This window comes from Equus przewalskii, chromosome 3 (genome assembly GCF_037783145.1).
Source record: "Equus przewalskii isolate Varuska chromosome 3, EquPr2, whole genome shotgun sequence".
NCBI lineage: Eukaryota > Metazoa > Chordata > Mammalia > Perissodactyla > Equidae > Equus > Equus przewalskii.
The window spans coordinates 64,791,540-64,863,628 of NC_091833.1; the positions used below are offsets into that span (position 1 = coordinate 64,791,540).

General features: G+C 34.9%; 2 protein-coding genes across 6 annotated transcripts; one reads left to right on the top strand and one right to left on the bottom strand.

Annotated features, from left to right (window-relative positions):
- Nucleotides 1–24,705: 24,705 nt before the first annotated feature.
- CSN2 (casein beta) lies at nt 24,706–33,091 on the top strand. 4 transcript variants are annotated; one of them, XM_070615334.1, is made up of 9 exons: nt 24,716–24,750; nt 26,737–26,796; nt 27,533–27,559; nt 27,670–27,714; nt 29,061–29,084; nt 29,180–29,224; nt 30,577–31,104; nt 31,956–31,997; nt 32,757–33,091. In XM_070615334.1, exons 2-8 carry the CDS (start codon nt 26,746–26,748, stop codon nt 31,959–31,961), a joined length of 726 nt encoding a protein of 241 aa, XP_070471435.1. In that variant the 5' UTR covers nt 24,716–24,750; nt 26,737–26,745; the 3' UTR covers nt 31,962–31,997; nt 32,757–33,091. The 4 variants fall into 4 exon arrangements, with proteins under 4 accessions (XP_070471437.1, XP_008539956.2, XP_070471435.1 ...); XM_008541734.2 differs by lacking the exon at nt 29,061–29,084 and having other exon boundaries at nt 24,708–24,750; XM_070615335.1 differs by lacking the exon at nt 31,956–31,997.
- A 7,796-nt stretch (nt 33,092–40,887) lies between these two features.
- CSN1S1 (casein alpha s1) lies at nt 40,888–57,125 on the bottom strand. 2 transcript variants are annotated; one of them, XM_008541732.2, is made up of 19 exons: nt 57,079–57,125; nt 55,599–55,661; nt 53,948–53,980; nt 53,456–53,476; nt 53,064–53,102; nt 51,969–51,992; nt 51,841–51,882; nt 50,595–50,618; nt 49,509–49,541; nt 48,686–48,709; nt 48,543–48,587; nt 47,646–47,687; nt 46,526–46,543; nt 46,018–46,050; nt 45,093–45,119; nt 44,109–44,132; nt 43,142–43,299; nt 42,470–42,513; nt 40,888–41,279 (listed from the first exon to the last, which is right to left on the bottom strand). In XM_008541732.2, coding segments are annotated over exons 2-18 (639 nt in total). In that variant the 5' UTR covers nt 55,650–55,661; nt 57,079–57,125; the 3' UTR covers nt 40,888–41,279; nt 42,470–42,512. The 2 variants fall into 2 exon arrangements, with proteins under 2 accessions (XP_008539954.2, XP_008539955.2); XM_008541733.2 differs by lacking the exons at nt 46,018–46,050; nt 57,079–57,125 and adding an exon at nt 51,300–51,323 and having other exon boundaries at nt 40,901–41,279; nt 48,543–48,584; nt 55,599–55,649.
- Between the last annotated feature and the right edge of the window lie 14,964 nt (nt 57,126–72,089).

Sequence of the window (72,089 nt, forward strand, 5' to 3'; positions counted from 1 at the left end):
AGATATCTTATCCTCTATAAACAACCACCATACTGTTTGAACAATGTCAGGTCTTTCATTTACAAGGGAAAAATCACTAAGAGCTACCGCTGTTTCACAGCTGTGACCTTAAATTGGTGGCGTAAGGATGCAACCTGTGAATGGATATTAATGGTGATGTTTATGCTGGATGTTTTTCCTCCTTCTCCTCCTCCTCCTCTTTTTCTTCTTCCTCCTCCTCCTCTACCTTCAGTTCTCCTACAATGAAGGCATGGTATACAGTCAATGATGAAATCCATGATGTTTATTTATTTCACTAAAAAGACATTTTGTGTTATATTTCTGTGTGAATTACTAAAATGAAATGTACGGCACCTGACCAGACGTAGAACAAAAGATCACTGCCTACCAGATAACATGAATCCTTCTGGGGCATTGGGAATACAAAGTGACAATATCCTATTTCTGCCCTTCAGGGACTTACCCTATGTTATGGCATGAATGTTTGTGTCCCCACAAATTCATATGTTGAGGCCCTACCTACCGCCCAATGTGTTTATTATGAGGTGTGGCCTTTAGGAAGCAATTAGGTTTAGATGAGGTCCCCCATAATGGGATTAGCGCCCCTCTAAGAAGAGGAAGAGACACCAGAGCTTCCTCCCTCCCCCATGGGAAGATGTAGGAAGAAGGCAGCTCTACAATCTAGGAAGATGCCCCCCACCAAGAGCTCTGCTGGCACCCTGACCTTGGACTTCCCAGCCTCCAGAACTGTGACAAATAAATGTGTGCTGTTTAAGCCACTCAATCTGTGGTACTTTGTTAGGGCAGCTGGAGCTGACTAAGAAATCTTGTAATTTATGAAACAGACATGGTTAATGCCACTGCAGATAGAAGAGTTCAGGACAGGGCTGAATCTCTGAGTCTAAATTAAGAAAAAGGTCCAAACTAGGAAAGGGCGAGAGGTATATGACCAAATACAGGAAAATGATTTGGTAATCACCATTGTATTTTATGTTTAGAAAACATTAAAGGAATATTTGATTTCCCATAGAAGTGAGCGTAAGTAAATTTAAGCAAAAGTAGCAGCATAACACAATTTAAGGAGTTTCTAGGATTAGGATTTAGCAAGTAGGGCGCCTCGAAACCAGAGGTTCACAGGAGTTATTTGAGTTGCTGCGAGTATATACTAAATGATAAATATGAAATCCTGAATTAGAAGAAAAGGAACTAAATTAAAAAGGAACATAGAAAATAAAAGGATATGGAAAGATCAAGGGCTTAGAGGTTTCTGTAGTCAAAGGAAAGATATCTTTCCTTCGCCCTTTCCTCCTTCCAAAGTATAAATAAGATCATATCCTCTTCCAATAGCTTCCATCTGAAACCAAAGTTTAAACTTGACCCACATACTCTAATAACCTGCACATCCCTCTCTGTGACCTAGTTTCTTTGTCTTCATGTCTTGTTTCTTCTCTATCCTGGCTAGACTCCTTGAAGTTCCTCAAAAACAACATGTTTCTTTTGCAGTGAATTTGCACTTGCTATTCCTTCTTCTTGGAATTTTCTTCCTCCATGCTCACTCCCAATTTATTTATAAATTTTCTTCAATGTCACTCTAACAGAGAAGATGTTCTTGACTGTCTTATTTAGAATTGTCTCTGTGCCCCTGCCCTGCCTTTTATTTCTTTAGTGCACTTATCACCATCTGAGAGATAATTGATTATTTGTTTACTTCTTGTCAGCCCCTCCCAACTGCAATGTGAGGTTTGTGAAGGCAGGGCTTTTGTCTCTTTTCTTCCCTGCTGTGTCTTCAGCACCAAGAACAGTGTTTAAATTCTAGCCACTCTATAAATAGTCACTGAATAAATATTTGTTGAATGGAAGTCATTGTTGACACCACTGATGGAGGGCATTAAACGGTTTACGTTCTCAGTGCAGGCCTACTGCTATGCAGTGACATCAGGGGATATCTTCTAGCCTCTATGGACTGAGATAGGAAATGTGAGGAACCTTGAGAAAGCTTAGGATAGATACTGTGGCAACAGAGCCAGGACCAAATCAGGGAAGTGTTACAATAAATAGTTCAGAGAATTCTGCAGAGGATGTGGATGATATATTTGAAGGATATGAAATAAATTAGAATTAGTTGACCTCAAAGAGACTCTCATATAAACTTGCTTCATGCTACCAAAACTGGAAAAGGAAGTTGTTAAAGGAATGGTTATGTCAGCTTAGTCAGTCAATATGGAAAACAAAAATAAAGACTACATACGTAAGATTGTGCTTGAAGTTAATTTCTTCTAGAAAGAAAAATGATGGGTTTCTATGAGTTAGAAACAGCAGTGAAAACAGATTAACAGTTAGAAATTACATCCATCTCTTCAAATATGAATTAGGAAGGCAAGTGTCATGAAAAATAGAGACTACATTGCATCATGGTCTTGTTTTATTCTGCATCATCTTTTTGACAATTCTCCCAAAATATGGTGGTAGTGAGATGTGATGTGAGGTGAGATGTGATATGAGAGATGAGAAAAATAAATGTAGCAGTTGGACTCTCCCCTCAAAGCTATTCAGAAAAAGAAAATAACAGATTAGCTATCTAAAATTTATACTCTAGTCTACCATCTCCTTAATTTAAATCTATATAAAAATGAGAATAATATTTTAAATTCATGTTATGGTGACATGGTTCGAGGTGTTTTATTTCATAGAATGTAGACCGAATGTCCTTCTGAAAAGAAATGAAATAGTAAATCACTGTTGGTTTAACTCTCAATTCAAGAGAAATCTATCTTCTACAGCAATGCCAGGATAGTGTTTTTTGGTATAAAAGCAAATAGTAGGTTAGAAAACACAATATTGTGACCAAAAGACTACAGAATTGAGAAAAGCAAGTGAAGGTAATGGGACATTAACTTCAACTCCTTTCAGAGACAACTTGCTTTGACAGTGTGGTTCTCAAATGGCCCAGGAGTCAGCTTTCCTGCCTGGGATCTCTTCACATAGGTCTACAGTTGGTACAGCAGAGAAAACATCACACTTTCACACTTACGTATAAAAAACAACACTCATTCTGGGTGAGTAGGAAAATAATGAGATCATCAAAGATACATTTTGTTCAGAAATACATTAAATAAATGAAATTTTCTCTTATCTAATATGGTCAGTTTAACCTAATGACTACATCACCCTCTGAAAGAATCAGAAGGTGGAAACTCACCACATCATATGTGTTTTTAGCAGCCTCTATGCTCCATTAGGCATATGCTCTCCTTAATGAATAAGAATTTAAACTACTCTTTAGTCAAGGCAATTCTTTACCTACAAAAAACACCTAAGACCTGAGAGAACAATTGGATTCTTTAGGGAGGCATTATGAGTTTCTATTTAAATGCTACTAGTACACAAGACTTTTGGGTCTTTACCAGTGTATCACAAATAAAATCAGTGTATACTTGAGTCATTCATTATACAGATATACGTCAGGGATAAAGTTTGGTTCTTATTATAGATTAAACAGTCAGAGAGGAAAACATGTTTGTATTCTACCACAGTATCAGTGAAATACTTACATGGTGTTTCCTCTTACACCAACATTTCTGTTAAAATAAAGAACAGATTAAAAATTGAATACATATTTAATTTCTCATTTTCTAGTAAGTGAAAGTGTCTTACCTCACCAGAATCAGCACCCTTGGAAAAAAGAAAAGAAGAAAATAGTTAACATCTTAATTTTATGACTGCAGAGTGTAAAAATGAACTTAGCTACTTTGTTTAAAGCACATGATTAAACAAAACGCAAGCGAAGTCTTGAGTTACAGATCCACTAAACTAGTTTCTTTTTTGAATAATGATGTCTTTCAAATGAGTTAAGAGTGGGCTTTTGCTATGAATAATTTGGTACATTCAAATGTCAATTCACTTTGGTTTGTATTTCTTTTATGTGTGAAAGGGAGGAAAATCCATCACTGTAAAAAGAAGAGTGAAAAATGAAAAGTTAAACTTTGGATTTGCTCTATGCAATGGTTTTCAAATGACTATGTTTGAAGTAGCTCAAAAGCTATTTACATTCAAGTATTTGTTATGCTGATAGGGTCTGCTATTTTGTTTTTCTCTGTTCTCCTTGATTTTTATGCTTTCCATTTCTATCCTTTTATAAAAAAGTAATATGATAAACTGGGTTGTCATAACTAATTTATTTTTGAAACATCCACTAGAACTTGTTGGATGAATTGAAGTATTATTATTTCTTGATGAATTTCTCAGTAACTAGACACAGAGTATACCAAAGTGAAAGGAACCATTAATTTTAACAGAAGAAGAAATAAAAGAGAGTGGAGAAGAGCAGGAGGAAGAAGAGGAAGGAATTTTAGAGCGGTCAAGCGTTTTGCCTGGACGCACAGTAGTGAACGACGATACTTGTAGGGAACTCCTGACATTTGGTAGGTCTAGAGCTTTTAATAATTTACTGTCTTTTATCAGCCTCTCAGTTCTACAACTTTACTGAGCTCTTTTAAGAATCTTGTTCTGGGGGCTGGCCTGCTGGCACAGCGGTTAAGTTAGCACGTTTCACTTTGGCGACCTGGAGTTCACCGGTTCAGATCCTGGGTGCGGACATGGCACCACTTGGCAAGCCATGCTGTGGCAGGCATCCCACATGTAAAGTAGAGGAAGATGGGCATGGATGTTAGCTCAGGGCCAGTCTTCCTCAGCAAAAGAGGAGGATTGGCAGCAGATATTAGCTCAGGGCTAATTTTCCTCAAAAAAAAAAAAAAAGAATTTTATTCTTAAATTAGGCTAATTACACTTGAGTGTCTGTGTGTTTTTAGAGTGTGTGTGTATACTCAAGATTTATCTAAGTCCTTAAAAAACTTATATAAGTGAATTCAAGGAAAATGACCATATAAAACCATTAAAACTTATAAAGCCATGTTGAGCTAAATACAAATATAGGCAGAACCCAGGAAATAAGAGAGATGTTTTGGAGAAATATTGAGAACATATGCTTCAAACTTTCCTGATATACTTACAATCATGGCAACCAGGAGAGCCATGATAAAGGCAAATGCAAGGATCTTCACGTTTGGATGAGTCCTGTGAAAGCATATATGAAAAATCAGTAGTAAATTCGTTCCTGTATGACAAATCAAACATCTGTTAATCAAACTAGGCTCCAAGCATTGTGAAACATACTAGAAATACAAAGACAACTGAAACACATTGCCTGACATCATGGAACTTAGAGACTAGTGGGGGACATTGATAAGTAAAGGTAAGTGCTTTGATATGGAAATTCTAAAATGTTAAAAAAACAAACAAAATAGACATCTTACACAAATCAAGACAATGAGACTATTAAAGTAAAGAAAGGCTAATGCTAGTGTTAGATGATCTAGAATAAGTAAAGAGATATATTGGGAGCCTGTAAAGAAACAAAAATGAGAGAGAGGATCACATGTAGGAAGTGAAGTAGTTCAGCATGTAAGAAGGAGAAAAATGGAGCCAGGCTGACCACTTAGATGGTTATGATTATACAGGCCTTACATAAAGACATTTACGGTAATAATTAAGGCAGAACTAAAAGAAATGTTTAGAAGGTAGAATGACAAGCAATAGGGACTGGTTTTATAATAGAGTTAGTGTAAACGATCCTGGTTTCAAGCTTGAAAATTGTGTAGATAGTATAACTGTGGTATTCAAAATTAATGATACTGGGTAGAGAAAAATCAAATTGAAAAGAAGTTTCACAGAAAATATTTGTAGATGCTTTGATAAAGTGAATTGGTAAAAATGATTTAATCTTCCAAAGGATCTTATTCAGCAAAATTAACCTACTCTGGGAATCTTTGATATGTCTTTGTAATTCTGTATATGCAAGTGAACCCAATTCCGTTGCTGTTGAAAAATAAGTTAAGCAGATTACTTATTTCTGAATTATAGACATCTAAATGAAAATATTTTACAAACCATAAGGTAAATAATGGATTAAGGATTTTTCTTTTCTCTTGATCATTTTAGCCATCAGCTTAGATACAACATTACAGTAACATTGTCTAATGACAGAAGAAACTATTCTTCTACTAACTTACTCTAAACCTCTAACACATGAAGCAGAAGTCAGAACTGATGGCACTTCCTTTGTTTCTCATCTGCTACTTTTCCCTCATTGGTTTAAACTCAGCACTGTGGCATTAGAAAAACTGTGAAAATTATATATCTCTTGACGAAATTTTTGTATCATCTACTAGTTGAATCAAATAGCCAGTCATGTTATGACACAAAAAAGGATGCAACTTTCATTGTTTTTATGCCTAGAATTTTATTGAAAGTAGAGTGTTGAAGGAAATTCACAGAAAGTAGTCTTCTATAGATAGAGAGAGAGAGAGAGAGAGAGAGAGAGAGAGGTAACTTCAGGGCTTTGAGAAAATATTTACCAAAGAACACAATGATAAAATTTTAACACAGAAAAACCTTTATGTGCAGCCAAATCAGAAACGAAATGAAAATGTATGAAATGAAATGAATTATTGAAACAAAATAGTCTCTTACACAGTGTTAATTATGCAGAAAAACAAAAACAATTTTGAATTATGAAAAGGTTTGGAAAATGAATTAGATGACAATAAAGGAATTTGAAAAAAGTTAGTTGTGGGGCTGGCCCAGTGGCGCAGCAGTTAAGTGTGCACGTTTGCTTCTCGGCGGCCCCGGGTTCCCTCGATCGGATCCTGGGTGCCGACATGGCACCGCTTGGCAAAAAGCCATGCTGTGGTAGGCGTCCCATGTATAAAACAGAGGAAGATTGACATGGATGTTAGCTCAGGGCCAATATTCCTCAGCAAAAAGAGGAGGATTGGCAGTAGTTAGCTCAGGGCTAATCTTCCTCAAAAGAAAAGAAAAGAAAAGAAAAAGGTTACTTGAACCTTGGAAATAATACATATATTTGCAAAAAGAGAGCTTATGCTACTCAAGAGATCATTTTCTTATACAATTTAAACTTCAGCCTGAAGTTAAAGGTAAAAGTAATTATTAACAATGTGGATATAATATATTTAGTCAAAAAATAAAAAGGCTTCTAGGTATCCCACGAACAAAGAAGATAGAACACATCTCCTCCATTTTCCACATCATTCACTTTGTAAAATGATTGCTGTCAATTCAGAGGCATTGAGATCGTGAACTCACCTTCAGATTCTGACATAGAGTTATCATTGCTTTAAAGTGTTTCTTTATGAGAAATTATCAATCAATAATATACATTTTATAAATTTTTTCAACTTACTCTAGCAAACAAAAGATTAGAATAAGACATCATATTAGATTGTATATGAATATAGTACCTTTTACCGAAGATGAGACTCGAGTCAAAGAAGCTGAAGTTCTGAATTCCTCAGAAACAATGTGCTTTTCCAGAAGACTCATCTGTTTAAACACACTGAAATCCTCCATTTGTTTATCTAAATCATGTTGACTATGACATCACATTATGGAACTGGAAATAATGCCCAAAATCTGTCCCCACAGATACTAGTGAACTTAACAGGGTGATTTTACAATAGAAGATTGTGAAGCAATGATCAGGAACCAAATGGACCCGCAAATGTTAATCCCAGTGTTAGTCTCAGCATGTGTGAATAAGACAAAGGGAAAAGTTTACAGGAGTAAATCAAGTATAGAAATGAATTGAAATGGTAAACATATTTCCGTAGAAGGCCATCTAATCTATTTCAACAATTGTGTGTACAACATGGAACAAATCTATGTTAAAAATGATATGTCTTATGAAAATGTGCCCTGTTGCCTAACATATGGTAACATCTGGCATAATGAAATGAGCCGTGATTTATTTCAAATGTGTTTCCTACAAATTATTAAATTGCACATTTATTCTATTGACTTTAGAGTATACTAACTCTGATAGGATATTCAAATGTTTGCAAAAATTTGGTAACACTTTAGGTATTGTGTGATAAAATAATTCTTATTTTTAAAGTCAAATGACCACAGGAGCTCCATACTATATATCTCACATAGCAACTAGATGCATATGCTTTGGAATTTGTTTTACTTCTTCTGAGTCTTTAGGGGTTCCTGTTCTTCAAGGGAAGCTATGTGTTGGCATGATTATACTAGTCAGAGGGAAAAATTAGGTTTCACCAAGTCTCTAGGCTAAGGTGGATAAAAATGGTCCTCTTTGCTATTGGGTGGATGATTCAGTATATTCAGAATTGAATATCATAAAATGATTTGTAAAAGTTAAGTAAATTGTGTATCCAAGTCCTTTGTTACTCAAAGTGTAGTATATGGGACCATCAGAATCAGCATCACCTGAGAATTTGTTGGAGATGCAAATACATAGGCCGTCTTTCCAGACATGTTGAATCAGGATCTTGGAAGTGCACTAGGAATCTCATTTTAACAATATCTCAGGAGATTCCTGTGTACCGTAAAGTTTAAGAAGTCACAAAATAGTCTCATAAATGTATTATTTGTCTGTAGACAAATAATAAAACTTCCCAGCCTCCAGAACTGTGAAAAATAAATATCTGCTGTTTGAGCCACCCAATGTCTGGTACTTCGTTAGAGCAGGGTTAGTTGACTAAGACGTCTTCTACTTTGTGAAACAAACAAGGTTAAAGGCAACTGCAGAGAGAAGAGCCTAGGAAACGGCTGAATCTATGCATCTAAATTTAGAAAATGTTCAGATTATAGTTGAAGATATAGGAGAAATCATCTTCTCGATTTTAATCAAAATTGTGAAAATTGAAGAGATAATATAGGAGAAAAAATACAGAGTCAGAAGAGGAGTAAGATGAGGACAGAACCCTTAGAGAAGACCAATGTAATGTGTGAGAGAAAATGGAGAAGTCCACAAAAATCTCCTGGAAGGGAAAGAATAACAGAAGACAGGAGAGTTTCCAGGCAATTGGTGAATTGTGGAAGCCAAGGGGATCAGATTTCAAGAAGGAAGTTTAATCATCATGAACAAAGGTAACAATGACCTTGGAGGTTGCTTAATCTCTTTAAACTACAATTTTCTTATCTGGAATAGTTATCCCAATAATTGGGACTGGATTAAATGAGAATGTACATAAATCACATTGCAAATAGGAGTTGTTCAAATATAAACATTAAGGATTATAAATTTTAATTTTTGTGATCATAATCTTCATTAGAAAGAACATCTTCATTTAAAAAATTCTCTAAGGATAAAGGAGGAAATGAAGATCAAAGTACAGTGACGAAATATCTTTGGAAAATATGAGCATTACCTGAACCTGTAAGAATGGAGGGTGAAAGTTAGAAATCTGATCAGGCAAAAATCAATTTACAGAAGAGTGAGGGTGGGAAGTTGAAGGCAGTTATGCCAACTGAACTCAATTTTCATTATGAAATAGATAATCATTTTCCAGAATTGACTCACAGGTAGGATGATTTAGGTGCTTCAAAAAATTAATGATATATGTTGAAGGGAAAAGGTGAGAGGTGTATGACCAAATACAAGGGAAATATTTGGTAAACAGTGTTTTATTCTATGTTTGGAAAACATAAAAGGAATATTTTTTCCTCTTGAATTGAGTATCCTTGATGGGGCTGCAGTATAAGGAAATTTAAGGACTTCCCAGGAGTGAGATTTAAACAAGTAGGGCTCCTCAAAACCAGAGGTTCACAGGAGTTATTTGAGTTATTGCAGGCATGTAGTAAATGATGAATATGAAATGCTAGATTAGGAGAAATGAACTAATTGAAAAGGAACAGAGGAAATAACAGGAAATGGGAAGATCCAGGGCCTAGAGTTTTCTATAAAATCAATGTAAAAGTATCTCTGTTCCAACTTTTGCCTCTTTCCAAAATATAAATAAGATTGTATCCTCTTCAAATGGCTTTCATCTCAAACCAAAGTCTAAACCTAACGTAGACGCTCTAATAGCCTGCACTCCCCTTTCTCTGTGACCTGGTTTCTTTATATTCACTTCTTGCCTTCTTCTCTCTCTAGGCTGGTCTCCTTGAAGTTTCCTCAAACACAAGAAACGTATTTCTTTTGCAGTAAATTTGCACTTGCTATTTCTTCTATTTGTAACTTTCTTCCCCCATGCCCTCTCCCATACTTCTTTATAACTTTTCTTCAATGTTACTGTACCAGTGAAGATGTTGTTGACTCTCCTATTTAGAATTGCCACGGTGACCCTGCCCTGCCTTTTATTTCTTTAGAGCACTTATCATCACGTGAAGGATTATGGATTATGAGCCTACTTCTTGCCTGTTCCTTCCAACTGCAATCTAATGTTCATGAAGGCAGGGCTTTTGACTCTTTTCTTCCTTGCTACGCCTTCAGCACCTAGGACAGTGCTTGAGGGCTAGCCACTCAATAAACAAACACTGAATAAATATTTGAGAATGGAGTTCACCGTTGACACCGCTATTGAAGGCATCAAAAGATTTATGTTCTCAGTGCCTGCCTACTGCTATGGAGTGACATTAGGGGTTAACTTTGGCCTCTATGGACTAATATAGGAAATGTGAGGACCCTGGTGAAGTTAGATACTTTAGGATAGATACTGAGGTAAATGGAGCCAGGGACAATTCAGGGAAATGCCAGAATAAATAGTTCAGAGAACCCAGCTGAAGCTATGTACTATATATTTGGAGGATACGAAATACAATAAAATAAGTTAGAATTAGTTGACTTCAAAGACACTCTCATAGAAGGTTGCTTCAATGCTACTCAAACTGGGAAAAGGAAGCAGTTAAAGGAATGGTTATGCCAGCTTAGTCTGTCAATATGAAAAATAGAAATTAAGACTATAAACATAAGGTTGTGATTGAAATTTATTTCTTTAAGAAAGAAAAAAATGAGTTTCCATGAGTTAGAAACAGCAGTGTAAACAGATCAACAGTTAGAAATTACAACCATCTCCTCAAACATCAATCAGGAAGGCAAGTATCACAAAACACAGTGACTACATTGCATCATGGTCTTCGTTTTTTCTGCACTGTCCTTTTGCTAAATTTACCAAAATATGTGGTAGTGAGGTGTGATATGAGAGATGAGAAAATATATGTTGCATTTGGACTTTACACTCCATCCTATTCAGAAAAAGGAAATAACAGATGAGCTCTAAAATTTATGCTCTATTTTACCATCTCCTTAATTTAAACCTACATAAAAATGAGAATAATATTTTAAATTCATGTTATGATGACATGGGTCAAGGTGTTTTACTTCAATGGAATGTGAACTGAATGTCTCCCTGAAAAGAAATGAAACAAAAAATAAGTGTTGTTTTAACTCATTTGAAGAGAAATCTATCTTCTACAGCAATGCCAGGACAGTATTTTTTGGTATAAAATCAAATAGTACCTTACAAAACACAAAATTGTGATCAAAAGACTACAGAATTGAGAAAAGCAAATGAAGGTGATGGAACATTAACATTAACTCTTTTCAGAGAGATCCTGCTTTGACAGTGTGGTTCTCAAATGGCCCAGGAGTCAGCTTTCCTGCCTGGGATCCCTTCACACAGGTCTACGGTTGGTACAGCAGAGAAAACATCACACCTTTACACTCAAATATAAAAAACAACACTCATTCTGGGTGAGTGGGAAAATCAGTAATGTTTACTGGAATAAGATATACCTTGTCAAATAAAAAATGAACAGGACAATAAATATGTTTTACTTGACTTGGAATGATGTCCACCTTCTACACCACCCATATTTCTGCAAAATAAATTACATTTAATGTAATAACTCTGGCAATATTAAAAAACAATTTTAAATTCTTATGTAGTATAAAAATGTTATGACTTACTTCCTGAGAGAAGTTGGCAGATTCCTTAGGGGAAAATTTTTTTTTGATGACTTACTTTCTCGCATTATTTTCCATATATATACAAAAGAAGCATAGAACCACAATCATATGAAAACTCCGGGTAAGATATGTTGCCTCTAGCTGAATTATAGTGTAAGTATGACCATAGTGTAAAGTCAATTTTTTCTAACATCATACAGTCAAATTTTCTCTAGGTAACTAACTCATTATATTCCACATAGCTGAGTCTTTATCTTCTCAAATTCGGCTAAATAGAGAGAATTACAGCTCTTTGCAAAAATCAACATCAACTATGGGAGGAAATTCTTTACTTTTCCTCAGATTACTTTCCTCCTTTTTAGAGATAAAGTAAGCAGCAGGGAAGGGAGGCCAATTCTTCAGCGATATTGAATTAGCTCTTTAATGGAAGCGGAAAGCCCTGTCTTGTTTCAGAGTTCACTTTGTCTCTGTTCTCAAGGTATATTTAACATGACGGTCATGGTGACAACATTACTGTTGTTCAGTGACATCTAGAACAGTAAAGAGGAATTTTCTGAAGATTCCGACAGTGAACAAAACCAATCTGTGCCTTCAAATGTATGTGTTGCTGGTGCACCTTCCCCAAACTTGCTGTATTCTACGACAGTTGAGGGTTGAGTCGCACAGAATGCAATCTCTCTTACTAGGTGCCAGGATATCATATTCCTAATAAAGTTCTTTACCTCAGTGGAGGAAGAGAGCTGTATGTTCTTCCAGATAGAAATGAAAAAGACTATATTTTCATTTTTAGTTTCACCCATAAAACCAAACGGTATCTTGTTTTTTTCCATTTAGTGAGAAAACCTTCACAATACTTTACTGGGGGGAAAATTAGTAATTTTGCAGCCTTCTACAATGTAAACATTAAAAATTTTGTGTTTGGAGTAAATCCTACTCCCCTTAATACATTTCCTACTTTTTGCAATTGCTTGGGCTCTTGGATTTTTAATAAAGTCAATGAATTTGTCAAATATTTTAAATATAGAATGGTTTGTATGTAAACCTACCATAAGATACTGAACTATTTTGGGTATCATATTTAGATCTTCAGGGGAATAATATGTTTCATCTTGTTTTATATTTTACGTTGTAATTAAGAACATTTAGCAAGTGTCTCCTCACCTACCAAAGTCAGAATTGAAGGCTGAAGTAATTTTCTTATTGTGAATACTTGATATACAAATCCATCATTATCCTTAAGTTCTTAGAAAGTGATGGCAAAAGCAGTTTGTAGTTCTCATTATCTTACAACTGCTAACGGCTTTATTTTTTTCTAAGCTGAGTAAAAAGATTTCATGAAAAGAAATGATGGAGTCAAACTCTTGGAAGGAAAACAAAGTAAAGAATGGTTGAAGGATAAAAGAGGGAAAGGAAGAGTCAACCAACTGATTGATGTGAATGATTAATTACTCAGATTTTTTCTTTTTACACAAATTGTTTATATATGGAGTGCAAATCCCACATTTTAATTTTGAAATTATCTACAATTTTAAGACTGTATCAAAGCCCTTCAAAATGTATGCATCAGATACTGAATGTAGCGAAGGCTTTCAGCACCAAAATACATTGTGAGGAGAGGGAGTGAGCAGTTGAGGCAGGAGAAGGGAAGGGTGTGCCCTGTAGGTTAAGGAACAAACTATGAGATATTCCTATAATATTCTGTAAGATGATAATGAATATGATGCTTTATTACATTTTTATAGTGTTGTTTTAATGTATAAAGCATTTTGGTATTTCTTATCTAGTTAAATACTCAAAATTTGTATGAGTACCGTTATGAGTTCCTCACATCTAGGGAAAATAAAGCTCAGACAAACTGAGGTATTTTCACTAGGCCACAGAACTAGTAAATTGCACGGTTCCAACTCACAGTCAGACATTCTGAATGCAAGTTCAGATCTTTGTCACATATTGTTTTCTTGTGTCTAACCATCACGGATTCTGGACCATTGTTATTAAGTATCGTGAAATGCTGCCATTGTTCTAACAAACCATGATGTACCTGGGCCCCTTATCTACCCTGCCAAAGGAATGTGAGCTCTCAAGCGAATTCAAACATAGGGTATAATGCCTGCTTTTCCATATCTGGTTAGAACCGCAACTCCAATACAACAGTGAGGGCATCTCAAAACCTCCGTGATATTATAGCACTTTCACATTCTGGAGAAGAAAGGGTTAGTGCTGTCTGTAATTGCTGTTTAATAGCTCAGAGCCACAGAGTTTGAACATAATCAGTGTTGTTCACCCCCTATCCTCTGCACATAGTAAAATGTCCTGAGATTTTCTCTTTGAATAAGGATGGAGATGGTTAAAAGTCCCATTATACTTGCATGTTTAGCATCTGCAACAGCCAGAAGGCAGGCAAGGAAAAGGAATTTCATGTTTACTTAGTCCTGTGAACATAGATAGAGAAAATCAGTAGTGCATTTCCTCCTTTCAAGTTATATTTTTTTGCATTTATGTATCTTTTTCACAGATAATGAGTAAAGGGAAATGAAATATATGAAGACATGATAAAAAAATCACTACTTTACAGATGAAGAGTTTCCTGAATTTCTAAAATCTTCATTTTGAATGTCCTCCCATTAAAAAGTAAGATCTTGGCATGTAATAATAAAATAAAACCAACATAATAAACTGTTTCGTTTCTATATGTCAATTCTATCAAGAAAAACCTGATAAAGAATGATAAATGAGTCTTGTGCTAATTAGTAGAAACATTCTCAAAAATATCTTTATTTTAGTGTCTTTAAAAATACTATTTGTATCTTTTGGCTAAATATTATTTGGTTGTACATATATTTTTCATAGGTAAGAATGCACAAGACAAAACATATATGAAAATATTACCTTCTTTCCTAAAAGGAAGACAAGAAATCCAGGGAGTGATGCTCTGAGATGGGTTATCTCAGCACTATTTAAACGTTGTTTCTCCATGATATGGTAACTCTGTGGTTTAAAATACCACTAACCCATCTGAATTCTAAGATGTAACTATTATTACATATTGTTTTATGCTCAATGTTTGTGTTCTCTGTATTCTGGGGAATGGGTCATTTTGGACAGCCGGTGTTCTCTTTAGCCTAAAATTTAACTTTTAAGCATAAAGATGTTAAAAAAATCACTAACCATCTTGTAGAGAAAGAATTTTAAAATTTACCACACATTACTAAACTCTGAAATACTAAAGAAAATATTCTTAAAATGATGGCTTAAAAGTAGTTTTAAGGAAGGTCAATTATTGCATATTTTATTTACAGTCATTGACTAATTTAACGTGGTTTGTCACATAGGAGTGGGTTCCTAAAATTGCTATTTTTTTACTGTTTCTGATTTGTATGTCTTTTCAACCACATTGTTGTGCCCATCGATTTTTATGACTGCCTATCAGTCATATTGTTTTGTATGAATCTATTATAAAACGTTGTCTCCTGAGGGCAAGAAATCTATCTTTGTCATTTGTGCATCCCCGTCAACCGGCCTGGAGCTTGATACCCATGCTTTTCATTCCTCTCACTCTCAGGAGAAGCTCTGGACCAATCATTTGTCTTGGGTAGGTCTTCCCTTAATGCCTCCTCTAAACCCATTATCCTATTTTTCCCCTTTTCTCTCTACATCTTTACTTGATTTCCACCGGTCTTCCTTTAGCTTAGACAGGCCATCAGTTTTCTCTGAGCCTACATTCTGCAAATACTACCTCATAATTCTCAATTCCTTGAGCTACATCATCACTTTTCTCCTACCTTTTACCTTGAAATATGCAGGAAAACAAACAACCAAAAAGACACATATTTGTGGATTCTGTTCCATAACTTCTTCATTCACCTGACATTCGCCTCATTCATGTCACTATCATTTTATTGAATAATTGTAATTTGTTTCCTAATTGGTCTTTCTACTTCTAACCTGACATTTTTCTAGGTCACTATCCATATTATTCTCAGAAGTATATTGCAAAAACAGATGTGAGAAGTCATTTCACCGCAAAAAAATATTTTTATGGCCTCATATAATATACTGAATAATATCCACGGTATTAGCAGAGCATTCAAGGCTATTTCACATCTTTCCTGGAAGATACATCTAGCCTCACTTCTTACCTCTCCTTATGCCTCCTCCATTTCCTGAAAACCTAATTTTACGTCTTTATGACTTTCCTATAGACCTCTGACAGAGAATGCCCTCCCTTCACATTCTCTAACAAACTCCTATATATTTTCCAAGACAAAGTTGAAATTTGAACATTTCTGTGAAAATATCTTCCAAGCCTCGGATAGGTATAGTAATTGCTTGTTTGATGTGTTCATTAACAGAGTATTTACATTGATGCTATATTTTAGTTAATAACATAGATTTATTCATTCATTCACTCATTCAACAGTTATTTAAAATATTTAAATAAACATATGTAAATTTATTACAAAAACAATTTAAACTAAACTAGAGGCATTATTCTAGACTCTTGGGATATAGCCCTCACGAAACTAACATTCTTTTTAAGGGATACAGATTTAAAAGTGTGCAGGGTTCTAGAAACACAAATAATTGGAGATAGGTAGCAAAAAAATCAGAATTTAAAAGTGTAAAGTGTATGGTATTTAGATGATAATATATGCTAAGAAGAAAATTAGGTAAAGAAAGTGGGGTAGGAAATGTCAGGAGGAGTGTTGGATAATTCGGCCAGGAAAAGCCTCAAGAAAAAAGTGAGCAAAGACTTAAGGAGGAGAAGAGAGGAGAGTGGTTCCTGTGTTTATCTAAGGAGAAAATTCCAGACTGAGGAAGCAGCAAGTGGAAAGCTCTCAGGTGGCAGCTGACTTTGTGTGCTCAAAGAATAGCAAAGAGCCCAGCAGGATAAGAGCAAGAACAAGATGGAGAGTTTAGAACATGAAGTCAGAGAAGCATCAAGGAGCCTGAGGAAGTAAGGTATTTTAGGTTATTTTAATGGCTTTGGGTTTTAATCTGGGAGTGACAGGAAACCAGTGGAAGATTGTATGTAACGGAGTGAGAAACCATGAATTGCATTTAAGAGTGTCCCTCTGACTTTTCATTTAAAAATAGCTTGAAGGGAAGAAGCAGTGAAATCAGTTAAGAGGGCTACTGCCAGAATCCAAGCAAAATATAATGGTGGCCTGAACTATAGAGGTAGCAATAAGCTAGTGAAAGTGTCAGATTCTGGACATCGTTTGAAAATAGAGCCAAAGGGATCTGCTAATGGATTAGATGTGGGGTGTGAGAAAAAAGGAGACGAGTCAAGGATGACTACGTAGTTTTTGGCCTGAGGAATGATGATGGAAAGTCAATTGTAATGGAAAGCTTATAAGAGCAGAAAGTTTTTTGCAGAAGATCAAGAGTTCGGGTTTAGATAAGTTAACTTGGACATTTTCTGTTAAGACATTCAAGGAGATAGGTGATTAAACTGTTGGATATACAAGTCTGAAATTTAGGGGAGAGGTTTTGCTTGCAGCTAAATTTGACAGACATAAGTTGACGATAATTAAAAACATGAACCTGGATTAAGTTCAACAGAGAAGTGAGAATAGAAAGAAAAGAGAAGCCCAAGAACTGATCCTTAGGACACTTTTCCATCCTATGTCCTGTAAATGAGGAGGAACTATCAGTGAGTCTGAGAAAAACTGACCAAAAAGATAGAAGAATGAAGAGAGGGTAGCAGCAGGGGGTCAAACAAAGAAAGTGTCACAAATGTTAAATGTTGCTGTTAACACAAGTGAGAGGAAGACTTAGAAATGTCTATTTGATTTAGAAAAACAAATGTCAATTTTGACCTTGCTAAGAGTTGTTACAAGAAAAAAAAACAAGAGAAGAGAAACTGGGGATATCAACTATGGATACCTTTTGATAAAGTTATTTCTCCTACCCCTGCAAACAGTAGGAGAGAAATGGAGTAGTGTCACCAAGAGAATGGGATCAAAGGAGTATGCTTTTTAAGATGGGAGAAATTACAGAAGGTTGACGAGAAGGATGTGTTAAGGAAGGGAAAATGGTGATGCCGTGCAATTTCCTTGAGTTGGCAGGAGGCGATGGTTTCTAAAGCACAAGTGTAGTGTTTGGCTTTGCTGAGAGCAGGAATAACTCCTCCAGAGTAAGAGACAAAGACTATGGGAATATAAATAGATGGGGGAGTCATGAGGTGAGGCAAACTTCTAAAATCTCTTTTCTGATTGTTTCTATTTTCTCAGTAAAATAGGAAGCAAAGTCATCTGCTGTTGAATATGAAGATGGAGAAGTGGTATTGCTGCTTTGAGTATTAAATAATGGTCTAGAAAAATGGGAATAAATATAGAATGTGACTGCTAGGCTTCATTTTAAACTGAGAACAATTGTCATGGTTAAGTATTTTTTCTCAGCTATATTCACAGAGGCAGTAAGTAGAATTTGCTTTAACTTGGCAGATGATTTAGTTAAGCTAGTATAGTAAAATCAGAGACAAGTACGCAATTTGAGTATATATGTAAAGGTGTGACAATATGATTACCATGAAGTTCGAAATGGGAAAAGGACACGTAGACATAAGGAGTTTAAGGGGCGTTGAAAAATTGTTAGGTTCATTGGAAGATCCTAGGTTCCGATGGAATCAACTTTTTACTTCAGATATTAAAAAGGGTTTATTCAGTGGATAGGAAATGGTATAGGAGAGTAGGAAGGATGAAAATAAGATTATGGAATGATGAAGCTACTTACATGACAAAGTCTATTTGTCCTTCCACATTTGTGATCTGCTCATTAGCATGAAACATGTCATCTTCATCTCTGTATCATTGTGTGACCTTTTGTATCATGTAGCAGCATGGTGCTAAATCTGGGATGATTTTGCCCACCTCAGGGGACATTTGAGAATTTCTTGAGACATTTTTGGTTCTAATAGCTGAGTGGTTGGTGTTATTGGCATTTTATAGGTAGAGGTCAGGGACGCTGCTAAACATACTACAATACACAGGACAGCCACTACAACAGAAAATTGCCCTGCCCCACACGTCCATAGTACAAAGGTTGAGAAACCTTGGTCTATCGTAGAGTGTGTTAATTAACAAATGCATCTTGAAGTTGAGTGAAATTTTATGATTCTATGTAAAATAGGAGTAATTACGATTAAGAATCTGTCCTATGAATCAGCACCTTTATGGCTCCATGATGGCCTTCTGCTTAGAGAACATTTTTCTTAATCTATGATTCTTAACTTTACAAATTAATTTTAACAGATACATTTCAGATAAATAAGATGTTATTTTATTATATTTGAATAATCTTGTTGTGAGAATTAAAATACTCCATCTATACGAATAAGGCTAAGATATTTATCTTTAATAATTTGTCAGAGTTAATCAATGATATGTTATATTCTTCATAAACCTGGTTCATTATACAAATCTACACTATTTGTTTATTTTATTTTCCTATTTCCCCCCATGTTTTGAAAGTTGTTAAACAATGCCTTAAATATTACTCAGGAAATAGAGGTTTTTTAGTACAAGCTCCATTTATAAATAGCTGTAGCATCCTAAGCAAATATTGCAAATTCTCAGGACTTCATCTCTAAAATATCTTTAAAGCATATGGATGAGATCTAGAGTCTCTTCCAATTCTTATTTTCTGAACATTGTTTGGTCCCTTTATTGTACTCTTTATCCTGCCTTTCTATCTGCTTTCTTTCTTGAGGGTGTTATTTACATGGCTTCACCTTTTTGCTTCACCCAAATCTCATGCTTGCCTATTTCATGTCCATCACCCAATATGGGAAAGAGCTTTGACTGAATAAATTCTGTTTATGACAAATAGTCCAAGTCCTACATCTTTTTTGATTATATCTTTCTCCTCCCCCAGGATTGTCTTATAAAATTTCAATGGATGAAATTGTCATTTTACTTTATGAAAATGGCAATTCATAAGGTATGCATTAGGAAAGCTTGGGTTGCCCACATGGCACTTTGCTCTTTACTTATCATTGTGTTCTGATGCTTACCTGGCTAGTGACGCCTGTGTGATCTTAAATCTCTGGCTTTTCAATTTTCCCCCGGACAAGACTCTTTCTCTAGTATGTTGTTAGTGATTTTCTTGATCCAGGTTTGATTACTTTTCTGGCTCAATTGAGTCCATAACTGTACTGATTAACATAACTCAAAATTGGTGAAAGAAAGTCACAAGGAAATGCCATATTTATTGCACAATATCTAGAACATCTTGCTGAGAAAAGAAAAAGGAAATATTGAATGGGTAGGGCATGCTTGCTTTTGAATTCCTTTTCTTAGAAACCATACTTTTTTGCCTATGGCCTTGGCAGCTGAGAGCTAATACATAAGGGCACACTGGGCAGCCAAGGGCTTTTTTAATTGGACTTTTGACATTGGGGTCATTTCACAATTTCTATTCATGGCTTCCTTCTGGCTCAATATGAACATAGTCTTAGAATGAATATTAACTGAGTAATTCAAGTACATAGTAGACATTGACTTAGGTTCTCTAAGCAAACATATATGAAAATCAGAAGCAATCCACTCCCTCATACACGCAAGATATGAATGCAAGTTTATGTCATGAAAGAAAATTATTAATTATGCCAATACTCTACTTGCTTTCTTTAGAAGGACATCTATCTGTGCCTAAGTCCTCATATACCCATTTCAGGCAGTGAATAGAAGAAAAGAGCATTACAAAAATGAGTAGTGCCAAATACAATCAGTCAGTTACATTTGTGAACACCAGTCAACAAAGAAGCAAAGAACCTTGAAGACTGATTCACTTTCATAAGGCCTGGTCTTTGCCTTTTTTTATCTCTAGTCATTCAAGCTCTTTCTAGTGTGCTGGTTGACTACTCAACTACTGGCTTCTTTGGAATTCTTCCTAGCTCAATCAATACTTCATTGTTAGTCATATCAGTACAAATACATTCAATACCCTCTCCTCACCTCAGCAATTCTCTTGACCTTTTGATATTAGACTGCACCATCTTGACATGTATTTACTTGAGTAAAGAAAACAATCTAATGTCTAATCTCATCTAGGTATTACTTACTGCTGTGGATCTTTTATTCATTTTTATTTTCACATTAACCAAAATTTTCCTCTCTTTTAAATCTCCCAAACTCCTAACCACTTTCCTTACTGTCAGTTGAGAACCCCATCCTCCACCTCACTGGAAAATTAAGACCACTTAATTTCAGCTTCTCTACCTTATATTTCAAAGTATGTTTCATATTTACTTATCTTCTCTTCCTTTTCTCCTGCCTCAGGAAAACTGGTGCAATTTTTATAGGTCTACTTCTTTTGGCTGTGATTCTGATCCTACTGGAACTTGCTCCATCAATTTATTCCCACACCTTTGGTGTGTTTCAGCTCTTTCTCACCACTGGCCTTTTACTTTTAAGCTGCAAATCTCTATTCTAAAAATACCTTCCTGTGATTCTGGTTGTCCCTGTAGTCATAGACACCATTCCGTAGGTTTCCTTACCTCCTCTTCTAAAATCTCAAATGAGTGGTGTTGCTTCCAGTTCCTCACACATTACTTACTTCTTAACCACTTGGACTGCATCTCAGTGATAATGAATCCCTATGCTCAAAAATCTCCTCCCTGTTTCCATCTTAATCCAAGCTTCTGTAGCATTTATGCTTTTGATTCCACTTGCTTCTTCTAATTATTTCTTCCCATGGCTCCCATGACCCTCTATTCTCTTCTCCTTGATACTCTGTATTTTTCCTAGTTCCTTTTGCTTTACCAGCCCCTGAAAAATAGGGCATACTTGAATTCTCTTCTAATTTCAGCTTGGTTTCTTATCTTGGTTTATAATGTAGGGGAGGAAGACATTTCCTCTACCCACTCTGGGTCCTTCTAGCTAGACAATGAATTAAATTCACATGAGACAGAATAACAGGAGAAAATCCAACAAAGCATTATAACATGTACACATGGGAGAGACCCAAAAAAACTGAGCAACTCGCCAAAATGGCGGAAGCTCTCACCTTAAATACCATCCACAGCTAAAGACAGAGGAGGATTTTGGGGGTGGAGGAAGTCAGTTATGGGAGGTTACTAGAAAAGTACAGTAAACAAGAGTAAGGGTATTATGCAGATTTAAGTCCTTGTCTTCCACACTGATAAGAGTTTCTAGAGATAAGGCATTCCCCCTTCTCCCTGGTACAGAGAGGGTCACACCTTTACAGATGGAGATTTCCTTTACAAATGTAAATTTCTCTTAACAAAGGGTAACTTCTACTTTTCAGAGTTTCTCTCATGTCTGCAGTTTTTAAAAGTGAGCAGCCCAAAATAAGCCTCATGCCAAAGAGATGTATCTTGAGGTGGCCAATTCCTGTCCCCTGCAATAGCATGGCTAACTTTCAATCACCCAGGCATATTCTATTTATTCATTTCCCTGATTTCTTGTGTTTCTCATGTTTTAATGACAAGTCTGTCTTTCAATGACTGAGAAGCTCAGCATCATCTTCCTAGTTGAGGTCATCATAATGTGTGTTGTAGGGGAGGAAGACATTTCCTGTACCCACTCTGGGTCCTTCTGGCTGGACAATGAATTAAATTCACATAAGACAGAATAACAGGAGAAAATTAAACAAAGCTTTATAATATGTATACATGGGAGAGACCCAGAAAAACTGAGTAACTCAGCCAACTGGCTGAGGCTGCTTGTCTAAGTATCTTCAGCTACAGACAAGGAGGACCTTTGGGGCAGTGGTTTGAGTCTTCAAACGGGAGGAAGGCAACCCACATGGAAATGGAAAGGCAGATGTTTGGTAAATAGAACTTTGATAAGAGTGGGCTTAGCAAGGATCCTCCCAGTCTACTGAACCCAAAGTTATCTATAGTGATGATCTGTCCTGGGGACAGGCCTTTATTTTAAATTTCTTTTAGGCAGCTAGAGGGGAATGGTCGAACGTTCTTGCTGAGTCTGAGCCTTTATTGTCTTCAGCTCAAAACAATCTGCATACCAGAGTGGCACATCTTGGGGTGGCCTGCGCTGAATCCTGTAACTGTCTTAAATTACCATATTAACATGATGTAACAGCTTCTTTTACTATGTTACCTGAGATATTGTCATCAAGTCATAAAATACAAAGAATTTCACAATCCCTCCTTCTTTAAAATTTCTAATATCTTCCCTTATTTCCAGTGAATTATGTCACACTACATAATTGAAATTTAAAGGCATCTATGATCTTACTCCATCAAACCTCTGCAGTGATAACTCATACCCTAAACCAGCTTTGTTTCTGTTCATTCCCTCAAGTGGATTCTGACTCCTAGTGACCCTAGGAGAACCTGCCCAACCATTTTAGGCCATCCTCTCACCTTCCAGCACTATATCAGGCAAGGCTGCTGCTATTCATAAAGTTTCCATGGCCAGTTTTTTGGAAGTGGGAGGCCAGGCCATTCTTCCTACTCTTTCTTCATCTGGAAGCTCTGCTGAAATCTATCCACCATGGATGACCCTGCTGATATTTGAAATACCAGTGGCATAGCTTTCACCATCACAGCAACATGCAGCTGCCACAATATGACAAGTGACAGATGGGTGGTAGGGTTCCCTGACCAGGAAATGAACCTACATTGTGGCAGTGAGTGCTGAAACTTAGCCACTAGTCCCTGAAGGCTGGCTCTATACCCTCTATGTATCCTAAAATACAGAACCTATCAAACTTGGTATTTTGTTCTTTGAGCTCCTGTATTTCCTTCAGCCAAAATACTTCATTCCTAGTTAATTGTCCCTAAAAATTCTACTCATTCTTTTAAAGTCCAACTAAAATAGCAGCTCCTTTATCACCAGCTGACCCTGCCCATACTCAACACCAATACCCCAGTCCTCTAATCCAGGCATAGTTAAATTCTGCATATTTAAGGCCAAATGCTACATTGCTAGCTAAATTTTATAACAAAATCTCAGAGGGTTAAAACTTAGGTGCTGCATATGATCAAATAGAAACACATATGTAGTCTGGTTTTAAAAGGAATTTTGCTATTAACAAACAATATGGTTTTAAGCAAGTTACATAACCTTTTGATGTCTCAATTTCTTCAAACAAAATATGGAGAGGAGAGGTACCTCATGACACTTTTGTGAAGATTATACAAAATACTGCCTGTAAAGTGCGCAGTGCGTGGCATAGGGTTGATACTAAATTAAAAAAAGACTTATAATTATTATGCCTGAAATAGAAGCTAATCAATATTTATCAGGTTAATAACACTCCATGACATTCTGCAAAACCTCTATAACAGATTTACCAAGGATTTTGCCTCTACCAGCCTACCAGGTTACTTTTCTGAGATGTTTCATTGCAGAGGAAGGTTTATTCTTCTTGTGTACAAAATACTGGTTTGAAGTGAATGATTTATTTGTCTTAAATCAAATGGCCCTGGGAACTAAGCAGTTTGCCTTACCTGACTAAGCACATGGAATTGTTATCTTGTCAGTTTCTCCATTGTAGTGCAAAATAGTATCAACTGCTCAGGTTAGCATGAAAATGCGGCCTTTGTGAAGGCCCTGTGAATCTCTGGTGCTCATATGTAATTGTCCCACAATTGAAATCTTGAAGACCCACCAAGTGCTAAAGAGACCTAATTGTGTCCACAATAACTTGGGGACTGGGCCAGAGTCTCACTGTCCTTCAGTCATTGTCTTTAATTACTAGGCAATCACATTTCCTGGACAAATTTCTTGTATTAGCTTGTGAATTGCTGCCTTGTTAAAATGTTCCCCAGAATTTCTGGGGACAGATAATAGATAGAAATCATTTTCTAATTATACAGACTTCCTGGAATTGAAACTCACCATTGATTTTATTTCAAACCACAAAATTAGCATCCCATTAAATATAGTATATAAACAGCCACAAAGGCAGACCAAACCATCATCCACTTACCTACTCCTTCACTTCTTGTCCTCCACCTTGGAAAAAAGGTAAGAATTTCAGCTATAAATTTGACATATCCCCTCTTCACCTTTATATCAAACTAGGTTGAGATATATGAAGAAAATAATTGCTTAAAATATAGTCTTTGATATAAGGGTATTTATGGTAGTGTTGACACTATTTTCAACACTTAGGTTAAAAAAATAGAAGTACCTATAAAGACTGGTAGAAATTATAACAACTAAATAGCTTTATGAGTTTAAGAAAATGTCGTAACGATTACTATTTTTTTAGTACAAGGCTAATTAACAGGCTATATTAAAAGATCTCTTTCTTGAATTAAATCTCTTCTAATTTGATTAAACATACCACAGCCATAAAATAAAATATATTTAAATTATTGTTTGGCAATATGAATAACTATGGGAAAGCTTTATCCAACAGGTAGTCTGTGGAGGGAACATATTGAGTCAAGAAGTTGCAGCGGTTGTATGGGAACATGTGCTACTTGCAATGTTTACAAGTGACTTGTTTAGAAGAAGAGTGGATTTGGCAAACTTGTTTAGAACATCCAACTTCCCACTTCATCATTTAGTTTATAATATTTCAAAATAATATTAAAATATACACCTGAAATATAGAATTAAGTTAAAAAGAAACTGTTTTGTTCTGTAAAAAAATTCTAGATGAAATAGAGACGACCTGGGTAGAAAAAGGAAAGAGAAGATTTAAAGGAAGAGTAACTTAGAATATATTAGTTAATAATGAAGTTCTGGCTTAAAAATTGATATATAAAATACTAATTATAAAATAAAGAAAATTCAATGCCATCTTCCCTACATGTAATGATCTATAATAGAGCACTATCTTCTTTTTTTTGAGTACTGACAATAAAAAATTATTTGGAAACTTATGGAGGCCTTACATGAAGTAAAATTAATAAAGAATTATATAGCACCCATCAGAAAAATCGAGAAAAAATTTTTTTCCTTAATAAAGAGCTTTTAAATATTGGAAAGGACATTTTGCAGATGAATTAGGGACTTTTTTCCTGAAATGTTTTTAGTTCAGAAATTTAGTTTAAAAATCTGGGCTTGAAGATGATGTGTCGAGGGATATTGTTATTTTTTACAAGAAATTAAAGAAATGCAACAAACTCAAGCATTTAGCACATTTTGGTCAAAGGTGTTAACGTATATTTTATGTTATGCTGCCAGAACCTGACCCTTTGGTAAGTCACCAAGAGGTCAGAGAGAAAAAATGAAGCATAGTTTATGATCTCTAAAGTTATGTGGCTCAAATGAGAAGAGACATCATTAGGTGTGTGGGGATGAAGATCAAGGAGTGGGTAGAAATGGGAAGAAACAAACCAACCAGTCCCAGACAACATCTGGATTAGCGGAACAAACAAAGGAAATGCTCAAATGAAAATCTCAGTCTTATTAGAAATTAGGAGATATGATTAAACCAAATATTCATAGAAATCATTTAGTTTAGTAACGGTAAGACAAAAATAAAATAAGATCTTCTTTTTGTATAGATCTTTTTTGATCAGTTTTCTTCCAAAACAACTGAGACTCCATCAGGGTTGAGACCTTAATATTTTATTAACTGCTGTAATCCCACCATATAAACAGTGCCTGGCAATAAAAGGTGCTAAATAAGTATTTTTGAGAAAATAAATCAATTAATAAATTTTCTGCAAATATTTATGTTTTTTCTGTCTTTCAAAAAAAAAAAACCCTATAGGACTGTGAATGAGATGAAACAGAGTGAGGTAGGGTAGAGCTGACACCTGAAAAAATCTGAATGACTGGCAAAGAAGTATGAAATTCACATGTAAGGGTAAAGAGTCATAGTAGATTCTAAATTTGTTTGTATGATAAAACTTCTGCTAGTACTTTTTTCTAAAACACAGATATTTTTGTTATATGTTTTCTTTGGTTTCTTTAAAAGGAAAGTGAAGAGACCTTACCTAAATAAGAAAATAGATTGACTAATATATTACCATTCTCTCGTTTCCGCATTCACAGGACTCAGCCATGAAGATCCTCATCCTTGCCTGCCTGGTGGCTCTCGCTCTTGCAAGGGAGGTAAGAAAATCTCTAACTAATTAAGACATAGTGGACTATCTGCCTATGTGTAGAGGATAAAATCACCAACATTTTAAATGTACAAATAAAGCAAAATTTCAACAGAATTTTTTCTGACTGCTAAGAAAATAATTTACATTCACCCTCTACTTCAACAGTGCTTTGTGCGGCCACAAACCTGGGTCAAATGCTTTCTACACCACTGTGCCACTAGTCCCTAAGGGCAAAGTAAATAAACCAATAAGCAACAGACAAAACAAGAAGGCAAATTATGAAAACCACAAAAAAGAGTAATGTTGCTCAAATACAGTTGCATTCATGTGCAACCTAGATAAATACATCTTATTCCAATGATGAAATATAGGTATCTTTTACCCTAGGGCACTGGGCCGTATTCTACCTGTGTCTATCCAAAGACATCCAGAGGGTGGAGTATGAGGCAGTCATCATAATCATAAACATATTCACATGCAATAAAAGTGTTTAATGCAAATTAAAATATCTTCTTTTCTGTTACTCATCAAAAACTGTTCTTCATGCAGGTAAAACAAAAATGTATCTATAAAAACTTACTAAATATAAAAAACATAAAAACACTTACCTTTCAAATCTCTCAAAAGACATATTTTTCTGAAGTTTGTGAGAGTTGTGCATAAAGAAAATGAAAATTAAGTAGGAAAAATGTTTCATAAAGAACTAGCTATAGAAACTAAAATGATATTTTTGTTCTTTATAGAAGGAAGAGCTCAATGTATCCAGTGAGGTAAGATATTTTTATTCAGAGAAAATTTTCCAGCCATAAAATAGTAACATTCTCCAATGACCTAGGAGAAGGTGGTTGTTGACTTTTTCTTTTTCGTTTTTTCTTTACAGACTGTAGAAAGCCTTTCAAGCAACGAACCAGATTCAAGCAGTGAAGTAAGATTGTGTTTATTTGGAGGCAATTTCTTAGTTTTGGAAGAGTAAAATGCTGTGCTGTCTTTCTATTGTGTTACATTAGGGCAGTGATGCCAATGCAGCTATGTCCTGACATATAAATTCCGATGTAAACTGCCATTATATCTGTTTAAAGACAGAACAAATGTCTAGAGGATTCAGTATTCTAGCACTTTCTAAGTTGGCTTGTGACGTGAAATTGTGTCACTGTACCCTCTTTTTTTAAAATGAACTGTACAGTTCTGTTTTCTCTCTTGAGCTCTCTCTGCACTGACCTCATTCATTGTTTTGACATTTAATAAGTGCCTTCTGTGCATCAGACATTGACTAGGAGCTGTGGTACAAACTGAAAAGAGAGATGCCCATAGTATAGAGCTTGCAAAGTAGTGGGTGGGTAGACATGCAAATAGTGCATTTTGCAATTACAATAGTCACTTTGGTAAATAACAGGCAGTGAAACAGAGTAGTCCTAAATCTGCCTGGAGAGTCAGGTAGATATTTACCCTTCATCATTCTTTTTGGATCTGTCATCACCTGTTAGTTAAATGGTACGTTAGTATACCTTGTCTCTTCACAAAGGTAATCAGATTCTTAGGAGAGGTATTTTTTTCTTATAATTCATTTGAATTTTAAATGTAACAAGCAAATTGAGAATTATTAAAAGGATGTATCAAGGGTTATTATAAGGTATTATCAATGAATATTATTCTCTGAGAATCAGATGGGATATTAGAGATCATTTGTTGTCATAGGAAGGGAGTATGGTAATAGAGAGAAATTAACATCTATTAAATGCTCCTTTTTGTATTATGTTTACCAGTTGTCTTCTCTCTCTTGACTGCATTCATCTGTGTTTCTTTTATACAAGAGGCTTATACAGTACCTATTAGTTTCAGCAATTATCCTGAGTTTTTAATGATGTTATCAAACAAGGTGTCTGCATTAACACATTAAATGCCTTCATTTAATAAGAACTGTTAAATAAGAATTGACAAATAAGAATTGTTCATTAAGGGGCCGGCCAGGGGACAAGAGGTGAAGTTCGCACTCTCGGCGGCTTTGGAGGCCCAGGGTTTCACCAATTCGAGCCTGAGTGCAGACATCACACAGCTCATCAAGCCATGCTGAGGCAGCATCCCACATAGCAGAACCAGAAGGACCTACAACTAGAATATACAACTATGTACTGGGGGTATTTGGGGAGAAGAAGAAGGAAGAAAAAAAGAAGACTGGCAACAGATGTTAGCTCAGGTGCCAATCTTTAGAGAAAAAAAAGAAAAGAATTGTTCATTAAAACTAAACCTCATTTTATTTTTACTTTTCTGAAGGAATCAATTACACACATCAACAAGGTAAAATCTTTGTATTAAGAGTACATGTTTTCAAAGTTTCCTACATTTAAATTTTACAGATGATAACATTTCTTTATATGTGATTTTTTCTTTAGGAGAAACTTCAGAAGTTTAAACATGAGGGACAGCAGCAAAGAGAGGTAATTTGTTCATGATGAGTACATTTCTAAAATTATTATGAAATACAACACAGAAAAATATATGTATACGTTCAGTCTGAAGAATGGTAATAACATAGATGACAGTGTAAGAAATTATTTATATATATAAAAATATGTTTTTGACATAAACGCATTTTTTAACCTCATAATCAACTTCCAGATTATAGAATAAATACCTAACAATAACTGTTGATTTATTCATTTTACCAATGGTATGCCTGTTTTCAATAAACATTAATAGAAACATTTCTAAGTTGTGGACTAGGTTCCTCTTATTCTCAAGACGGATATGCCGATGAAAGACAATAGAGAAGTAAATGGCACAAATCCGAATTTGATAATTTATCAGCTGTGTAACCTTGCCCCAAGTCTCTGTGTATTTCAATTTCTTCATCTGTAAATGGAAAATATTCATAACCCACATAGGATTAATGAGCTGACGCACAGTGAATACTCAAAGATTTCACATTAACATTTGCTAGGATTTCTATCAACATTTATGAATACACGAAGTTCTTAAAAGTATTTCCATTCCACAGCTGAGAGACATGAGGTACAAAACAATTGAATATACAGTTGTGTGACAATATCACAGAGTTATTAAATAGCAGAGCTTGTTTAAAAATAAGGATATTCTTGGACAACATAAAATTGCTTATTTAATTAAATTACTTGTGATAAAATACTTATCTAACTTGAATATTTCAGCTTCTCTGTTTTATCAATGAAGTTGAATTGTTTGGTACCTACATCAAATATTTTCTAAGTCCAAATGAACTTACAAATTGATACCTCTTGAAAGACTCAAAATAACTACCTCTTCCAAGGGAAGTAGTAATAGAAGTTGGCCGGGTTTAAGTAACTTCTTGAATTAAACCACAAATTCAGACTTATTTTTCATTAAAATGAAAATGAACCTTGGAGTTATCCCTCTAAGTCCTTTTAAACAGATTTCCCTTCATTATATAAAAATGGTTTGGTGTATTATCAACACGTTATGGTGAAAATCCATGCCTTCTAGAAGACGATAGTACAGCTATGCAGGCAACTCAGGAAAAGGTGTAACAAGTCTTGAAATGCCCAAACATTGATTTCAGTTTGGTTTGTGGATTCACCTATGAAGGGAGTGGGTTAAGGAGAAATCCATCTATGAGCATTTTACTTAGTAGCCTTCACATGACCCAAAATAATTCCTTAAGCAAGATAAGTAAAAGATTATCTTTCTCTCTTTTCACTCAATTATGATTGTTCAGAAGAGGGGAAGTTAATTCATCATGAATGACAATTATAGCTAAATCATGGATTCAAAGATTCTTTTTTCTTTTTTCCAGGTTGAACGCCAGGATAAAATCAGCCGCTTTGTCCAGCCACAGCCTGTAGTCTATCCTTATGCTGAGCCAGTCCCTTACGCTGTCATTCCACAAAGCATCCTGCCTCTGGCTCAGCCTCCTATACTGCCTTTCCTTCAGCCCGAAATAATGGAAGTCTCCCAAGCTAAGGAGACCATCCTTCCTAAGCGCAAAGTGATGCCCTTCCTCAAATCTCCAATAGTGCCCTTTTCTGAACGCCAAATCTTGAATCCCACTAATGGTGAAAATCTGCGCCTTCCTGTGCATCTGATCCAGCCTTTCATGCACCAGGTCCCCCAGTCTCTTCTTCAGACTCTGATGCTTCCTTCTCAGCCTGTGCTATCTCCTCCTCAGTCTAAAGTCGCACCTTTTCCTCAGCCTGTGGTGCCCTACCCTCAGAGAGATACACCTGTCCAAGCTTTTCTGCTGTACCAGGACCCTCGACTTGGCCCCACTGGGGAGTTAGACCCTGCGACTCAACCAATTGTTGCAGTTCACAACCCCGTTATTGTAAGTCCAAATTTACTAACTCTGCTATTTCGCTCAAGATGTGTACATGATATTAGAATAAGTAAATAATAGTTCTAGAATGAAAGAGCAAATGAATAGTGAGTAGATCCAAAATGCACATAGTTTAGATCAGTGATTCTCAACAACTAGCTACACAATAAAATAAGCTGGAGAACTTTAATTTTTTTTTCAAAATCCCAACATCGAAGACTACGCACAGAGATTCTGATATAATTGTTCTGATTTTCTGTGTAGAGGAAACTGAGCATTGGGAAGAAATGATTTCTGAAATTCTGATTTAATAGGTCTGTTGAGAATTTAGATAAAGAGGATTAAGGCTTACTAAAGCCAGAATTAAATTTAATAATCTAATTGGGCTTGAAATAAGGAAGGTTTATTATTTTCTACACTTTTGAAGTGTTCCTTGTGTACTTCTATTCCCCACACGCCGTATTCACATCTTCTTGTTTTTTTTTTGAGGAAGATTAGCCCTGACCTAACATCTGCTGCCAATCCTCCGCTTTTAGCTGAGGAAGACTGGCCCTGAGCTAACGTCTGTACCCATCTTCCTCTACTTTACATGTGGGACGCCTGCGATAGCATGGCTTGCCCCACGGTGCCGTGTCCGCACCTGGGATCTGAACCAGGGAACCCAGGGCTGACCAAGTGGAATGTGCACACTTAACCGCTGCACCATTGGGCCAGCCACTCACATCTTCTTTTTGACACATGCACATATCAGGGCAAATGATTGAGATGTTTATTTCATTGATCATAGAATTCTTTGGGAGAGTGCTCTTGCCAAAAAGTGAATGCGTATTTATTTATTTTGTATTTTTTTTATTTTTAAGGTCTAAGAAAATTTCAAAGTTAATGTTTTGTCCTCATGTTTGGTAAGCTTCGGGAGTTGAGAGGTTAAACTGATCATTTTTGTGGTTAATACCTTTTCACATTTCATTCTCTTGGATAAGCCCAAGGTAGTGGCAAACTCCATCAGTATACCAGCTTACTTATTAATTATCAATGTGCTGTGCACATCTCTACAGTTGGCTGTTATTTACTGACCTGAAATTATGTATCTCTTGTATTTCAAATAATTTTAAATTTTAATTATGTGCTATTGACAGATTTGATTGGTTTACTTTCAAGTGCCTCTAAGCACTTTCAAGTGCTTATGCTTGAGTAGCCTCATTTTTAGGAAAAACTGAAAATAGTTTCTTCTACTTTTAAGTAATTATGTTTGATGTTTTAATATCTAAAGATCAGCTTGCATTCTCTTTTCTAACTTAGGCTTTATAAACTTTGATTGTTTTTATCTCATTTAAAATTTACATGTTGTCTTTTAATTTACTAGTCAAAATAAAATTAATTAGTTCACATATGAGGGTTAAAAATGGGAGAGAATATAGCTTTGGTATTCTTGCAAATCCCTTTGTGCTCATGATAGACTAGACGTTTCCCCAAAACAATTCTATGTGAGCTTATATTTGATCCTAGAGGAACTTTATCATGCCTCCAAGGTAGGGCACAAATTGGTGCATTTGTAATAAAATTTCTCATAGGAATTAGTCACACCAAAATTACAAATGAGGAGAGAAAAACAGCTATATTATATAACGTAACTAATTCTATATTTTTTCTCTATTTCACAGAATTGACTGCGACTGGAAATGTGGCATCTTTCCAATCTGTGTATCACTTACCAAAAATTAATAATTTTTAAATTAATCTACATGGAAAAAATGAAAATGCATTCCTTTATTTATTTTATGTATTATACAGCATTCATCTTAATTTGAATTTGACTCATCAACTCAACATTTTCCAAATTTTAATTCAACTAATACTATAGAATTTCAATTTTGATTTGGAAAAACCATAAACCTATCAAAAAAATGTATAAAAATAATTTCTAGAATTGTTCTTATTATTTTTTAAGAATCTATTTCCTAACCAGTCATTTCAATAAATTAATCCTTTAAGCATATTTAAGTTTTCCTGTCTTTATTATAATTTTTCAAACCTAATTGGCCTCTCTAATGTCAATTTAAGATGTTGTGCTAAAAATAGTCATGAGAAAAATGAAATTGAATAGAGTGCTTTGAATTGAATATGAAAGGATATCAAAAAATGGAGGAAAAGATAAAGTGATCATACACTGTGTTTGCTCTAGAAAATCTTGGTTTACACCTATTCTTCCAATTAAACTATTACATCTGTGCCTTTCACTCTCAAAAGTACCTAGAATTGAACGTTAAATTTTATGGTTGGCCTAGAAAGAAAAGCTTCCAGTGTGATATCTGATTCACAGCTCTGCAACATGGTAGCTAAGTGGTGCTGTGAAAGTTGCTCAATCTTTCAGAACTTCAGTTTCCACATTTACAGTCAATTCAAAGGGTTTTATTGAAGTTTTCTTGTGATTAATGCACTCTACAGTACACGATAAATGTTCCCTGTTGCTCCACTTTGTTGACTCCACTTATGCCAGAGCAGAAATAGCCAGTATCACAATCAGAATGAACTGGGTTACGTGGTTTTAGATGGTAGTGCCCAAGACAGTAAGACTTATATGAAGCTCTGATATCCTTTGTCTCTGACTGTGGAGAAACTTTTATCGTGTTTTGTTGTCCCTCTCCAACTCCCACACTTGTAGACTTGATTCCATCCCCTTGAGTTTACATAATGACTCGTTTTTAGCAATTATTCCATCTTTCCTGCATCCTCAATGTTTTCTTCACTTCAAGATGAAGTGCAAGCCAAACTTATGCTATAATCTCTCCCATCTTTAAAGAAAAAATTCCAACCTTAACAGTATACCTCCAAACCCCATCTAGGTCTTTAGGTTACTTTATGGCAACTCTCATAGAAGTATCCATACTGCTGTTTCCATTATCTCATATGCTATTGTCTTATTAACCTGCTCCCATCAAGCTTTTGTCCCTATGGAAACAATTTCTTTCAAGGTTACCAACAACTTTCATCTTGTTAATCTGTGTTCATTGTACCCGACCTGTCAGTGCTATTTGGTAGAGTTGATTATCTCCTCTTTTTTGAAATATCATACTTCTCTGCATTTGAAATCCTAAACTTGTTAATCCCTTGGTTTCTCTCTTAACTCACTAGCCGCTTCTTTGTAGTCTCCCTTCTGGCATTTCCTTTTCCAAACCTTTAAAGGTTGGAGTACCCTAGGAGTTAGCCTTGCTCTGGCTGATATTGTTTAGTTCCATGGCTTTAAGTCCATCCATAGGCTAAGAGCTTCTAAATGTATATCTCCTAACTTACTTCTTTCCTGAACTCCAAACTCATGCACTCAACTTGTTTTCTTGGCCTCCACACCTGAGTATCTAATTACTGTTTCAAACCCAGAATGGCCAAGTATAACACTTCATTTGGATCTGGTGTCTGACTTGCCTAAATTTAGTTGGGCATATTTCAGTAAGAAAGACAACTGATACGGTAGTATGTAGGCAACAGACTTACTTGAATAGGCGCTTCACCAAAAGAGGCTATCTTAATAGCCAATAAACATATGAAAAGGTGATCAAAATCATTAGTCCTCAGAAAAATGCAAATTAAAGCTAGCAAAGAACGTCATGATACAATCGCCAGAATGACTAAAATGAAAAAAACTGGCAATATCGAGTTTGCAAAAACAAACAAACAGAAGGAATGCTAAGCAATGCTCATGTAAATATAAACTGGCACAAACACCTTGGAAAATTGTGTGAATCTTTGTCAGAGATAAACCAGCGGTTCCACTCTTAGGTATATAGCCAACAGAAACACATATATGAGCGCCCAGAGATATGTACCCAATGTTCTTAACAGCATAATTGTTTTTTTTGGGGGGGGAGGGCTGGGAAGATTAGCCCTGAGCTAACATCTGCTGCCAATCCTCCTCTTTTTTGGGCTGAGGAAGACTGGCCCTGAGCTAACATCTGTGCCCATCTTCCTCCACTTTATATGTGGGATGCCTACCACAGCATGGCTTGTCAAGTGGTGCTACTTCTCTACCCAGGATCCCTCAACCTGGGTGAAGAGTACTTTGTGATAATTCATTTTGATGTGTGTGCTTTTCTATATGTATGTCTGTTGCTTTAAAATTTTAAATGTAGATTACATTTAAAATCATGTGCTTCTTCTTCAGTGTCTTGCCCACCTGATTCTTTTTCTCTGTGGGTGGGGCTTTACCAACGCAGAATCACCTCTTTGCTTCTGGACTTGAATGTAATTCCATACTAAGACATAGGGTCTGTTTTCCTCAGAAGCTGTGGAATGGCTGGATAATGCTACTATGAAATGCACCAGTAGGGGTGACAGTTGAAATATGAGAAGTATGAGATGGCAGCGAACTTGAGGGTTAATTCCTGCTTCATTTTCTTCTCTGTATAGTATTCAGAGGTACAGTTCTTCTGCGCAGATGGTGCTAATGACATAATACTCACCTTAAGTTTCTGATTGCTGAAATGATTCAGAGGACTCAAATGGTTTATCCCAGCAGAACAGCTTTATTACAGACAAAGGACAAAGTACAGCAACAGCAGGAGAAGGATATGCATTAAAAGAGGTGCTTGGATCTCAGGAGCAAATTTGTCTTCCATCTGCTTTGGAACACAGGCTATGCTTTCACTCCAGGTCTTAATGATTAACGGAGGGCTTGCAAAGCACCTCAGCACCAGGAAGCTCAAAACTACTTGTTGTGAGGTTTTCTTACAATAAGCTAGTCGTGTAGGCATATTTTAGCTACATCACCAATCTTAACCATGAAAACCACTCCCACTTCATCCCGCCATCTCTAGATTTCACTGAATCCTGGTGCAAACCATCTGCAATTGTTACCAAACCATCCTGACTGCCTGATACATTCTGCCCAAAGCAACTCATGGACATATGGTTATAGAAGATCATTTATCTTTAGTTACTAAATACCATAGTGTTGCCAAGGGTTAGTTACTCTGGAAACAAGCATACAGTCAACCCAGACCAGCTGAGATTAACCAATGTTACGCATAGCCTTTCTAGAGAAATCTTGTGTGCTGATAAAGCATAGCTGCTGGATATCCTCCAATTTGTAATGAAATGGCCCTTGCACTGCCTTACATCTTCCTTTACTTCCATTTACTTAGGGTGCATACGTACACATAATTGATAATTGCTTCCAAGCAAACTTCAATAAACCATCAATCCAAAAGGAGCCGAAGTTGTAGAAATTTACAAATATTACATATACACAAAGTAAATAAACTACAAGATATTGTGACAAAGTTGATATTGACTTTAATGAAATACTTCAACATGACAGAATGTATTTTCTCTAACTATTATCAAATGGATTTAAGAAATGTCTGGTTCTTTGAGAGAATCAATTTGAAATCCAATTTAAGTATACTGCAAAAATATTGAATTTTCTGCATAAATGAGTGTAGTGAGTGGAATTTTGTCCAGTCAAAAGACATCTTCAAGTCCTAACCCTGCTCCTGTGAAAGTGACCTTGTTTGAAAATGGGGAGTTTGTAGATGTAATCAAGTTAATATAAGGTCACACTGGACTAGATTGGGCCCTAAAGCCAATGACTGCTGTCCTTACAAAAAAGAGGAAATTTGGAAATTTTTGGAAAAAAGGGAGGAAAGATGGCCATGTGAATGATAGCGGCTCAACACAAGGTTGACATAAGGGAAGCCATATTGTAGAAAAGAAACTATATTGTAACTTTAAATGACCTCTGACTAACTAACTCAGACATGCTCTGTAGATTTTGTGGCCCCTGCCAGCTGCTTTAAGATGACAACTTTTGTTCTTTTGAGTTCCTTAGGATGTGATGACCCCTGGGCAGAGAACCTATGCTGATACTCATCGTCAATGACAACTGAAAGATCAGGGTATAGGGCAGCTGCTCCCTTCTCTGATGCATATTCAGTAAAACAAAGGACTCTCAGGAACTGGGACCAGATGTCTGCCCCACCCACAGACCAGCCACCTCCCCAACCTGGAGACCAGCCCCCAATGTAAGTGGCCTGTAGTCTTTGTTCTGTGAGATGGTTCTTTTGGACATGAGTTGGCCATCTTCCCTCTTGCTAGGAAGCTGTAATAAAGTCTTTTCTCTCCTACCACCTTGCCTCCTGACTACTGCCATGTCTTGCAGCGGGCAGATGAGCCCACTTGGGCGGTAACATGAAGATAGAAGCAGAAACCGGAGTGATGCAGTTACAAGATGCAGCCAAAAATTAAGGAAAGCCAAGGATTGTTGGCAATCACTAGAAGCTAGGAATAGGTAAGGGAGACTCTCTAGAGCCTTCAGAGGAAGCATGGCCCTACCAACATATTGATTTCAGACTCGTAGCCTCCAGACTGAGAGAGAATGCATTTCTGCTGTTTTAAGTCCAATTTGTGGCACTTTGTTAAAGCAGTCCTGGGAAACTAATACAATGAAGCATACAGATTTTGGTTACATTTTGTTCAAAAGTTAGTTAAAATCTTTGATCAAATCATTTAACAGATGGAGAACTAAAAAGTTTCTGATTTACTGAAATTATTGAAAGTAAAGCTTACAAATGGGAAAACATTGAAATTTACTCCCCAAGGGAGAAAGTTTTTAAAAATAATCAAAGCTCAAATAAAGTATGTCATGATTCTATGTTAATGGATCTTTCACTGCTTATGGCCATAGAGCTTAATTTTTTTTTTTTTTTTTGAGAATGATTAACCCTGAGATAACGTCTACTGCCAATCCTCCTCTTTTAGCTGAGGAAGACTGGCCCTGAGCTAATGTCCGTGCCCATCTTCCTCTACTTTATATATGGGACACCTACCTCAGCATGGCTCGTCCACACCCAGGAACCCTGGGTCGCCAAAGTGGAACATGCAAACTTAACCGCTGTGCCACCAGGTTCGTCCCCAAGAGCTTACATTTTTGAAGAAAAAAAAAATCTAGGATTGAATTTTTGAATTACACAATTAATGTCTTAGTTCAGGCTTCCATAACAAAATACTATAGACTGAATGGCTTCAACAACAAATATTTATTTCCCACAATTCTGGAATCTGGCCATCCAAGATCAAGGTGCCAGCAGATCTTACGTCTAGTGAAGACTTGCTTCCAGTTTTCAGATGGCTTCCTTCTTGCTGTATCCTCACATGGTAGGGGGAGCGAGAGGTCATCTCTCTTGTATCTTTTCTTATAAGAGAACTAATCCCACTCATGGAGGTTCCACCCTCATGACCTAATCGCCTCCAAAGACCCCACCTCCAAATACCATTACACCAGGGATTAGGGTTGCAACACAGGAATTTAGGGGGGAGATCAACACTCAATCTATAGCAATTAAAATGCCAGAAATTCACAAACTTGGTAGGTCTTATGCGAAATATAGGAAAGTAGGATTCCAATTATTGGAAAAAACATGAAATATATTGGAAGATATGGAAGATTTAATGTACCCCCAGCTTCAAAATGTTCTTGAAACTCTCACTGTGCCTCTTTTTTCATGATCAAATCATGATTTTTTTGTTTACTGTAGCTAATGGTTACCTTAATTTCCCACTTCTCACTTTTACTTCACTACAACAGGGATTCAACCTTGATAGGGACTGGAAGTAAGAGTAAAAACAAGAAAGTTTTTTTGTTAATGTACAGCAGAGTACAAAGACTAGTATCTTAGGGGCTGGATGTAGCCAATGAAAAGAAGGGGACTGTGCATTTTTGCATTTTAAAAAAATTAGACCATATTAAAAAATCAGGAGCTTCTACACATCAATCTACATTTCTGGTTTCTCCTGTAAGTTTCCATACCTCATCACACATGATGGGTGATAACAATCCCTGCGTGGTAACAATGGATTGGAAGGAGTAGTGGAAGGGGAAAACATTTATTCTTCAGTCACTGTCAGTATCATTTTTTTCACAACCATTTTTTTACTCATTTGTGTTATGTGTCAGGCTCTAGAAGGCAGTTTGGTAGCCATAATGAAAAGGGAAATATCAAAAATATCCACAGATAGTTATGTTTAATCCTAATGACCCATCACCTGTCCATGTCTGCAGACAAAGCATGGATGACAATCCTTTAACTTTTCCCGTGAAGAATGGACTTTTATAAAAGTCTTTCCTGACTAACTACATTTGACTGAGAACTCTAGTGGGGGGCACGGAGTAATTGAAATTGCATTTCTGACCTCAGGGAAAAATGGAAGGAGCCTGGTGTCCCTAAATCAAGTGATAGCAGGCAAATTCCCGAAGAAAAGTGATATTAAAATTTTCAGAGGTGTAGTGTAGGGAGTAATTATTGCATGAGAAATGATCAAACCAGAAGAGATCTCTGTATAAGGCTAATTATTATATTCCTAGGGAAAAATTTAATGGCAGTCCTACCAGGGTTATTTTTGATATGTAAATATAAATATATTCCTGTGAACAGATTATGTTTGGTGAGTAGAATTCTAGCTAGAGCTACCATCGGAGGGAGTGATGACTCACCCTACCTCCAATTTCTGAATAGGAATCAGTTTATGCATCTATATCCTTTGAATGAAGGGAAAGTCAAAGTTCTACAGAAAGGATCCTATTGTAACTTTCTATTTCCAGCCCGGGTCCTTGCTTCTGACCTATGAGCTTTTGGGCATTTACCTGGAGAAGGAGAGCTATATGATTTTCTTATAGACTTTTGGATCCATGCTCTGTCTTACCACTTATTACTTGGAATGGAGAATGTCCTAATGATCTGTTGTTCATGTTGGAATTCCTTTGAGTCAACTAATAACTAGTGTTACCGTCAGAGTTTGCCTCCTTTTAAGTCTAGTGATAGTCTAAACTGTTCATGCTAAATCCTTGGTTCAGACTATAGTTTGAATAGATATACTTCGAAATTGGTCTAATCGCCATATAACCTCCCCAACGTATGGAGTAAGAAGGCAAAAAACAGTGAATAGAAATTATGACTCACTGAAGGCTCAGATGATGGTTAGCACTATTTACCAATAGAATATTTTTAATTAAGGTATGTACAATTTTTTTGGACATAACATTATGGCACACTTAACAGATTGCAGTATAGTATAAACATAACTTTTTGTTTATTGATTTATTATTTTATTATTTTTTGGTGAGGAAGATTAGCCCTGAGCTAATGTCTTTGGTAATTGTCCTCTATTTTGTATGTGGGACACCTTCACAGCATGGCTTGATGAGTGGTATGTATGTTTGCGCTCAGGATCCAAACCTGCGAACACTGGGCCACCAAAGCGGAGCCTGTAAACCTAACCACTGTGCCACTGGACCCTAAACACAACTTTTATATGCATTGGGAAACCAAAAAATTTGTGTGACTAGATTTATTGCAATATTTGCTTTATTATAGTGGCCTGGAACTGAACCCACAATATATCTTAGATATACCTGTATTATCTAATCTACCTAGCTATAAACTCAGAGTATAATCAGGTGGATTGGGCCCACATAAATCCTGATGGCATAAGTAAACTGAATAACCAAGTCATTCAAATTCCCAGCGTGCCCACAACTGCCACACTGCTGTTCCTCTCGGCAGCAGACTTATGTCCTCATGGGAAATAGTCTACAAACAGCTGATTTCAAGTAAAAGATCTTGGACCCATTTTACAATCTACCTGCCTCTGCCAGAAGTGAACATTTAAAAATTTTTTCATTAAAATATGATTGAACGTGTCGTAAGAAATTTAGTGAAAACAAAATGTTACATACACACTTAAAGACTCTTAACAGGATTATGAAACACTTCTGAATGAAATAATTACAGAAAATAGGTATTATGCATTAAAATATAATTTATTCTAAAGAAGAAAAGAATCTCAGTCACTGCTCACAATTATTTGAAATGATGACACTTACAGAAGAAGCAATTTAAAGACTTTTCAAACAAAATTCCCATATAGAAACTCAGTAAAGACTTTTATACACTCTGATTCAGTGACCTTCATACTGGCATAATACAACTGGAATTCAGACGATAAACTGTACAGGAAAATTTAACTTAAAGAAAAGGAAGATATGCTATCTAATATACAGAAGAGAACTCAGGAAGAAAGATTACCCTCAATTTGGGATTGTCCTACTCTAAAATAACAGTTGAAGCCTTGGGATAGGTTGGGTTTACACGATCGACATTGAGGAGAGAAATCAAGAATGGAATTTTCAGTCACATCTGTAAAGAGAAAAAGAAATTTATGGTTAATTATACAATTGGCCCCACGTATCTGCAGGCTCCGCACCTGCAGATTCTGCATTGAGGTTTCAATCAACTGCAGATCAAAAGGCCTATGACAACTATATTTGTACTGAACATGTACAGACCTTTTTTCTTGCCACGATTCCCTAAATAATACAATATAGCAACTATTTATATAGCATTTACATTGTAGTAGGTATTACAAATAATCTAGAGATGATTTAAAATATACAGGAGGACGTGCATAAGTTAGATGCAAATACTATGGCATTTTATATAAAAGACTTGAGCATCTGCAGATTTTGGTATCTTCAGGGGGTCCTGGAACCAATCCCCCGCAGATACTGAGGGACGACCATATTACCTATTTTTGAGGGAAAGAGACACTCTCATGATACGATATATTTTAATTGTCATTTTCTCGTCATCTTAAGACAAAGAACGCAATGTTATTTGTGTTTTCCTGTTACTGACATACATACATTGCTCCTGATTTTTAAGTTTCAGAGACAATTTATTACTAGATAGTATTCTCTTGTACAGTAACATAGAAAATATGGAAAAACAATTAGAAAAAAAGCTTCCACATAGGTCAGAGGTTTATTGTTTTCCTTAGTTTGATCTGTTGGAAGAGAAGTTTCTACCGTTGGAAAGGGAAATCACACATGCATGCATGCACACACACACATGCACATGCACACTTAGAGAAACTGGAGCAATTAGGAGTCCAATACAGTGGAGGAAGGTAATGATAAATCTGTAGATGTTTCAGTCAGTTTGCCTGTTGACCGACAAAACTTGGTATTACTATGTAACTTGCTAAGGATTTCTATTGCAGTGGTCATAAAGACCAGGATCCCACTGTTGGGTTCACCAGAGTCTCAAAGTCACATCCTTCATAGAAAATTAGTATCATTCACACTCCTATACTTGTAGAAGAGTTAATATATTATATTAGTTAAAATTAGGTAATTTTTAAGTTGATATTTAAACATAGTATTATTCTGAAACAATTCTGAATGTCTAAGCCAATTTAATTATTATCTCAGTCCAAATGTGTCCATAAATAGCTAGAATTCAGGCAAAAAACATAACAAAAATATCTTTGTACTTAGTCCTCATATGGAAATGGGATTAATGGTTAGACAGGTAATTTCCAAACTTACCAAGGGCCATAATTGTGGAGTTTCTGAGAATTCACTTAATCCTTCTGAAGGAACAAAAATTGTTAAAATCATATGATGAAGGCAATCAGCGATAAAACTTTACTAAGTCAAGAAAAAAACTTGCTGCTACTTATTGTCTATTTTCTCCGCACTATACTTAACAAAGCTTATTACATTTAATCACCTTCAGAGTTATGAAACATAAGCATCTTTATATTATTTCAAGTAAGCAAAAAGGTCAGAACTTGAATTTAAGACTACTGGATGCCAAAATCTGTGCTCTAGTCTGCACACTGTATCCTTATGTATATCACAGGTATAACCAGAAGGAAGGCATTTAAAGACTAGTAAAAGTGCCAGGAGGATAAAGTTGAATTATATGTCAGAACTCTTAATATTTTTGATTTGAAGAGAAGTTTTTTCTCCTCATCAGATTGAATTTCACTTATAAAATGGATAGCACTGCTCACACGTTCCTGATTAATGGATTAACATTAGCCATAGATGTCAGAAAGTATTATCAATTTTCCACATCAGAAAACTCTAGTATGAGGCACTAAGCATTGATTTGCCAAGTTTATTCTAAATCTGTTTTTATGGTATGTTCTGTAAGTGATTTTCTTTTATTGCCTTTGGTAGAACACCAACATACAGTAATTTAAATAAACTTACCACCACTCTGGTATAATGTCAGTTTTTTCCGAGTTCTCAGAGGCAATGAGTTTGGCAGTGTCATGGAATGGTGAGTAAGCAACATGTTGCATGATTTGCGCAGGATGAAACCAAGCAGCATAGGGATAGACATCAAGCTGGTAGGATGGTTGGAAAGGCTAGACGGAAGGACCATTGAAAAGTAACAGTGTATGAGCAACTGCTGTTTTGAATCTCTGAAAATGAATCATTTCATTCATTTCTGATATGGCTATTAGCATCACAAAAGATAATTCCTCTGTGAAGGAAAAGGAGAAATCAAACTCCTCCATGATGGATCATGGTGAAGAAACTTTCAGAAGGGGGCCTTTTAGGGTACCTGAGGAGCAATGAATAAATCCCTTCTTTAGATCACTATTCAATATTGAACTCCAAGAACCTACATTACTAGCACAAGCCCAACTACCAGACCCCAGAATAAAGTGTAGTGTGAATTTAATTATTATATAATTTATAGATTCATGAGCATTTGGACTGGAAAGGACAATTTTTGCCATTTAGGTCTACACTTTAATTTTCCCTGAAAACAGTGACATCAAAGGAAGGGTCCCAACCCAGGGTCAATAGAGCTGGCTTTCAGAAATACCAGGAATAGAGAGAAAATGATTCTTTAATTCCTAGCCCGGTGCTTCTGCTGACCCACGGAGTTTTGGTGCCAAAACATTATTTTCCTTTCTAAAATTTTGAAATAGCTGCCTCTGTTAATCTATCATGACATTTCACTTTTTATGTTATGTATTAACGTAATTCTTTATATATTTAGATAGAAGGTATGTGTTCTTTGCTGGAATTAGAAAAAAAAAATGAAAGCATTTCAAGTTTTGCTACGTTTACCTGACTATGTGAAGATTAAAAGAGGTGTAATATGTGAGATCCTTTTCTGTGAAATCATTTAGATAAAAAAATTAAGTATAATAAAATTAATCACCTCAAGGTAGAAGTAGGCCTGTTCCTTAATAGAGAGAGAGAAAAAAATTAGTTTTGTGACTTAAATCCAATTGAATATCATGATAGACTAGGTTACTACTATTAAACACTCTCATTAAGAAAAAAGTACATATATAGTTATCACCGTCTTTTTTTAGAATTACACGGAAAGTTTAGGCTAGCGTACTCTTTGGAGCTCAAATAAAGTGAATACTTTCCTTTATTTTCCTCTGATTTTGGCAAAGGAGTGATTACAGAATTTTACAATAAATTGAGAGTAAAATCTGATACCCTGTAGGAACCATTATCATAAAATTGATTGATGACCTCATTGTTTTAAATCTTGAGGAAAAGCTTCTCTCCCTAATCACATTCATATAGAGAAAACTCCGTGGTTTTCTTTACATGATTTTTTTTAAATTGGCATGACATATATAAGTTGAACCATCAATGGACCAAAGTCACTGAATTGAATGCACAGTTACTACCTTTAAAAGTGAAGACACAAAAACACAGTGCAAAAATCAGGCTATGGGAGTTTGGGGAGGAAATAAATTGATAGATCCATGTGAGAAAGCAAAGCTTAAAGAGAACATACAATTCATTCAAGGTCATGTGATTAGAAGGTGGCAGACCTAAGACTTAAAACTCAAGTTATTTCTACTGCACAGTACTATAAAGGTCAAATTTCACAGCATGAATAGCCAGTAGGAATTGTCCTGACTTAAAAGTTGACGAGAAGCTATCTTCACTCAGGGCCATAGAATTATTCATTCATTTTCCTTTTGCAACTTAGATCTAAACTTCGATAACGATGTTAGAACTAACACTGGAGAGTCCAACACTAGTCAACAGCTAAGAAATGCTATCATAGCGCTAGTTCATGATGTAAATAGTGCAATAGTTTCCAAAAAACAGTGAATGCTAACAGACAGTGTGGGGCAGTATTAAAACACACACACATACACACAACACACAGATTTACCTGATTCACTGCTCTCATAGGCTTTCTCTGGAAACGAAAAGAGAACAAGAGTTAACTTTCAAGGCTGAGTAAAACTTCAAAGATGGAAGAAGCAACTTATCTGAAGTCCTTTTCATGTTAGAGATTTGGAAACTGACACTAATTTTGCCAACTGCATTACCTAGAGACAATTTCTTCTAAAACATATGGAATATCCTCAACAATCTTTATAAGATTCACTAAAAAGCAAGTAGTGGTTGGAGGGCTCCATGATTCGTATGGAATTGGCCTAGCTATTCACAATAATCTGAATCGTTATGGGAGCACATATTTCACAGTAACTTATTATTGCCTTCAAAGTGGAATCAGCAGCCCCGGGGACAGTGTGGAATCAGTGGAATGTAGAGCAGAGGAAGAATCAGTTTCTGTTATGCGTTACTGACGTACTCATTTTACAGATGAGAAAACAGAGGATCAAGGAGTTTTTTGACAAAGACAGTTTCTCTCCAGATGTTTTCTTCAAAAGAAGTATCAAGTAGTATATTTCCAATATGCCTCGCTTAAGAGAGTATAATTACAACTGAGTTTGAGATCCTTAAATATTGAGAATCAAATTATAAACATAAAGATATAAAATTAAGGAATATGTTAAAAGAGAAATGAAGGTAACCATGGAGACTAACACTTCATAATGTTTATGATTATAAACGTGATGCCCACATCAGCTGAGACAGCCAGAATGGAATCGCTCCCATCCAAAGAATAGTGGTCAGTAGTTCTCATCTCTCAGATTGATTAATAGAAATCATTTCAGAAAGTTAGGAGTAAGAAATAACTGCTTGAGAAGAAAGAAATCTCTTCAATGGTGTGAAGCTATTTAAAAACAAACATATTTCAACTTCACAATATATTATTACTCTGTAATTTATTAAACAAAATCTACCACCTGGCTGTTTTCCTTCATTCTGAGAAGTTGTTCCTGCATAAAAGGAAAAACATTCTAAATTATTTAGACATCTTCTGGTACAACACATTCATTTTGCAGTGTACCAAGAGTATATCATCATCCATAAAATTCAGGATAAACTGTATTCTATGCCAGAATTACGAAAAAACATCAAAACACTTCTTATTTTCTAACTTTAGAAAATCTTCAACTAAGGCTGGACTTACTATAGTTTGGAAAAATAAAAAATTTGTAAGGTTCATACTTAAGGGGAAAATAATAGCCTACCAGTTCTCCAGGACTACCTATTTTCTGTTCATGGCTATTTATTAACCATTTATTCAAGTTGTATCTTTGGTAGATTTTAAATAAAATATTAGCAGATATAGGTGGTGGAACAAATTCTCTCTTGGAATATATTTGTATTAAAAAAAGAGGAGCACACATTATAAAAACAAAACTCATGAAGGAAATATTAAAATATTCTAGATTGAATAAATAATCTTACCTGGGCATGGATGGCTTGCTAAGGAAGAGAGAATATTTTGTTTAGTACTTTGATTTTATTAATTTATGAACAACAAACATTTGCTAGGTACCTTCATTCATTCAGGGACTACACTAAGTACTGGGGACACAGCTATGAAGTGTGATGAACACTATTATCAGGTAATTTCTTAGATCGGTAATGATGAATTCCAGTGGAGTACTGATATATTTAAATTTATTTGGACTGTACTGTATTTTAAAAACAAGCAACTTGGAAACTGAAACAAAAAGGGTAACAATGGGAGCCCAAATTAAATTCATTACTGACTTTCCTCTTCCTACACTGATAGAAGAAGAAAATGTAAAAAATGTAATTTTACTAAATTAGGATAGGCCTTTTCCCTAAAGTCCTAATTAAACCAAATTTATTTGCAGCAATTAAAAGAAAGGTTTTTATAGTCTGGGGAATGTGGGCAGGAAGAGAAGGAATGAACATTTTACTGGACTTGCAACAAGTGAGAGTCTGAGCTAGCTGAGGAGGAGATTACTTATTCAATATTCAAAATAACACCAGGAGGTGAGTATAACTATATTTCCATTTCATACATAAAGTACCAGGGCCAGAGACAATTAGATCAACCTGTCCATTCTTTCCTAGAGAGTTTTGTCAAAAGCATTCAAACATTTAGGATTCCTGATTCTTTTAGAGTCTACCTTGATTCCCTAATTGGAAAGTTTATTTGGCATATCTGTGCTTTCACAAGCGGACATATTTACGGAATCCTACCCAGGACTGAATTTGGGAAAATAAACACATGATAAATTCCTAAACATAGTGCAACATCAGGGAGGCTATAAAAGGATTTGATGTAGAACATAATGAAAGTAAATTTCTCCCTGATTAGGAATTATGGATGTTACATACAACGTTAGTCTAGGCATAAATAGAAACAGTGGCTCTGATAATAAATATATAGGCAATCATATGAATAACTTGTCAATTATTATTAATGGTCAAGGCTAGACTAAATAATTTATTGAGAAAAAAGAAAACATATTTAGAAGTGGACCTGATTTAAAATTTAATGTATTTTAATTCTGCAGAATACGATTTTGTATTATAATAAACAAAATATTACCAGCTGGAGTTGGTTGTATTTGCTCAGTCTGCGAAGCTGTTCCTATTCAAAAGGAAAAATATTCTCAATTGCTTGGATACCATTCAGTCCAACGCCAGCATTTTCAGATAAAGAAGCTGGAATTCTACAATGCTCTTTCTCAGAAGTAAAGAATGAGGAACTATTAATCCTACTTTAGAGTTACTTCTACCACAAATAACTTGGGCAATTCAATTATTCCTTTTTAAAACATTAGAAAAACTACTTTCTTAACTTATTTTTAACTTAAAGTAAATTACAATGCAGTCAGATATAAATGAGCATTTGGGCAATTTTACTTACAGCATATCATATGTCAGAATGACTAAAAAAATTGAAAATCATTTCTGCTTTCTGACTGAAGATATAACGTTGGTCAAATTAAATCAGAATATTAAATGAAAATGATGATGCTTCTGATAATAGCCACATTTATTGAGATTTTACGTTGTGTTATGGATTGTATTAATTGCTTTGTATCATTGAATATTTATTATTGTTATTACCATTTTAAAATTTTGGTTATAGACTCATAGCAGATAAGTAAATTGTCTGATATCACATGCTGGTAAAAAGTAGAGCTTAGATTTAAACTCAAGTCTGGCCAAATCTATAGACAGCCATTGAAATACTATGCTATTCAGATCCCCAAGGAGACTGTGAAATACAGATATTCAACTGAAAGCATGAATTAAATACCTGGGATAAAAAAGTTAGTTTTATTTTCAGAGGGCAATCTGTAACATCTAGAGTCTGTCGGATTTCTTACTATGGATTAAAGTTTAGCAGATACTGAGAAGGAGAAATAATTTAGCAATACAACATTCTTACTCATTCCTTAGTACATTTGTCTTTGATAAACTTTTAATGAAATTTTACCAGAGTGTGTTGGTAGAGCATGTCTTCCCTTGGAATGCGCTTCTGCTAAAAATATATATATATATATATAAAAGTTGTGTAAGTAAATTTTAACATATTCTGGATAATATTAATATATTTTAAATTTAGCAAACATATCTCACCTCAGTGTTAATGGGAACAACTTCCTTTAAAAAAAAAACACGCGCAGTGTTAGTTTTTTGACAATTTACATTTAAGATAAAAATACTAATCAACCAGACACCGTTGGCAAATAACTATGGTAAATTGATTTCAGCTACAAATTCCTGAATAACTGAAGCAAAATGAATAATTCGAGGTGCACCTTATATTCAAGGTTGCCTTTTCTCTTCTCACCGCTTTCACCAGGTAAGTTATTAAGAATGATGGAGGCGGATGTGAAGTATTCGCCTTTACCGAATTCCCAGGAACGCTACATAATCGAATTGGTTTCATTTTAGTAACTTGGATGAGGGTCTCCTCCCAAAGTCAAAGGAAGGACCCTATCACCTTCTATGCCTGCTTTCTGTTTTTTTCTGTAGGTTAACAAGAAGCAAAGGATTCGAATATCTGATTAACTTAGAATTGGTTGATTTCTACACAGGCTATAAAATGTCTACATACTTGACTGGGAAGCATAGCTGTTAATATAATTTCAATGATAAGATTGAGTTCTACCAAAATCAGAGAAGGGCAGTATAATTAGGAAAAAAAATGTTTGAGCACCACAGAAGGCCAGATAGGATTGTTTTCCCAGAAACAATTCTGCAATTTTGTTGCTGACAAATAGTTGCTTTCTTACATCTGTTGGGTTGATATTCACAGTATGTCAAAATTAAGAGAGTGTCACATACATAATGCTTTGTATAATAAAACCTTACAGGATATGTAACATTCATGGAACAACAAGCTTTCATAACTGTTTACTATAACTAGGACTCTGAATTAACCATCAGAATCGTTTACCTCGCTTGATGAAGTGCTGCTAGATTCCTGTTGCTAAGAGAAAGAAAACCAGTGTTAATGACCTTGGGACTTTTAGAATTGAAAGGAAACTAGTTCCATACATTCGTTACTGGGTTACTTATCCCTCGTTTCAGAATTGAAACAAGTGGTATGAAAAAAATTCAGGACCACTATAATGCATTTTCCTGGAGTGTCAATTTTATTTAAAATATATTGAGGGGAGAGTATAACTTACTCGATAACTTAAAAACTTTTTTATTAAAATAAACACAGGTATATGATTGAGTAGAATACAAAATGTATACAGACTTTGTGATAAAAATGAAACCCTTGAAAGAAGAGCCCTATTGAGCTGGGTTACCTAGAACCCTGGGTTAAGAGTTTATTCTCATCTACGCTTGGGGCTACTTTGATTCAAATAAACTGGAAACATTAAAATACAACAACCAGTTTCAAGATGGAACTAAAATTACATTAACCTTTAAAATACCTACCCTTGGAAATATTTAGGGTTTTTTTTACATCGTGTATGTTTATATTTACATATGGATACAATTTCTGTTCCCAAGTACCTATTTTAAAAGATTGATTTTGATATTAAACAGACTGTGCATCCCTTAAGAGGGAGACTTGATTAACCATATATTATGGGCTAGCAGATGTGTTTTCCAGATTTTTAGACTGGGTCACAAAGCCCATTGATCCTAGGTAATTGCTGCAGTAGATTCTTTCTGCTGGAGGACTATCCTCAGCATAGAAGAGAATGAGATCACACCCTGGGATGGTAGAGGCAGAGTTTTGTTAGAGTATCATGTTCCATTTTAAATGTTCATGCACATTTTGCTTTTTACTCTTTGTTTTAATAAATAAGTAATATTTTCACTGATTATCATTTAAAAGACTTAAATTCCCTTTTTCAATTTTGCCTTTATCTAGTACAACATTGTATGTTCCTGGGTATAATTCCCCTGTTTGAGAAGTTCAATCTTGCTCAACTTGAGAAGGTAGCTTTCTTAAAATAAAACATGTAGCATATACTATATATGATATGTAAGTGTAGAGTTTATTAAAATAAAAGTGTCTTACCTCAGGGTCTTCTATGAGATATTCCTTAGGAAAAGAAAAGGAAATTAATCTTATTTTTTCATGGTGGGTACTCAAATGTAAAATGATAATTATCAAATAAAATAGATGCCAAAGAAAGTAGAAAATTGAAGTAATAGCCAAGTGATAAAGGAAACAAAAGCCTGCCTACCTGGCCTGAACTAACCAAAAGATTCACCTCCCTAATCTGCACTCCAGAGTTTAAAAAAACTATTGTGGATTCTTATATGTTGTGGTAAATCAATGTAAATCATCTTACAATTTCCTCTAGCCAGTCTAACTTCTTTTTTTCTTTACTTGGCTTTTGGATATTAAGCAGGAACATTGGATTAAAGCTCGTGTGGTAGATAAAAGTGCACAAAGCGTTGGTTCTGTGAAATTTAAATACTCAAGCAAAATGGATTTTCTTCATCTAGGATGTTGTGTTCAGTTTCATAACCAGGGCCATGTAGACAATAGTGACATTATCCACAGAATTTAAGTTCAAAATATTAGCGCTGGTTTAGTTATCCAGCTAATTCTGGTCAACATGTGATATATCATTTTTTCTCTGAAATAGAGACATCTGTATTAATTTTGACTTAAGAGAATTATTTGTTCATTTTGGGTGGGGTATTTAAAGGAAATGTTTTTACTTGTTTCTTTTCTTTACACTGGATTTAATAGTTTTAAAACAAAGGATCTTACTTCAGTTGATTCATTGCTAGTGTCCTGCCAAGAAAAGACAATCGTTCAGGTATGAAGGATAGCTAAGGAGATATATTTTATATCATAAATTTTGAGCACCTTTGTGATCTCTTAATACCAAGTCTATTAAAAAATCTAGTAGACAATCCAGATTAAAAAAAATCATGCTTTAAGAAAGTGAATAATGAACTGTGACTATGTAATGTAACACGTTCTTGGAGTAGATATACTGCTTTATCTAACACCCTTGATGAACCATTCCTTCAGCTTTGGTAATTAGTGCAAACATTTGGCCAGTCCATAAATGCATTCATTCATTCATTCATACTAATGCCTTGTCTCCTCATAGTGACATAGTTAAGTCAATAAAATCAGTATTCTTTGGAATTTTCAGCAGAATTCAATAGTCATTGTGAATGTCTGACTGAAAAGTTCAAGGAAAGTATAAATTTCATATAAAAATTTTTTTTCTAAATTAAAACAATTTTCCTACTGCAAGAATACACATTTTTGCCACACTATTTTAAGAAAATTTTCATACCTTGTGTTCATCTTTCTGTTTTTCTTTCAGAAGTTCTCTCTGCTAAAACCAATAAAGTGTAGCTTGTAAAATACATTTTTAAAATGACAAACTTTTCAAATGATTTAAATATCATTGATATTCCTTACCCTGTTCAGTTCATTGATGTACTCCTTAGGGATAGAAAAGAAGACAGAATCATCATTAGTGAAGAGCGACACAGACAAATGGAAATCTATGAGAAAGCATACCTTACATTGTGCTGCTGCAAATTAAAACATAAATGTGTTTGTCGTGAATGCACTAATATTTCTTGCTAAGTCATTTCTAACATTGTGTCTCTTTGCTAAGCTTTCTTTGCTTAAGCTGTCAGTATGTAAATGTGTGCTTAAAAATATTTTAAAATTGGGGCCAGCCCAGTGGCATAGTGTTTAAGTTTATGGGCTCCACTTTGGTGGCCCAGGGTTCGTGGGTTCAGATCCCAGGCATAGACATACACCCTGCTCATCAGGCCATGCTGTGGTGGCATCCTACATACAAAATAGAGGAAGATTGGCACAGATGTTAGATCAAGGCCAATCTTCCTTACCAAAAAACGAAAAAAAATTTTTAATTATTTTCCACTGAATATTGTTATCTTTCACATTACTTTGGTCATAGTTCTGAGTTCTCTTGATTTCCTCTGTCTGATTCAATAAACCTACTGTCTATTTCCATAAAAAAGCAATAAAGAATTGGACAGCACAGCACTTGCTTCCCTTTGTTAACTCTACAATATATCTCATGGAGACTTTCTTACCTCTCTTGGTGTATGCTACAAAAAAAAAATTATGTTAAAAATAATTCAGACAAGTTGGGTTACCTATCAAATCTTTTAAATAGTGACCTTGAAGTAAAATTTCTATTTGACAGTTAAGTCACAAAATGATAGAAAATACAACATATTCAGGGTACTATTTAGAGACAGGGAGCACTCCATTAAAATGAACATGGAAATTATAAAGTTCTACATAGATTTTGCAAAGGAAAGCACAAGTACTTTGCAAAGAGGTAATATACAGGTGCAAATTAAAACTTAAAGCAGCTCTTTAATACTTGTATATCTGGTTTTCACATTCTTTGTGGATCCCTGGGTGAGCGAGTAAAGAAGTTTGATCAAGTCAAGTGAAAAGACACGTTACAACAAAAATTAATTTTCTCAGAAAAATACATTTGTCTTTCAAGAAGAAGTGGATAACACTTACTAGAGCAAAACTGGGAAACTTTCTTTCTTTGAGGACTTTCTGTAGAAATTAAATTGCGAATTATAAAAATCAAAAAGATACCAAAGAAAAGAAGTACGTATTTCCATTTAGACACAAATTCTCCATTTAATTAGTAAGCCATATTATGTCTTACGTAAAAGAAAAGATAATTAGTTTAGTTTTATGATCTAATTTTAAAATCTATAGGAGATATCCTATTTCATCTCTTCTTTACCGGGCCTAGAGATTTAGTAAGTCCATGTTTAATAAAATGTCAAAGGAGGAATCGAACACGCATTTAATGAAAACAGAGAATTCAACATTCATTATAGTTAACTGACAGAGAGAGTGTGTGGGGTGAGGTTGGGGGGAGTGGATAGAAAAAGCCTTACCTCTCTACTGTCCTGTTTATTCTGCAAAAAATTGAAAAAAAAAGGATATTAATTTAACTAGTGGGCAGAGTGGATGATTATGACTCTTGTAGAAGTGTGTGGTAGAGGTATCTAATTTAAGATTCAACGTGTGAAATGAGACCAAGTTATAAATCATGTTTGAGTACAAGTGAGAGAGATAGAAAGAAGCAAGAATACATTAAAATAAACCGTGTTAACATGTTCTGTTTAGTGAACTATTTCTCTTGAATAATAATGTTTTTATTAACTATAAATATTTATATAAATCCATGTGCCCTCCTCTCTGAGAAGTGTTGTGAGAACAAACCTATATTTGCCAGTACTTGAACTGAATATATTATACCTCAGTGAGTGTGAAACTGGCTGTTTTATAGAGAAAGAAGAACCAGGGCTAGTGGCTGCGTGTTATCAGCACATCGCTTAAGTTCCACAATTAGAGCTAGCCCTTGGAACATAGACTAGAATACTCACCTGAATGATTTCTGGCTGTCTATGAGGAAGTTTCTGTGAAAAACAATGCAAGAATTGGAAAACAAAACAACAAAACAAAACAAAATCAAAATATAATAACATCACTATACACATATAATACTATGAATTTTAACATTACTATTTAAGAAAGGTGTGTATTTTAATAGCTAAATTTGTCAGAGACCAAGTTTCCCTTGGAACAAAAAGGAAAAAAAAGAACCATAATTTTGTATTGATAAATATGAAGGCAAAAATGGTTAATTATTTCCTCTCTTTAGAGTATGGCAGAGAATTGAGAAAACTATGTAAAAAAGACTAAAAGAAAAAAAAGACATTTTGTTAGTTTGAATTAATCCAGAATAGTAAAGAAGTTATTTAGTTCTCTGAATAATTTATTTCACATGATAGTTCTAAAGGTGATTTTAAACCTTTATAAATTTTTGGAGCAAAATGTATACTTTCCTAGAAGAATGTTGTCTGGATTTTATTTTTATCATTAATTAAATTATATAAAAATTTATCTCAATCTGCATTTTGACTGTGGAGATAAGACTTAGGCTTGTTAAGTGATGGCATAAAAAAGAAAATGAATGTTTTGTTTGGAACAGGGGCATAGAATCTATTCTGGGGAAACTTTATCCATTTCAAATTGTAAAAGGACAAGATAAGAACTACTCCAACGACACATTTCTGAGGAACTTGGACCTTGGACCTTTTTTGTCGTTTATAATCTGTGATTTCTTTCTATTGGTGCTTAGGTTGCAGCATAAACAAAACGCTATTGGTTAAGAAGTTGTTTCTGGTGAGTTTGCGTCACGCAAATGGGGTTTTAGAGAATAAAATTCTCATCAATGCAAACAATAGAATATCTCAACATTTCAGAAACTTTTGCTTCTGTATGAAATAGTTTCAACTTCCAGATATCCCAGATTATTATTTGCTCTTAATTGTTTTCTGGTCAGATGATTCCCGTTTATTCCTCTCACCTTCATTAGCTTCACATCTCAAGGGAACAGAATACGTTTTTGTTTCACATAACTGTCTAAATAGTTTTTTTTGTTTTTATTTCTTGGAAGAAAGGTTATTTTAATTTATATTATGTAGTTTCACTGTCTACAGTGACCATAATAACTTGATCTCTGAATCAGCAAAATGAGCGCAGTTTTCTATGCCTTGGGAAAAAATTGGTTGACTCAAGCCATCTCAAAAGAGGATTTAACTCAAATAAAGTTCCAAAAGTAGGATTCACTGGAAAATTGGCTTTATGTTACATTAGTAAGAAAATATTGGACACTTATTATATGTCTACAAGTATGCTAATTCTCTATGAACCCAGGCAAAGAGCTTAATTTTAATTTTTGATGCCGTTATTGTGTTGTGCAATACCGTATTTATCTCTTCTTAATTTTTTTTTATTGTGAGGTGCTTGTATTTCAAGTCAGGCATTTTTTTTGGAGTTAAGGCTCTGAATGGGCTACGTAATGATGATTAAAATATGAAGCATTTCTACAGTTTCAGTGTCAAGACTCTAATAGCTAATTAGTCATTAACCAGTGATTTAAAATTATTATTCTCAGTATCTCGTATCAGATGAGATATCAGGCCATATACATCAAGAATCTAGAACTTCTAAATTCTCCTCTGTACTCACAGGCCTGGCAAGAGCAACAGCCACAAGGCAGGTAAGGATGAGAAGCTTCATGCTTGTCAAGGCCTGTATAAAAGGGGAAAAATTTCAAAAGTTAGCCTACAACAAAATTTATTCCATGAAAGAGAAAATCTTTGACTTTTCTAACAACAGAGCATACTGTGATAAAAGCAGCTTCATTTTAGAAGTAGTATTTTTATTAACCTACAATTTTTAATTTTTCTACTCAGTATAAATGTTTATTATTCTAGTTATCTTTCTTAGTGCTTATATTATTTAGAAAAACCAATTTCTTACCAATAATTTTATTCACCAACACTCTAAAACAGAACGTTTGATTCGGGAAGTGGTAATATGGTTTTGTCAGAGGAATACGGGAGCATCAATATTTAAATACAGTTAAAAAAAAATGTTTCTTCCTAGATCATCTGATTTGCTAATGTGAGTAATAAACTAAACTCCACTGAGAACTGGTGTTTAATTTCACCTGAAATATTTTGAAAATGTTTTTTTCCTTTAAGTCTATTTGAGAGCATCATGCTCTTTCAAAGTCTTCATGAAAAATGCTATCAGTGCATTATGTAGAAACTATTAACCTCCACCAATTATTTTTTAAAAGAATTTACCTATCACTTGATGTTTTGCTACATTGATATACCCATGACATGACTATATGAAGATGATTGAATTGGACAGGATTATAAAATTCAGATGTCATATCATGTTTGATTTCTAGAGTTCCAACAAATTGCAAGAACCTAGCAATACTCACAGCTACATATGCTGGGAAAATAGTTTCCAGAGAAATTAGGAAAAAATCAGCTTATAATGCAACTTGTTCATACTTTCTCGATAAACTTATATGGCCATATTTTATACATACTGCTTCAGTTTATAAACCGTAGAAGTTAAATGCATTAGTAAAGAAGGCATATTTATAAATGCAAAATAAATTTACTATTTTTATCCGTTTGTATCCTTCTAAATATCCAAATTTATCTTTACTAAAGTAGTCATTTATATCTAATTGCTTACTATTGACATACCCAAATAGATTTAATTTTGTCAACTAAACGACATGGAATAAAAATGGCCTTGAAACATTCTACCAAATGTCTTTATTATGGTAATTACAGAAATCAAAAATCATTTTGCACAACAACTCTCCAGAGAATTGGGCAAAAATAATTCAAATTATCTTACCACAAGTCTATTGAAATTATGTATCTACTTTTTCAGTATATGAGATTTTAGTTACCAAATCATAAAAATAGGATTTGGCCTTTATAAAACTATATTTCTTTTTCACCTAAACTTCTGAGATCGTATCAACATTTGCAAATGCATTTTTAAGCTATCACTATATCATAAGAAGGTATTAATATTTGCAAATAAATAGAAAAGTTACAAGTGCATCTTAATGAAGAGTGAAAGATTAGGCACTGTGAAATCATAGTAATTTTGCCATATGTAAACACAATACCTTGAACCCAAGATTGGGAAGAAGAAGCAAGCTGCGTTGATGATCAAGGTGATGGCAGTTCTCTTTCTTTCACAGCTATTTAAACCCAGTGATTAGTAAAATGTTAATTTGGTGGTTTCAATTCAACCAATAGGTTTACGTAAATTCTAAGAATCCTCCCAAATAGGAAATTAATTTTCTGTCTAATTCCTCTCCCAAGAAATTCTGAGGAGAGTTTTCAACAAAGAAATGATTCGTACTATGATAACAAGATTATACAGGAAATGGAATGACATTCTTTAAAATTAAAATACAAAAATTTCTAGATTTATAGTTATTATAGGAACATGATTTTATGCTAAATGGATAATTGGAAAGACAAATACAAGCACACCTTGTGTTATTATGCTTCATTTTATTGTGCTTCATAGATATTGTGTTTTTCACAAATTCAAGCTTTGTGGCAGCTCTGTGTCAAGTAAGTCTATTGGCACCATTTTTCCAACATAATTGGCTCACTTTGTGTTGCTGTATCAAATTTTGTTAATTCTCACAATACTTCAAACTTTTTGATTATTATTATATTTGTTTTGTATTTCAAACTTTTTGATTATTTTATCTGTTTTTGTGATCTGTGACCAGTGATCTTTGATGTTACTATTGTAATTGTTTTGGGGCACCATGAATGGTGCCATATAAGGTGACAAACTTAATCAATAAATGTCGTATGTGTTTTGACTGCTCCACTGCCGGGGCAATCCCCCATCTCTCTCCCTCTCCTCAGGCCTCCCTAATCCCTGAGACACAACAATATTGAAATTAGGCCAATTAATAAGCCTACAATGGCCACTAAGTTTTCAAGTGAAAGGAAGTGTTAGATGTTTCGCACTTTAAATCAAAAGCTAGAAACGATAAAGCTCAGTGAGGAAGGTGTATTGAAAGCCTAGATAGGCTGAAAGGTAGGCTTCTTGCACCAAACAGTTAGCCAAGTAGTGAATGCAAAGGAAAAGTTCTTGAAGGAAACCAAAAGTGCTGCTCCAGTGAACACATGAATGATAAGAAAGTGAAACAGCCTTATAGCTGACACGGAGAAAGTTTTAATAATATGGACAAAAGATCAAACCAGCCACAACATTCCCTCAAGGCAAAATTTGATCCAGAGCAAGACTCTAACTCTCTCAATTCTATAAAGGCTGAGAGAGGTGACAACACTGCAGAAGAAAAGTTTGAAGCTAGCAAACTTTCATTCATGAGATTTAAGCCAGGAAGCTGTCTTCATAACCATAACATAAAAGTGCAAAATGAAGCAGCAAGTGCTGAATGTAGAAGCTGCAGCAAGTTACTCAGAAGATCTTGCTAAGATAATTAGTGAAGGTGGCTACACTAAACAATAGATTTTCAATGTAGTCGAAATAGCCTCATATGGGAAGAAGATGACATCTAGGACTTTCATAACTAGAGAGGAGAAGTCAATGCCTGTATTCAAAGTTTCAAAAGACAGGCTGATTCTCTTGTTAGGGGCTAGTGCAGCTGGTGACTTTAAGTCAAAGCCAATGCTTATTTCTCATTCTGAAAATCCTAGAGCCCTTGAGAATTATGTTAAGTCTACTCTGCCTATGTGCTATAAAGGGATCAACAAAGCCTGAATGACAGCATATCTGTTTACTACAACATGGTTTACTGAATATTTTAAGCCCAGTATTGAGACCTACTGCTCAGAAAAAAAGACTCCTTTCAAAATATTACTGCTCATTGACAATGGACCTGGTCACCCAAGAGCTCTGATGGAGGTGTACAATGAGATGAATGTTGTTTTCATGCTTGCTAACACAACATCCATTCTGCAGCCCATGGATTGAGGAGTAATTTCAACATTCAGGCCTCAATATTAAGAAATACATTTCATACAGCTATATCTGCCATAGATACTGATTCCTCTGATGGATCTGGGCAAAGTAAATTGAAAACCTTCTGGAAAGCGTTCAACATTCTAGATGCCATTAAGAACATTTATGATTCACAAGAAGAGGTCAAAATACCAATATTAATGGGAGTTTGGAAGAAGTTGATTCCAACCCTTATGGATGACTCTGAGAGGTTCAAGACTTCAGTAGAGGAGGTAACTGCAGATGTGGTGGAAATAGCAAGAAAACTAAAATTAGAAGTGGAGCCTGAAGATATGATTGAATTGCTTCAATCTCATGAAAAAATTTTAACGAATGAGGAGTTGCTTCTTATAGATGAGCAAAGAAAGTGATTTCTTGAGATGAAATCTACTCCTGGTGCAGATGCTGTAAAGATTGTTGAAATGACAACAAAGGATTTAGAATACTACATGAACTTAGTAGATAAAGCAGTGGCAGGTTTGAGAGGATTGACTCCAATTTCAAAAGAAGTTCTAGTGTGGATAAAATGCTATCAAAAGCTGTTACATGCTGAGGAGAAATTGTTCGTGAAAGGAAGAGTCAATTGATGCAGCAAACTTCATTGTTGTCATATTTTAAGAACCGCCACAGCCACTCCAACCTTCAGCAACTACCACCCTGATCAGTCAGCAGCCAGCAACATCACGGCAAGACCTTCACCAGCGAAAAGATGGCTCAATCAAGGCTCAGGTGACAGCATTTTTTAGCAACAAAGTGCTTTTTTCTTGAGGAAGATTAGCCCTGAGCTTACTGCTGCCAATCTTCCTCTTTTTGCTGAGGAAGACTGGCCCTGAGCTAACATCCATGCCCATCTTCCTCTACTTTATATGTGGGACGCCTACCACATCATGGCTTTTGCCAAGCAGTGCCATATCCGCACCTGGGATCTGAACAGGAGAACCCTGGGCCGCCGAGAAGTGGAACTTGTGCACCTAACTGCTGCAACACCAGGCCAGGCCCCAAAGTATTTTTTAACTAAGGTATGTACATTGTTTATTTAGACATAATGCTATTGCACACTTAATAGACTACAGTATAGTGTAAACATAACTTTTATGTGCCCTGGGAAACCAAAAAATTTGTGTGACTTTGTTTATTGTAATATTCACTTTATTGCAGTGACCTGGGACCAAACCTGCAATATCTCTGAGGTATGCCTATATAGCAATAAAATTACTTTTATATCTTTTGAAAAATTCAGTGCCTATGAAGGAAATTCTTCGAACAAAATAGGGTCCCTGAAAATTTTCAATTTTTGTCAACATATTGACCATGAGAAGAATTCATCATTTATTTCACCTTTTAAAACTCAATTTGTCCTCTATTATTCATAATAATTTTAATTATGTAGTTTATAATAATTTTAATGTGTTTAATTTTAATAATAGTCTAAAAATAGAGATTTGAACAGGGCCTTTGGAGTACCTGTGAGCATCGGAGACTGGGGGCCGTACCGACAAGGCTTCTTGGATAAAATAATCATAAGGCTTCTCATCAAGGGGAGCAATCAGACCTCTTCATCTTCACCATAAGAGAATCTGCCTCTTAGTGAACTTGTGTATCTACAGTGGGAATTCTCATGAACTCCAAAGCCAGATTTTTCTATCTATAATCCCCTATAGATAAGGATCAATCTCTACTTTGTCTTAATTAAGTATTGAAGATATTTAGTTAGGTTTGTATTTTTTAAGTAAATCATTCTTGTTGCAAAATATAGGTGTTCACTATAGTTTGAGAAAACATGGTTTTGTGCGTTCTTTGTAGATTTATACAATGCCAAGTTGTGCAAAATTTTAGCCTGAGTTTACTTGCTTTATCTTGATACTTTGCATTTACTGTTGTCATTTGAATTTGGTCAGTTCCAACCATTAAAATGAAGCTCAAATTTGAGACTCACAGCTAGACCATTTGTAGTCAGATGGCCCTTTGCCCAATGAGTGAAGAAAAAATGAGATTATTTACTTACCATCAATTTTCTGATGCAATAAAGTCATATGTAGGGTGAACATATAATTGATCATCCAGCAATGAACATTTATGATAATGAAAGGGTCTGCTCTTAATAATTATAATAGAACAACAAACATAAGTCAGGATTATTTTAGGCAAACCCAAGGCATGGCCACTCTAATGATTTCACAACTGGTTTTGAAAATCTAACAGAACCCCTAAACAAGTGAAAGTGGAAATAGGTCAGATAAGGCACAATTAGATGGAAAGTTTCCTTGTTTTCACCTTTTCAATATTGGAAGAATTACTTTTCTAGGATTCATACTTATTAGAAAAACTAATTAGCACAAAAATGATAGGGAACATCATCAGCAGTAGACAGAGATTTTGAAAAAAGTACTATGAGTTAAGAGGTAAACTTTACTATGCAAGGTTATGTATATTGTTGCTACATATTCTGGTCCAGACTCAAACCAACTTTGGAGGACTCATTTTGTATGAGACAGTCAATAGTTCAGAATATGACGTTTCAAAGCTAGTTTTCATAGTTCTTCTGGGAAGATTTGAGTTTTCAAGTGGTGACACTTCTAGGAAAGTGTCCTTTAATTTTATAAAAAACAGCTAGGCTTCCAGAAGGAAATATACTGAGAAATGTGAAACATATTTTTGTTTTTCTCTAGAAACCCACAAGTCATTTGGAATGTAAGAGAGGATTCACAATGGATGCTTAGTAACTGCTCTTAGGAATTGTATGAATAGAACCGTGGCACCCAAAACTAAAATAGAATTCTTTTAAGGAAGTTGTTGTCTAGTATGAATATATAATAGCACTGAAATATGGAACCGATGCTTAATTTCATGTTGTATTTAGAACAATGTCATTTTTGATTCTTTGGTGCTCTGTCAATAAGTCTCTGGAGATTTTAAATGAAACACATCGTCTAAGTAAAGTGAAATAGTGTAGTGGTTGCAGTGCAAAGCTTTGGGGTCAAATTGTAAGTTTAAATCCTGGCTCTCACTAACCTACTATGTAATCTTAGGAAGTTACTGGGCTTCAATGTTCCTCTCTGGTCAATAGCATCCACTTCCTATGTGATTGAGAGAAAAAAAATTAGGTCACACACTTAGAAGAGTGCCTGAAACAAAGTAAGTGCTCATTTAAGATTATCCATTATTGGAACATAATTTAAAAAAAACTCAACTAATTATTTTGTGTGCAAATTATCGTCCTACTTCATAGATTTATAAACTTTTAAGAATTTATGAATTATGCTTTTATATTTGTATATGCATAGATGTGTAGAAGGATAAAGACAAAATTTCTAATAGTGACCACAATAAAGAAAGATTGGGATGGGAATATGAGAAGAGAGTAGAAGGAAACTTGAATTTTTATTAATGTAATAGTAATTTATTAATTAGTAATTTTTAATAGTAATCCTGTACTATTTAGTATTTTCACAGAACAATGAACTAAGACAGTGCTTCTCAAACTTTCATCTGCTTATGAATCACTAGAGGATCTTGTTAAAATTCAGGTCCAGATTCAGTAGATCTGAGAGGTGTCTCAATATCCTGCAATTTTAACAAGTTCCTAGGTGATGTCATCACTGATGATCTATGGGGCAGACACACTTTGAGTAGCAAGGACCTAGGAGATTTGAAAATGTGATGTATAGTCTCCTCCCTTAAACTTAGCCAATAATGAAAGTTTGTATGTAAAAAAAATTGGAAAATACTTAGCACATAAAAATTGTAAAAACATGCAACTTACATAGAAAACACAGTGATGTTAAAAATGCTGAATTAGGTTTCCGCGAAATTGTTTACTTTCATAACAACGTTTAAAATAAAGCATTTCCTTACCTAACTCTAGATTCTCTTTGTAGGCAGGATGTCCCACTAGTAACAGTTCATCTGGCTGTGTAAAATCAATATCAATACCCTTCTCTTACCTCCAACCAAACTTTATGCATCTTGCCATTAATGAAACTTTTGCCTCCCCAAGACATCTGGGAAAATTAGGCTAAAATTTGGCTCTGTTAACTAAATCCTACCTAGTCAGTTCTTTCTGAAAGACCATGTAATTTGATGGGTAAGGGGATTTTTGCCTATCAGCAATATATCTTCTTCTGACTCGACAGAACATAGTTTTCATGATTCATATATTTTCCTGGGTCTAATCACTGGATGTCCTTGTTTAACAATGTTATTATGGGGATATAATGTATTTAACAGACACTATTAGCTATCAGAACCATAGTTTATCAGATAGGCTAATAAGCCATTCATCAGCAGAATGGAATATATTCACTTATTAATTAGTTTATATAGTTCTTTATGATGTTTAAAATTCTTACAATTAGTATCCCATTTACTCCTCACAAGCACCATGTAATGCAGGGAAAGCAGCCATTATATTCTCTTTTATAGATAAGGAAACCAAGCCTTCCATAAGTTAAATAAATTAATTTCCACCTGAGGTCATACATCAGCCAAGAAGTAGTGACTTGGATCTTCCAACATCAGAGCCTGTGCTCTTTCTAACATACTGAGCTGCTCACCATTTCACTCAATGACAGCACTTAATGTTTGCAAGGTATTGTATCCTTAGATAGTAAACTTCTGGCAAGAGGAGATTGCCTAACATGCCTATAAAATGAACTGATGTAAGCTACCAGAGGATAGTACGAGAGTGAAAGGAACTAGTAGAGTAAAAAAGGTCACAATGTGGCTAAAGATAAACTTCACAATACTCCTGCAGAAGTCTGCAGACTGTCAGATATGCAATTTCCTAAATCCAACAATATCCAACCACAATCTTTTGATCCTTTTCCCTTTTGGTAACTACAACAATATCAATAATAACAATGTTTTTTCATTGATTAATCTTTCATAGCTAGTAAGAATGTTTGTTACTCACATAGCAGTACTGAAGTGCCTAAAAGTAAATATTGGAGCAGAGATGGAAATTTTAGAATTGAAAAATTTTAAAGATAAAAAAGTTCTTGCTAATAGCAATAAGAGGCTAACTAGTGAAGTGAGGTGGACTTTTTTTAAGTTAAAGAAGTCAGGAGTTTGACTGGACCATTTGTGTGAGCTCTGATGTAGCCTAGGACCATGACAGATTCAAGATGGAATGGAGAAGAAACCTTTGAACAATAATCTATCGCATTTGGGACCTTGAAGGCCAGTAGATGGCAGCAGTGAGACAAGGAAGAGGGCTGAATTCTAGAATAACAGAAACCTCAAAGTAGGGAGGACCTTGGAATAGTTAGGGCAGAAGGTAATCAGGACAAGAAATTGAAAGTAGAATGACAATTCCCTCCCCTCCCTCTGACCTCCAGGTACAGGTGGCAACAGAGAAGGACCACCTTCCCTCACTTGAGAGAGTTATCAAATAAGGTAGTTTTATCTGAGGGTATTCAGCTTCAAATTCCTGTCTTTCTTGGAAGTAAAAGAGATGAAAGAGGTTACTAGTAATATAATTGAATTTTTGTAGACACAAGGAAAGAGACTATGAGGAGTCTGTGAAACTGGACTGTTTCAGAAGAGGGTAAATGAGGAAGAGAAGATAGCAGGCTGGAGATGTTTTCAACATGGTTAGTGATTAAAATTTACAGCAGTGAAGGATGTCGTATAGTAGAAAAGTCATATAAAAATATGAAAAGTAGAAGTTATTTCAGAATTTAATTTCTAAATGGCTAATATAATTAGCAAAGGACAATAGAGGTCCAGAAGACAGAAGGCATATAATGGGATGGGTGGCCAGAAACATGAAGTGACTGTTAATATTTGTGTGGGATTTGGAAAATTGAAAAGTGAGAGGAGAAGTTTTCAGATGAGGGAAGTGCTATTGGCAAGTGTGTGGAGGCATGAAGTTAAAACTCTAAAATAATTCTGTTGGGGAAATGAATCTATAAATTAATACATTATATGTATATTATATGTAGTTGTTGAGGAATACAAGAACTTTGAAGGCACAAAAGAGGACGCGTTATTCTCAATATGGAAAGATTAGAAACGGAGACTTGAAAGATGAGTAGAAGTGTACGAGCTGAGGAAGAGCAAAAAGGTGAGGAGAAAGACACGTAGAGGTAGGAAGGTGTGATAATGGCAGTCGTTTGAAGGGACTGTACCACAATGCTAATAAGGAAAGTGATGGGTGACATTCAAGGAAAACAAGCAGAACACAGAAGACCAATACAAAGAGGAATTTGGACTTGATACTGAGACTTGGAAATTCTTTTTGTTATGAGGAAGGCAGAAGCCTGAAAGGCTGGCACTCTCTCTTTGGGCCTTGCCATGACGCTCTGCTGTGCTCTTCACGTCTGCTCCAGCCCTCCCCACCCCAGCTCTTCTTGGAAGTCATAACTGCGGCTTGTTGTTTCAAATCAGAATGATCACGGATTGTTTCAGCCCAAGTACCTCCGAGACCTTCCTCTTCCTCTGCCTGGAGGCTCTCTGAGAAGGATATAGGAGTTAGGTCTCTTCCTGCTCCAACAATGCACATGCTATGTTGGTCTGGCCAACAGATTGCCTTGTTTCTAAGCACCCAGCTGAGGACACAAGGAAGGACATTCACTACAATGCACTGTTTATTGTAGTGCCAGCTCTCTAATGCAATCAGATTCTTGCAACAGTAGTGCGAGCTGACATTTGTTGAGCACTTTTAATAAGCCAGGCACTCAGGCACTGTGTTAGCACTTTTCATGGATTCTCTCATTGTAAGGATTTTTCTCATGACAACTCATGGAAGCAAATACTATTTTTATTTCAATTTTAAAGATAGAGAAACTAAGGCTTACAATAGTTATATGACTTTCCCAAGTTAAAACATAAATGACCAAGCTGCATTTGAACCAGGCCATTTTATTCCAGAGACCCCACTCTTAAGCATTGTGCTTTATTTTTTAAAATATACCCCAAAAGAATTTCTGCACCATAGATGAGTCCAGCAAATGGCTTTATCATATTTCTGTGTTTTATTATTTAAATTTTCATAGTCAGGAATATTAATGAAATAGTGAAGTCAGTTTTATAGGTTTCTGACATTTAACTTGTAAAGAGAGGTATAGGGTTTGAGTCACAAACTTTCATTTATTGCAGAATAGTTGTAAATTTGAGTTTAGTGACTATTTAAATATTCACAAAATTTTAAAAAATCAATAAGAGGAAAAAGAAAAAGAATTCATTAACCCATGACCCAAATATAAGCAATCATTGGTAAAAATGTGAAGTATTTTTTAAACTATATATGACTGTTTGTGTATAGTACATTACACTGATTTCATAAACTGATTTTTTTTTTTTTTACTTTTTGGATTATCATCATTTTCTCACACTGTCATTTTTATAAATTAGTAACATTTAACAAATTTTAAGTAATTGATCCTTTTCTTCAAAGCCTCAAAGTTAAGTTAGATAAATGTGTACTTCTTTGGTTGGAATATTTCCCCTCCTGATGGAATATTGTCCTTTGCATTCCCTGGGGCACGTTAAAGTCTCCTATGGGCCACAGATGGAAAGACCATAGTTCTATATAATCTTATATAATGACTCCACAATTTTTCATCTTATTATTACGTTACAATTTATTTAGCCACTATTTAAGGGGCATTTATATTATTTTCAGAGTTTGGTTTTTGTTTGTTTTTTGCTGTTGTACATAGGGTTGTAACATGCACACAGGTACAAGAATTTTACTGCATACTCTTTAGCAATGTCTTTTGTATACATTTCTAGAAGAATTGGAAATTCCCAAATAAAAAGTGTAAATATTTCTGATCTTTGATTCACACTTCAGAAACACTGTTTTCAACTTATAAAAGCAGAATTCATGTTTTAAAGTGTCCCTTTGGCCAGGAGTTTTATATCAAATATTTTCCATCTGATTTTGGATTTTATGTTTTTGTTAATTTCATAATTTAATGGGCAGGAAACTGTATCTTATCAATATTGAGTTGCATTTCACTTATTATAAACACAGTTCATCATTTTCCAAATTCATGTTGGCCATGTCTACTTTCTTGAATTATTTCATATCCCTTGTCTTTCTCCTGGGAAATCTTTTCATATTTTTGCAGATTTTTATTTATTTGTAAATATATTTATCTTTTGTCAGTCATTAATTTTGTGGACATGTTTTCACAAATGCTATTTGCCTTTTATGTTTGCCTTTTAATGTTGTGATGGGTTTGACATAGAGAAGACTTCAACATATAGATAATCAAACAAGTCAAATTTTTGTTGTATGCTGTTTCCTTTTTCTATATTTATTGTCTCTGAAATTTAAAAAATTTACTATAATTTTATATTATTTTATTCACTGAGTTGATATAATAAATGTAATTTAATGTGATGGGTTAAAAACCTCATACTTCTGTGGTAAGATTGTTTTTTCTAAAATCCAAGGAGAAAAATCCTAAGCATCCAAACCTTTGGAAGGAGTGCATTTTGGCCTCACACTCAGTTCTGATCCTGGCTTTCCTATTTTTAAATTTCTAACTGTAATGTCTATTTCTTTTCTCTGGTTTCATTCTTTACATTTAATTTTGAATTATTAATTTTTAAGACAAAACAGAAAGTCAAAGTAGTCAAGTCTATCTTTGTTTAAGGCAGCATTAAAGATAGAGATCAAGGACATTTCATTTGCCCTAAAACTATTGCATCATTTTGGATAATATTTATGACTCAAGATAAGAGAAGGATCCATTAGCTGTAAAACAATGGCTCTTCAGTGGTATATCCAATACAGGTCTTAAAAATGCCTTTGTATCAGTCAGATAGGTTGACTAGTTTATCAGAATTCTTCAAAACAAGGAAATATTTAAAGGCTAAACAGTTACTTCTTTATGATATAAAATTAAAATAGTGTCTTTTTTTAACTTGGAAAAGGAATAGCCAACAAATTTCTATATTACAATATTTAAATTAAAAAAAACATTAAATATTTTTGGGCAATTTTATCTACATTATCATTCATATATAACATGTTACATGTGGTTCTTTATCTTAAAATAAAATTGGGACTATATACATTATTTAAACTTATTAAACATTAATTTATTTTAAACATAGCTGCTTACAAAGTTTATTTTAATGTCACGTTCACATTTTGGGGAGAGGGTAATGTAGGATATAATCTTTACCTATAATACAGATATAAGGACAATGAGTTTTCCTTGTTTCAATTTCTCTCTTCTTAAAACAAAAACAAAATGAATAAACAAAGCAAAAGCATTACTATTCCTCTATATCATCTTTTTGTTTTTACCCTTCTTATATTGTACAAGAATAGTTGAAACCCTGTGCTATATGCCTAACAAACAACTATCTCTAATATCTCTTACAAACCAGTGTTAAAATCCAGATTTCATTTTGACAGAGGAGATATAAAGTTAAAAATAAGGACTAATTGAAAAATGAGAAAAAATCAGAATTGTTTGGTTTAGAGTCTATCTATCTTCCCAGAAACATTTGAACACCTACTCTGGGTATTCAAAAAATATTGAGAGACAGTCCCCCAGGGATCTCTTGCTTTTCTGCATGTCTTGCAAGTAGAGGCACTGACTGCCTTTGTGCTGAATTATCTTTTCAAGGATGCTTTATAGCAAACATTCTAGGAAGATAAAGATAGTGTCTTCCTTCAGAATAAAGCGCAGGCTTGTCTACTGTCCAGTTATAATAAAGATAATGGCTCCCTCAAGGGTAAAGATCAGGTAAACTTTCTGCTCATTATAAAAAATTGAGTTCCCTATGTTTGGTGTCCCTCCCCTGTAAAACAAACTGCTGTGTATGCAGGTGTCACCTGGTCCTCTTCACACAGCACTGTAAAAATTGTGACTGGTGGAACCAGTGCAAATGCTGCTACTCTACTGTGATTGCCGTGTGTAATAAAGTCCTTTGTCTTGTGTGTTCAGCTGTTTTGCGTCTTCTGCCAGCATCCCTTAAACGGTAGCAGACTATCTCATTATCCTAAAAATAGGATGAAATCATAGACCATCCAACATTTCTAAAACTGAGTTCCTGAGCCATTTTAGAGTACTTCAGAGTTAACTCAATAGGAATCTTTTTAAGCAAGCTAACTTTGCAGATCTTGTTTTGAGATCTTGATTTTGGGAAAGAAGGAAATAAGGAAAGAGATGAATACCAGGGTCATCATCAGCAAAGAGGTTGAGCTTTTCTCTGAAGAATGATTCTGGAAAAACAAAAAAAAGAGGAAAGCAGTGATGAGGATAGCAAAACACCAGACTGAAGTCACCACCTGAATAGAATGTCAAAGCTCTTCTTCATTGACTAATGTAAATTTGCCTTGGAGACTAGTAATTGCCATAGAAATAATTTCCCTAAGTGTTTTAGAATACTAGTGATATTACAGCACTAAATCAATAACTTTAGTAAAGGGGTTTTCAAAACAAATACAACTCAGGAAACTGTCAATCTCTTGCCATCTAGAAACCAATGTGGTGAATATGACAATTTAATGAGCTTTTAAAATACGAGCATGAAAAAGAGGGTTATCAAAACTTTTCAAAAGGTAGTGAATCAAGACTTTCAATTTTATTCATAATCACACCACATTTTAGTCAGTTAGAAGTTAAGTTTTAACCACATGTCCTTTGGGTTTGATCATTTTGTATATCAATATTAACAGAAATAAGAAAGGAAAGTTCCTAAAGTGAAGGATAGAAAGAAGCAATGAAAGAAAAGAGGGAGAGAAATGCAAAAAGGAGAATGAAATGAAGGAATAAAATGGGCTATGAACTTACATTTGTAAAAAGGTTTTCCTTTATTTTTTGATCTTCCTTAGTTGTTGTTTTTTCTCTTATTTTACCACCATATTTGGTTAATTTATAGTCCTTGTTTTTGTCATTACTTTCCGTTACTTTGCTTAATTTTGTGACATTACTCTCTTTCATCAGTAATTCTGAATGAAGGTGCCTATAAATACAGAAATGTTTGGACTATTACTGAAAATATGTAAGAATCTAAATTTATTAAACAAACAAAAAAAAATCTAAAAAATAAGCAAGCCCTGTGTAACCATGCTTATGTGGCATAATAATGCTTATGTAGTTTAATAATGGGCTTCACCAAAAGACACAGTTTCACCTGTTTTAAATTTTGGATTTTGGTAAAGGTATGTATTCTACTAATCACCCCTATCAAGATATAAGCTAATTTTCTGTACTCAGTAAACTTTGTTTTGTTTTTCTTTTTCAGACTAGATAACCTAGAAGGGATTAGGGTTATGCCAGTGAGAGACATAGGACACCTAGAATGTGGTGGACAGGAGGAGATTTTGAAAATTTAGTAGTAGAGGAAAGTGGTTGGCTTATGTGGATTTGTAGGGGGGATCCTGCTATGGGAGGTCCTGGATAACATAAAATTATTCAGTGATTCATGGTATCAGGGAAGTAATACCACACATGTCGTCAGAGAAAGACTAGATAAGCGCCTAACTCGAAACTTCACCACTTTGTCTGATTCCAGGCGTATAGTCCTCATTTCTCTCTTTGCATCTAAATTTCCATGTATTTCTTATAGAACTAGTCGGAGACTTGTCAAACACCAGGAGTTTATGGTTCTTGATTGCAAACTCCTCAAACCAGCTCGGACTACCTTGAGCAAAAGGCTATTGGAGAAGAAGATTCAGAATTAAAGGATAATTTAATATTAAGTGATCAAGGTAGCTTTGAAGGGTATAGGATAGAACAGCATAGGCATCTAGCTGGAATAGTCTGAGCCCTATTCAGCAGCTGGTCCAAAATATCTAAACATGTCTTCACTTTGGGGTTGCTCAATCAAGGATCACAATTCTAGGAGAGAAGTTTCAGACTATCAAGCTTGGGTCATGTGGGCTATAACAAAGCATGGGAAAGTAAGATCTGGTTCTTTGAGCTTCCACAGTGGGAAATCAAGTATGTGCAAATGTCCTCACACAATAGAGGAAAGGAGTATCTCCAAAGGAATTCAGAGAGCTATTTAAAAGTGGAAGTTTTAGGATTTGCACAATATAAACCCTATTCAAACATGGAGGAAATTCTCTCAATTGCTGATAAAGCAGCAGCTTGATAATCTGTAAGTCATTTATATTTACTGCATTGTAGCAAATCAGGATGCATGGGCTATGGCTAGAATTGCTTTTATTGGTAAAGGGGGTAACTAGTACATAAGAGAATTTTAATGTAGATAACACACATCTACATAGTATTTATAATCTGGTAGTCATAGTGTATATTTATTTACTTTATTTTCTGACTTCTCCATTAGAATGTGAGCAGGAATCTTTTTTGTCTTACTCTCAATGCCTAGTACCATGCTTGGAAATGTATGTACTGGATACAGAGGTCACTGTATCTCCTGCAATAGATAGGATATGAATAATATGTTCTCGCAATTTCATTTTCTGAGTTCTTCTCATATTATACAATAATAGTCTTACTATAATTAACTTAATTAACTTGGAACTTAAAGTGCCTGGAATCATACATGTTTTTCTGACTTTCTGGCTTTTGATCTCATAAGAAACATTGCTCGGGAAGTGTTTTGGTTTGAAAAAATGTGGCTTCTTCTCAAATCTATGAAAAGAAATGCTTAAAACAATATTTATATGTTGCATTCACCATGGGAGGCATTCTTATCTTTATAACTGTGAGAGTAATTAATGTAAGATAGGATTTTCTGCAAATTCCAAGATGGATGAATGAGAAACTACAACCCTTGAGAGACTTACAATGTTTGACACAAGAAGGACCTTCTTTCTTCGCAGTCAAGATTATTCCACTTTAAGAATCCTGTATAAAATAAATAAAAAATTGTATGACAATCAATGGTTTTCCAACAATATTGAGGAAGTTACTTATATTTTTCTCTGTAATACTCAATTGATAAATCTGAATCTCCATTTTACAAACTAAATACCACTTTGCAAAATGTTACAAGGTAAGGGGAAAACAAATCTATGATTAAATACATTTAGTTAAGTGTTGGTTGAAGACTACCAAAGCCTTTTTTTTTTTACTACAAGAGAGTTTTCAAGCTTTTAATGCACTAATTTACTTTACAAATTTCCAAGAGAAAGGTTATAGAATGTAGTATTTCCAAAACATATTAATAAAGGAACCCTTTCTTTTTTGACGTATCAATTACATC

What these genes read in the sequence shown, in the direction of transcription:
- CSN1S1 (XM_008541732.2), bottom strand. Translation starts at nt 55,649, where the DNA reads ATGAAGCTTCTCATCCTTACCTGCCTTGTGGCTGTTGCTCTTGCCAGG. An exon ending in AACAGAAAGATGAACACAAG is followed by an intron (nt 50,619 to 51,840) that starts GTATGAAAATTT and finishes TCTTTTCCTAAG; the next exon opens with GAATATCTCATAGAAGACCC. An exon ending in ATCTCATAGAAGACCCTGAG is followed by an intron (nt 49,542 to 50,594) that starts GTAAGACACTTT and finishes TCTTTCTCTTAG; the next exon opens with CAACAGGAATCTAGCAGCAC.
- CSN2 (XM_070615334.1), top strand. Translation starts at nt 26,746, where the DNA reads ATGAAGATCCTCATCCTTGCCTGCCTGGTGGCTCTCGCTCTTGCAAGG. An exon ending in CTCTCGCTCTTGCAAGGGAG is followed by an intron (nt 26,797 to 27,532) that starts GTAAGAAAATCT and finishes TGTTCTTTATAG; the next exon opens with AAGGAAGAGCTCAATGTATC. An exon ending in AACCAGATTCAAGCAGTGAA is followed by an intron (nt 27,715 to 29,060) that starts GTAAGATTGTGT and finishes ACTTTTCTGAAG; the next exon opens with GAATCAATTACACACATCAA.